Raw genomic sequence first — 72,089 nt, 5'->3', positions numbered from 1 at the left:
CTATCTGTAGGTATGTTTGTTCCTAAATGCAAATAGATGACAATGTATATATCAATCTAAATTAAACTGTTTATCATTACATAATTCATTTATATATATATATATTTAAAGATTATTTCTTTATTTATTTGAGAGAGAGAGAGAGAGAGAGCACGAGTGGGGGTGAGGGGTGGGGGGGGAGAGAGAAAGACAGAGAGAGGGAGAGAGGGAAAGAAGCAGACTCCCTACTGAGCAGGAAGCCGGACATGGGGCTCAATCCCAAGATCCGGGGATTATGACCTGAGCCAAAGGCAGACACAACCCACTGAGCCACTGAGGCAGCCCTAGATATCACATTTATATTTTTAACACAGTAAAATGTTATACAGTACAATAGTTAAAGAATTAGTTCTGAAATAAAATAATTTATGATCTCACTTTGCAGATACTTTATAGTAACCAGTTTACTAACTTTCTAAGGTTGCTGTGATAAAATACTACAAATTACATGGCTTAAACGATGGATATTTATTGTCTCACACTTAATGTAAGTTAGAAGTCCAAAATCCAGACATCTATCGCGTTTGTTCCTTCTGAGATATGGGAAGGAAATGTGAAATCCAGGCCTTTCTCCTTGGCTGTAGAAAGCTGAATCCTCCTTACATCTCTTCATATCATCTTCCTTCTGTGAATGGCCCCGTGTCCAAATTTCTTTTTCTTACAAGGATGCCGGTCATACTGAATAAGCTCATTGTAATTTGATTATCTCTGTAAATATGCTCTCTTCACCGAAGCTTACACTCTGAGCTACTGGGGGTTAGGTCTTCAACATATATATTTTGGGGAGGACACTGTCCAACTCATAACGGTCAGCTTGTACCATATAATTTTGGAAAATCAAAGGATAACAGACAGACTTATTACAAGCTATTATAAGCTACTGTTGAAGTTACGTGATTTTTTAAAAAAGATTTTATCTATTTCTTTGAAAGAGAGATGGCAGAGGGAGAGGGAGAGGGAGAGGGAGAAGGAGACTGGCCGCTGACTGAGAGGAGAGCCCTATGTGGGGCTCGATCCCAAGACCCCTAGATCATGACCTGAGCCCAAGGCAACCACTTAACTGACTGAGCCACCCAGGTGCCTCTTATGTGATTTTTATTCATGGGGAAACTGACACCATAAAACAGTGTATCACTGTGATTTTTAAGATGGTGTCTAAACCATATTTTCAGATTTTAACAGAGTAAACTCTAATATGAGTTTATTTCTTAACATATTTACTTTAATTTTAAAAGTCAAAATCATTTCAACGCCCAGTACCAGATGGCTTCCCTAGTGAATCCTACCAAACATACAAAGAATAATTGACACCAGTCTTCCCCAAATTCCTCCAAATTTTGAAAAGGACAGAGTACTTCCAAATTCATTTTATGAGGCCAGCATTGCCCTGATAAAAGTGCAAGAAAAAGACACTGCAAGAAAGGAAAACTATAGACCATTATCCCTGATGAACATAGATTGGAAAAAACCTCAACAAAACACTAGCAAGCAGAATTCAACAGCACACTAAAAGGATTATACACCACAGTCATGTGGGATTTATTTCTGGAATGCAAGGATTGTCAACGTATTAAAATGAATCACTGTAGTTCATTACATTAACAAGATGAAGGGAAAAAGTTATACAGACATGATCATCTCAACTGATGCAGAAAAAGCATTTAACAAAATTCAACACCATTGCATGACAAAAAAAAAAGCACACACAATACATTACAAATAGAATAAAACTACCTCAGCATAATAAAGACCATAACAAGTTCACAAGCTAACATCATACTTGAAAGTGAAAGACTGAAAGCTTTTCCTCTCAGATCAGGAATAAGAGAAGGATCCCTGCTTTTACTACTTCTATTTAATGTAATTTAGGAAGTCCAAGGCAAGAAAAATATAGGTATCTAAATTGGAAAAGAAGAAATTAAATTATCTCTGTTCACCAATGACATACTCTTATATGTATAAAATCCTACAGATCACGCACCCCCACCCCCACCCCCCACAGTAGACCTAACACTAATCTAACAAAATACAAAATGTAAAATCAGCTCAAAAGCCCAGTTGCATTTCTACAACTAAGAATAAACAATACCAAAAGAAAATTAAGAAAACAATTCCATTTACAATAGCACCAAAAAGAATAAAATACTTGGGGCGCCTGGGTGGCTCAGTGGTTTAAGCATCTGCCTTTGGCTCAGGTCATGATGTTAGGGTCCTGGGATCGAGCCGCATGTCAGGCTCCCTGCTCAGGGGGAGCCTGCTTCTCCCTCTCCCTCTGCCTGCCACTCTGCCCTCTTGTGCTCTCTCTCCCTCTGTCAAATAAATAAATAAAATCTTAAAAAAAGAAAAAGAAAAGAAAAAATGAAATACTTAGGAATTAACGGGGGGGGGGGTGAAAGACCAATACACTGAACACTATAAAACATTTCCAAAAGAAATTAAAGAATTCATAGAGAAATGGAAAGACTTCTTGTGTTCATGAATTGGAAGACATAATATTGTCAAGATATTTTACTATCCACAATAATCTAAAGATTCAGTGCATTCCTTATGAGAATCCCAATTAACATTTTTTGCAGAAATAGAAAAACTTATCCCAAAAAAAACCCTAAATAGCCATAACCATTTTTGAAACAATGAGTTAAGTTAGAGGTCTGCCTCTTTGAAAACTTACCACAAAGCTACAGTAATCAAAACAGTGTTGTACTGGCACTAAAAACAAACATATAGACCAATGGAATAGAACAGGGATCCCAGAAATAAACCCTCATATATCTAGTCAAATGATTTTCAACAATGGTGCCACGACAATTCAAAGGGGAAAAGACAGTCTTTTCAACCAATGGCATTGGGGAAACTACATATTCACATGCAAAAAAATGAAGTTGAACCAAATAAGATAATGAACACTTATCTTGCATTATACACACACACACACACACATCTCAAAATATATCAAAGACCTAAACCTAATAACTAAAATTATAAACCTCTTAGAAACAAAACAAAATCAAACATAAGAAAAAAGCTTCATGACATTGGATTTGACCATGATTTCATAGGTATGAAAACAAAAGAGTGGGCAACAAAAGAAAAAAATAAAATGGAGTACATCAAACAAAAACTGTGCATCAAATAACATATTAACAGAATGAAAAGGCAAATCATGGAAAGAGAGAAAATATTTGCAAGTTATAGACCTGATAAGGTGTTAATATCCAGAATATATAAGAACTCCTACAACTCAACAGCCAAAAAGTCATGCAATGGGATTAATAAATGGGCAAAGCACTTGAATAATATTTCCCCAAAGAAGATATGTAAACTGCCAGTAAACAAATGAAAACACTCAAAATCACTAAGACTTAGAGAAATGAAAAATAAAAGCCACTATAAGATACCACCTCAAACCCATTAGGATGACTGTTGTCTAAAAAAGAAGTGTTGGAGAGGATATGGAGAAACCGGAACACTTGTGCCCTTCTGGACCGTTGGTGGGAATGTAAAAAAGTGCAATCGCTATGGAAAACAGTGTGGTGGTTCCTCAAAAAAATGAAAATAAACTTACCATACAACTTAACAATTCCCCTTCCGGGTATATACCCAAAAGAATTAAAATAAGGAGCCCAATGAGACATTAGTAGGTCCCTGTTCATAGCAGTATTATTCATGATTGCCAAAAGGTAGAAGAAAACCAAGAGTCTTTCCATTGACCAATGAACGGATAAGCAAAATGTGATAAACATTTATAAAAAGTATGCAATGAAATACTATTCAGCCTTAAAAAGAAAGTAAATTCTGACATGTACTACAACATGGATGAAGCTTGAGGACATTATGTGAAGTGAAATAAACCAATCAGCAAAAAAACAAATACTGCGTGATTCCATATAAGAGGTACCTAGAATAGTCAAATTATACAACACTATGAATGCACCTAATGACAAGCAACAATACATTTAAGAATGGTTAATCTGTCAAATATATGTGTGTTTCACCACAATTTTAAAAAATCTAAAAATCATTTCATAAAAATATTTTAATTAGTACTGCTTTGATGTAAATATCACTAGATGAATTTTACATACTTAAAGATGTTCTATTATAATAAGGTTCTTTTTCATTTTCCATTACATAGCATGACTCATTTATTTTATAACTTGGAAGTTGGCACCTTTTGACTCCCTTCCAACATTAACTTCTAATGTTAGAGTGATGTCAATGCACTATTTTTCTACAATCGTTAATATCAGCAAAATACATATTACATTTGATATTGAATGCAATAATGACAGAACTAAGTCATAAAAAATCTAATTTGAAGTTTCCTTTTAAAATATAGGGGAATTAACCATGTTCTATTTTAATGGTAATTAATCAGAAAAAACTGAAATCTGTATCACCAGGCTTGTCTTGCTCTTGACCTTTAACCACTAAGATATTTCTAGGAAGCAATAAAATCTCAAAGTAAAGAAAAGTTTGGATATGTTATTACTCCTTTTAAAATCATATATGTGTCTGTGTATGTGTTTGTTTGTATTTATAATCATAAAATATTCTCAGGGAAATATTTAAACATAGCAAGCAAATTTAAATGCATTAATAGAAACGCAATAACCAATTTTTATTACTATTACTAAAACAATCAATAAATTTATGTTCCTAGCTGTAATCTTATTTTAAATTGCTAGCACTGCTATAACCAAGTATTACAGACAGCGACATAAATGACAGAAACTTACTTTGGCACAGTGTGGCAGGCTAGAAGTCAGAGGTCAAGCTGTTGGCAGGACTGTTTTTTTCTGAGGGCTATGAGAGAAGGATTTGGTGCTAGGTCTCTCTCCTTGGCTTCTAGATGGCCATCTACCGCTAAGTGTCTTCGCCTCCCCTTCCCTCTCTTTGTTCATGTCCACATTGCCTTTCCTTATAAGCACCCCAGTCATATTAGATTAGGACTCACCATAATGTCCTTATTTTAACTTAATACCTCTGTAAAGACTCTTTCTCCAAATGCATTCACATTCTGAGGTACTTGGGTTAGAAAGGCAGTATATGAAATTGGGAGTAACACAGTTCAACCCATAAGAAATGTGAATGCCAGAAAGTGAAGATTTTATCAAGGCATGGTCATTAGAAGCTCCTTAAATTTATTATTACTGTTGTTGTTGCTGTCATTATTATCACTGACTCTTTTTTACAATGGTCTGAGTAAGAGATCTGCTCATGTGTGGAAGATTAAAGAGTGAGAGTCATGTCTGCATATCTTATCTTAGATATGTTGCATATTTTCTTTTGATCTTATAATGAAAGAGATTGTTTTATATTTCAAGGCATTAAATTGATTAAAATTACTAAACTCATATGCTCTGAATCATGAGCAATAATAGGAAAAATAACAAATACATGAAACATACCAAATGCGGGGCATTATTCCTAGCTGTGCAGAATCCACATGTTTAGATGAAAGATTTTTAGGAAGATGTGATCTGAGAGGGAGGTCTACAGACATAATGTAGCAGGCTCAAGACAGGTAGATTAATGTGTTTCTGGTACAGAAGTGTGAACTATTTTGTCCAGAAGTGTGAACTATTTTGATTCACACTTCTTTTGCTTCATATAATAGTTTGAAATACAAATCCATCAATATGCTTTTATCCCTTCGAATATGTAACTGAAACAAGTATCCTAGGAACCTCACCAACCACTTATCTTGAGAGATTCTGTCAGGACAAGGTCTGTTCCAGACTGTACTATAATTTGCAGTGAAGGCCATGATACTATCCTGGAGATATACTAATTGTTTCATTTGCCTTTTCTTTCTTTTCTCAATTAATTACTTCTTTCTACGGTGTTAAATCCCCAATTGTGGAATCATCTGTTTGATTGCAGGATTAGGTAATGATCATTTGTCATTACATCTTTTTGACAGTTTAGCAAAGAGGATGGAGAAGAGACATTAATATGAACTACATTATTTATCTTTAAAAAAAATTAGCCCTATAAAGTATGGAATCTAGAACTTTAAGAAATAAAGCTGCCTTCTAATATTAACTGCCATATTTGAACCTAAAAAAATTGCTTCTCTCTCACAGCATATTGCCTTCCATATAGAATCCCAATGGATTTTCCACTTTTAGATAATTACTGTGAAACTCCTCTCACTACCACATCAAAACTCGTTGTTGAAACTTGTGGATTCTCTCTGTTGAAAGTCAATGCACTTAATAGGTTATAGTGCCCAAATGCTTTGATAAGGCTTCATTAGCTAAAGCTACATGTATTAAAACATTTATAATGTTTCTTGGGAACAATACAAATGATTAAAAAATATTCTTTCATGCTTTTATTAATATATAGAGATGGGTATATGGGTGTTTATTGATATTTTTTACTCTGTCTACCTATGTGATCTAAACTGACTAAAATGTTGTATAAAATTTAGTACTTGTTGTAAGATCATTTGGTATATTTTCAGTTAATAAAAATTTGGTTTTATTCCATGATATTTATTCATTATTTTCCTCCTTAAACATAACTAGTTTTTAAGCACTATTTATTAGTTTTTGCTTATGATTTTATCTTGGTTCAAACCTTCCTTAAGTGTTGAAGTTTTACTTAGAGACCCAGATAATTACTCATTCGTCATACCCTTGTTTTCAAAATACAGTATAGCATAACTGTATCTCAGAACCTAACTGAGGAGGCCTAGGCTTCTTTTCCTCAAATTAAAATGATTTTTTAAAATGTGTATATATGTACTGTATTACAACATCAAAATTTGTCCTGAATTAAATTTATTAAATATTAATAGTCCTTGGGATGATACTACATTTTGACTAGGATGCCTACGCAGACAAAGTGTACATCCTGAGCAGAATTCTAGATGATTTCATTGATATTTGAAGACGAGTCTCTAGGTGACTCTCTGTCCTTCAATGTCCACCTGCTTCCTTTCACTGGCACTTTCCAGAGTTGAGAGTCCTGCCTAGATTTTACATGGCAGTCGAGACAATGTGCCAGGGTGCTGCACTGCATATCGGCTAATTGGACCACTAATGAGCTGAGTGACTTTTTAATACCAACTGCCTGCAAACCTCCCAGTGTGATTGAGATGGCTTCTTAAGGGTTAGCCACTTCAGAACGAACACTGCTTGTTTCTCAGATGTCAATAATGTAAGTACAACATGGGGATTTAAATTTTTGAATAGCAGTCCAGCATCCTCCAACACAGGTAGAAATTTGACCTCTTGCTTGCATGTGATATACTATTAAATTTTTCAGATACTGTAAAATCACCAAAGTTGTATAGAAAATCTTACTCTTTCTCTTTGCTAATAAGAATTATTTCTCTACTAGAGCCAGAAGTGTTTCGTAATTTTCTCTATCATCTCAGTCAAAGCGTATTTTTTCAACAACAGAGATACACCTATGATAATACAGAAGTAAGGCTCACGTTCTGAGAAGCACAGAGCACCTGAGGAAGAACAGATTCTTCAAAAATCATTTTTGTAAGTGCTTCCTACTTCCTTTGCCAGATGTTTGCATTTAGTTTTTTGTGTCGGAAATAAATACAGCTTGCTCAGCCTGGCGTGGTTGGATCTCTTTAATCTCACCCCAAAAATCTCTTTTAAAAGCAAATCTCTGGTTTTTAAAATAACCATTTGTTGCCGCCAAGCATGGTAATCTTTTTCACTGAGAACGTTCTACTAATATTGTTACTACGAAGGTAGCCAGATGCCTATTTTACTTGTAGAGCATTTCCTAGAATGATATTTCCATTCGATTTCACCCCAGGTCAAGCCAATCAATATAATCCAGGCAGGTAATTTCTTTCCTTTAACAGTGATGAATAAACAGATGTTAGTGAGATCTAACTCTTTCTAGAGCAATGAGAACTAAGGAGAGGTTACCAGTGTGCTTCTGGAAAGAAAAATTCCTTTTCTCTTAGAGATTCACGGGAAGTCAGTCTCAACTTTCTACTGAATGTAAATGAAGCACATGCAGGAACAATTGTACGAAAACAGGATGTTTCAGAGTGTATGCAGTTTGTCTTTGTTTCATAAATACTGTGTAACTTCCCATCTTAAGGGACTCACAAATCTTTGACAAATTTATTTTTAAGTATTGCCCACCATATGGATGTATATAGTTTATTTATCTATTTATCTACTGAAGGACACCTTGGTTGTCTCTAAGTTTTGGCAATTATGTGTAAAACTCCTATAAACATTCCTGGCTAAGTTCTATTTTTATGCTTTCAGCTCATTTGGGTAAATACCTAGGAGCTTGACTGATGGATAGCATAGGAAGACTATGTTGTTTTGTAAGAAGCTGCCGAACTATTCTTCATAGTGGCCGTACCGTTTTGCATTCCCGCCGGCAATGAAGGAGAGTTTCTGTTGCTCCACATTCTCACCAGGATCTGGTGTTGTCACTGTTTTAGATTTTAGACACTCTAGTAGGTGTCTGGGGTCTTTCAGTGTTTTAATTGCAATTCCTTAATTCCATATGTTGTCCGGCATTTCTTCATATGCTTATTTGCCATCTGCATGTCTTCTTTGGTGAGGTGTCTGTTCAAATCTTTTGTCCACTTTAAAAAATTTTTTTTTTTTATTTTCTAAAAGATTTTATTTATTTGTTTGTCACAGACAGAGAGAGAAAGAGACAGCACAAGCAGAGGGAGTGGCGGGCAGAGAGAGAGCAGACTCCTCACCGAGCAGGGAGCCCAATATGGGACTTGAACCCAGGACCCTGGGATCATGACCTGAGCCAAAGGCAGAAGCTTAACAGGCTGAGCCACCCAGGCGTTCCTTTTGCCCACTTTTTAATTATGGGCCTTTTTATTGTTGGATTTTAAGAGTTCTTTGTATATTTTGAATACAAATCCTTTACTGGATATGGGTTTTACAAATATTTTCTCCCAGACTGTGGCTTATCTTTTCATTTTCTTAATAGTGTCTTTGATGGAGCAAAAGTTTTCAACTTTAAAGTAGTCAAATATTGTTTTGTTTTGCTTTGTTTTGTATCACTGATAATGCTGTTAGTACTCTATCCAAAAACTCTGGCAAATTCAAAGTCACCTATATTCTCTCATAGGTTATTTTCTAGTCAGACTACTTTTGATTCTCACTTAAGGTCTACTGTTTTGTTCTTGGGTCCAGAGCATGGCTCTTACTCTAGCCATTGTCCTGTCTTACAATGTTTGGCTTTTAGAAAAAGGAAAGGCAAACATGCATGATGATCTTCACTCTTGATTATAGCCATTTATTTTTATTTTCTTTTTTAAGTTTTTATTTAATTCCAGTTAGTTAACATATAGTGTAATATTAGTATCAGCACTAGAATTTAGTGAATCTTCACTTAAAAACCACATGCAGTGGTCATCATGACAAGTACCCTCCTTAATGCCCATCACCCATTTACTCATCCTCCCTCTCACCTCCCCTCCAGCAACCCTCAGGTTTTTCTCTATGGTAAAGAATCTGTTTCATGGTTTGCCTGTCTCTTTTCCCCCCATGTTTATCTGTTTTGTTTCTTAAATTCCACATATGAGTGAAATCATATGGTGTTTGACTTTCTCTGACTGACTTATTTTGCTTCGCATAGTACACATAATACACTCCAGCTCCATACGTGTCATTGCAAATGACAAGGTTTCATTCTTTTTTATGGCTAATATTCCATCGTATATATTTACCTCCTCTTCTTTATCCATTCACCAGTTGATGGACTTTGGGGCTCTTTTCATAATTTGGTTATTGTTGATAATGCTGCTATAAACATCAGAGTGTATGTATCCCTTCAAATCAGTATTTTTGTATCTTTTGGATAAATACCTAGTAGTTCAATTGCTGGGTTATGGATAGCTGTATTTTTAACTTTTGAGGGAAGTCCATACTGTTTTCTGGAGTGGCTGCATCAATTTGCATTCCCATCAACAGTGTAAGAGGGTTTCCCTTTCTCTGCATCCTCACCAACACTTGTTTCTTGTGTTCTTAAGTTTAGCTGTTCTGACAGGTGTGAAGTAATCTCTCATTGTAGTTTTGATTCCCATTTCCCTAATGACGAGTGATGTTGAACATCTTTTCATGTGTCTGTTGGCCATTTATATGTTGTCTTTGGAAAAATGTCATGATATTCATGTCTTCTGTCCATTTCTTAACTGGATTATCTGTATTTTGGGTGTTGAGTTTGATGAGTTCTTTATGGATTTTGGATACTAACCTTCTATCAGATATATCATTTGCAGGGGCGCCTGGGTGACTCAGTCGTTAAGCATCTGCCTTCAGCTCAGGGCGTGATCCCGGTGTTCTGGGATCGAGCCCCACATCAGGCTCTTCTGCTGGGAGCCTGCTTCTTCCTCTCCCAACCCCCTGCTTGCGTTCCCTCTCTCACTGGCTGTCTCTATCTCTGTCAAATAAATAAATAAAATCTTTAAAAAAAATTAAAAAATTAAAAAAATTTTTTTAAAAAGTTATATCATTTGCAAATGTTTTTTCCCATTTCATAGGTTGCCTTTCAGTGTTACTGATTGTTTCCTTCACTGTGCAGAATCTCAATGTCTCTAGTCTCTAATGCCTACTGTGGGCAATGAAAACAGCTTGTGGATAGCTGGGAGATGGCTTCAGTGTCAAACTTCAAGAACAAAGTACTTGTTGGTTTTCTGAAAGACTTGGGCATTAGAATTGTTGCTTCTGAAAATCAAGAACACGGTTGTCATTGAGAGATTTCAGTTACTTCTGAAATCAGATATTGCTCCAAAGCTTTCTCTTTTTTTTTTAAATACTTCTCTATTCTTCTTGAGTCCCCATCCCTCTCCAAAAGAAAATAAATCAGATTTAGACCATTGCATGATGATTGTATCCTTTGTCTCCCTGGCCACCCAGCCTCCAGCTCCCAGTCACAGATATCTGTACACTGAATTTGTATCCTGTGACTTGACTGAATTCATGTATCAGTGCTAAGTATTTTTTGGTGGAGTCTTTTTTTTTCCTACATAGAATATCATGTCATCAGCAAAGAGTGAAAATTTGCCTTCTTCCTTGCCAATTTGGATATCTTTTATTTCTTTTTGTTGTCTGATTGCTGAAGCTAGGACTTCCACTACTATTAAGTAACAATGGTGGGAGTGGACATCTCTGTGTAATTCTTGACCATAGAGAAAATGCTCTCAGTTTTTCCCCATTGAGGATATATTAGCTGGGGGTCTTTCATATATGGCCTTTATGATGTTGAGGTATTATTCCTCTATCCACACTTGGTTGAGGGTTTTTATGAAGAATGGATGCTGTATTCTGTCAAAAGCTTTTTCCGCATCTATTGAGAACATCATATGGTTCTTGTCCTTTCTTTTCTTAATGTGGTATTAATGTTGATTGATTTCTGAATATTGAACCACCTTGTAGGCCAGGAATAAATTCCCCTTGATTGTGATGACTGGTGACTGATTCTTTTAATACACCATTAGGTTTGATGTGTTAGTATTTTGTTGAGAATTTTTGTATCCATGTTCATCAGAGGTATTGGCTTATAATTCTTTTTTTTTTTTTTTTTTTGTGGGTTCTTCGTTCTTTGGAATCAAGGTAATGCTGGCCTCATAGAATGAGTTTGGAAGTTTTCCTTCCATTTCTAGTTTTTTGGAACAGTTTGAGAAGAATACGTATTAACTCTTCTTTAAATGTTTGGTAGAATTCTCCTGGGAAGCCACCTGCCCTTGACTTTTGTTTTTTGGGAGATTTTTGATTACTGATTCAATTTATTTGCTAGTTATTGGTCTGTTCAAGTTTTCTATTTCTCCCTGTTTCAGTTTTGGTAATTTAAATTAAATTACAATCATGGTATAGCCCATACTTTAGCAGCTCAAAGAAAAATTTCCCATACCTTCAGCGTGAATAATTTTGCTCTCATAACCCTTATAGATATCCTATATATGGCATCACCAATATTATACGTTTCTTGCTTATTTAGTTTACCTTCTTCCCTACCGAATACTAAATTCCTATTTGGTAGGATATGCTTATTGCATTTCTCCATTTTTAGTACCTTAACACAGCACATTTTTTATTATTTTTGAATGAGCAAAACTCTGTAAAGTAGAAGACATTTTATTTCTAATAAGCTACCTTGTCTCATACTAACTGGAAAAATATGCTTGCAAATATTATCAATGATACATCTCACAAAATGCATTTAATAGAATTTGGGGTAGGTTTTATAGACTCCATTGAATTTAGGTGAGGAAAATGAAGCAGTTGATATAAGACTTCCTCAAAATCTCTCGCAACTCAAATAAGTTTTCATGTTTCTTCCTTCTTTAATATCAAAGATCACTATGTCCCCAGGACATAGACTTAAAAAAATATTTGGACCTTAAGTTTTAGTATTTAATGATTAATGACCCATTATTGTGAGTTACAAATGTATAATTTAAGTGTAGCCTTCAGCAAAGAAAATGAAAAATTTGCCATTTTTTTAGGCTTAGTAATATTTTATTAACATGTATTTTAATTTGATATATAATTTTTAGAAATATCTGATGAATCTTTCTTCTTACTCTCACTCTCTTCTTTCTCTCTCTCTCTCTTTCTTTCTTTCTTTCTTTCTTTCTTTCTTTCTTTCCTTCTTTCTTCCTTTCTTCCTTTCTTCCTTTCTTCCTTTCTTTCTTTCTTTCTTTCTTTCTTTCTTTCTTTCTTTCAAGATTTTTTTTTTATTTCAGAGAGAGAGAGACCACAAGCACAGTTGGGCAGAGTGAGAAGCAGACTCCCCACTGAGCAGGGAGCCCAATGCAAGGCTTGATGCAGGACTCAATCCTAGGGCCCCAAGATCATGAGATCATGACTTAAGCCAAGGGCAGACACTTAACCAACTGAACCACCCAGTGCCCCTCACTCTCATTTTTCTCTCTTTCAGTAATGATGGCATGATTAAAGAAATATATTTTTATATTGATATTAATAATAGATAATTTATTTTCCATAACAATTTTCAATGTTTTCAAAGATTTTCACCTTAATTTACAATAATAAACTATACATAAACAGCCTATATGTGTACTGTTAAGTCTTTAATTTAAATTCATATTCTTTTATGTTAGAGATGAATCAATTTCCTTTAAAATTTCCTCTGGAATATTGAAATCATTTTGATAAGAATTAGTGATACTTAATCTATCTAGTTTGATTCCCGTATATATTTACTTAATTTATATTTTTATTTTTTCTTATGAAACTAACATCTTTCCTTTGTTATTACATTGTTATAGCAACCTATAACTAGTGTGATATGATTTTACTGGCACAGATTTAGCACAGATATTTCCCCATATTTGTATTAATGATAGACATGACATCAGGAGACTATATTTCTTGTACTTATTTTAGATCATTTAATGAATAAAATCATCATAAAATGGCCAGCTAACAATACCTGGATTTCTTGGCCTTAACTTGGTCTCATTTGATTATGTAAGTATGTGAAATAGTGTTTACACTGTCCTTGGGGAGGATTTATTTCTCATTCAATGTTTATAATAGTTTCAAAGACATTTAAAATGACATGATGTCAATATGAAATGTTAAATGTTTCTATATCTTAAATGATTTCAAAATCATAATTTATTATAAATTATTACTGTTCAGAATACAAATGGGTTTTCATTAACCATTCATATTTTTATTCTCTGTTCATTTGACTTCGTTTTGTTCTATTTATAAGTTAAGGCAATATTATAAGCCACCATTTAATTATGCTTTTTGGAAGTATATTTTAGATTGCTTAACCTTGATATAAATTAAATATTATTCTACAACCCTACTGTCTCTCAAAACATATGCATGGAATATTCTGAGGAACTAATAACATACTGAGATGACTAATACATGGTTGCCAAAAGTACTCAGACACTTAACTATAATTTATCATATGTTAGGGTGTTCTTTTATTCTTTGTGATCAGTGTTAAATCCCAAGAAATATTTTTTAAGGAAAATTTCATGATTTATTTCATGATAAAGGAAAGATGCTTTAAAAAAAGGCATGCTGCCTTGTAAAAAATGGAATAAATGAAATTAGCTTTCAACTAGAAAAGTAGAACTACTTGTCAAAACACAAAATCTAAATCTAGCACATACCCTCTCACTAAATTTATTAAAGTGGATAATGGATTATATATGTTAATCCTACATTTTAGGGAAGTTAGTACCTGTGTACTAATAATTTTACAGTCCATACTGACCATGTACGGCACCATACGAAGACAAATACCCATTATTCATAAATTGTTTATATATTTTTCAGAGAACTCAGAGTAAACAGAGTTACTTGATTTTCCAAGTTGGTCGCCAGTTTTCAAGAATTGATTTCGGGGAGACAAGTTGATAATGATGGACAACACAAGATATACACAATTGAAGTGAAAAATTTATGCATATATATTCATTTTAAAAAGAATTTTCAAAACATATTTGAATACATATTTTTTAAACCTAATTATATAGTGAAACAACGAGATTAATATATAATAATTGTCCTGGAGACTTGTTGGAAAGAATGAGTCACATAAATAGAATGTCAGATATAATACCTAACAATGATAAAATAGAAATAATGGGTGGTGATGAAAAGGGCCAGGAGAAGACACTGGAAGGGAAATTTAAGAGATGCCAGTTTGACAAGAAAAAAAATATCATAGGCCAAGCTGAAGTACTATTTGTTTATAAAATGAAATATGGTCCAGGAGAGTTGCACAAACAGTTTAGTGTTTAGGGAAAAAATACATAGAATAAATAAGAACAGGCAATTTTGAACACCTGGAAAATAATTAGTAATTATACTGATATAAGGAGACAATGAAATAACTAAATCTTGGAGATTTCTGGACTGAACAAATCATATTTTTGGAAAAAATAAATCCTTTTAATTATTTAAACTTTTTATTGTAAAATATAACATATATAGTAAAAGTACACAGGGCAAAATTTTCCAATGCAATGAATTATTCAACAGTAATTACATATAACCACACCCAAACCTAGTAAAATAATATATTTTAGTATTTCCCAAGACACATTCCTCTTCAAACCTGTCCATTCTTTTTTTCTCATAATGGGGCAGAATTCTGTTTTCTAATAGTATAATTTCATTTTTACTATTTTGGGACTTCATATAAATGGATTAATATATTTGGTGTTCTTGGATTTCTTGCTAAATTTGACATTTGTGATATTTAACTATATTGTTGCATGTAGATGTCATCTGCTCATTTGTATTGCTGTACTTTTCCTCAAACTTTTCATATGTTCCAGTGTTAATGGACGCTGCTAAAAAAATTTTTTTACATGTTTCAGTGCTCAAGTACATACATCACAATTAAACACATGTCTAGGAATAGAATTGCTTTTTCACTGAAGTTGTGTATGTTAAACTTCAGCGAATACTGCCGCATCTATTGCCATAGTTGACCAATTTACATTCCCACCAACAGTGAATAAATGTTGCCATACCTCTTCCCTTCTGAAACTTCGTAGCCAGGGCTGTATCTTATTTTATCCTCTAAGGATTTTTATTATTTTTTACTTTGCTTTTGCTCTTCCCTTTACAGGGAACTTAATTTTAAATATAATTTGAGAATTTGCAAATTTAACTTTTTTTTTCTTTTTATGGTAGTGAATTGGACTAAAGTTACTTACTGAAAACACTGTTCTTTCTGTAGTACTCTGCAATGCCATTTTTTCCCATTAAGCAAAATGTATGTATTGGTCAATTTCTGTGCCCTTTCTGTTAGTTCATTGGTCAGATTTCCTTATTGTTAATTTCTGCAGCTCCGAAATAAGAGCTACTTCCCATTAGATTGGTCCTTCCACCATGCCGGTCTCATTACTTATGATCCTGTAGAGTTCCACATAGATTTTGGATTCAGTTTGCATAGTTTCACACATACATACATGCTTATACATGCAAACACATACACTTATAGGATTTTGACTGGGGTAACACAAAGGCTGTAAAGTAATATAGGTAAAAATTAAATCCTTAAATTACTGAATATTCAAATTCATAACAGACTTCCTTTTATATATGTTCTCTATAGTTTTTTCTTTAATCTTTTAGAGTGCATAAAGTTTTTCTCACCACTTCTAAATGTTTTTATTGTTATTTGACATTTTGGTCCTATTGCAAACAGTATTTTCTTAAATCTCAAATTTTTGTTTGTTGCTGATATTAAAAATTAACTTTGTATTTTAATATATGCAATTATTTTGTACAAATGGTATATATAGTTAAATGAAATAGAAAAATTTAATGCATTGCCTTTTCTAAATGAACATATTTATTTTAATAAATTTTCTGTAGATCTTTATCTATGTATACAACCATATGATGTTGTTGTAAATTCACCATGCCTGTTGTTTTACCTTTTGTAGAAGGACTTTTTGAGAGATTTGGATGGAAAGAAGGGAATACATTGTTATACGGAAGGAGAAAAGCAATGTTTGTAAGTCTACTTCACTACTGCTATACTTCAATAATTAGTTAATAACTTCAATGCATTCTGAAATAATTGAGCAGAATTGAAGAATAATTCTGAGCATTTCTCCCATCTCTTCTAATCTTTTTCAGGATTTAACATGTTAATGCAACTGACAAGGGGAGATGTATGGATATTGACCTAGGAGTTCCACTATGACTTCTGTGTCAGCCCTGGTTTCAACTGGCTGTCCTACCAACTGTTTTCCTACTGTTCATGTCAGAAAACTTTGAGCAAGTTTCACATTTGCCATGCAAAAGGCAGGATTCAGGAATTACTAAGATACTATCGTTAAAGCCATAGGAAATCTGAAATCAGAGGGGTTAATAACTCGGTACTTTGGCCTACCTGGTTAGTATCAGACAGGTAAAGTAAATATCCTAATCTGTAGGCAAATTATGTAAATACCTTGAAAGAGTTTTTATTTACTTTGACTATTTAAAAAACCTCAGTATGGCTTTATATTATTTTATAGTTTTGTGTATGTATAACAAAATACAGTTATCAATGTAAATTCCAAATGATCGTCTCTGCATAGAAATGTCTCGTAGGCATAAAAAGACAAAAATAGGATTAAGGATGCTATATCTGATGGATTACAATTCTCAGAGACCTAGTGGGATATAATGATGTTGGTTTCTCCATTTTGTTCTGCTGATCTATTTGTTTACTCTTCCACCACACTGTCTAGATCACTGTACCTTTATAGTAAGTCTTGAAGTCAAGTATTGGTCAGTCCTCCAATTTTGTTCTTTTTCAGTATTGTGTTAGATGTTTTAAGTCTTTTTCCTTTCCATATAAACTTTAGAATGAGGTCATTGATATTCAAAGATAATTTGGTAAGATTTTGATGGATCGCACATTAAGTCTCTAGATCAAAAAATTAATTTAGATTTTGTAATACATATATTCCATGGAAATCTGTTAAATGTTTAGTAGTGGTCCTATTACATGTAGTAGGCCTTATCATGGCTACAATATTGGAATTATGATTAATGAAACTAATATGGGCTTAGAAACAAGTAGTTATGGATTTGAATTCTAAATTATTCACTCATTAGCTGTGTGAGCCTGGCCAGATTATTTAAACCATCTGAACCACAGTAAAATAGGAAAATTATTATATTGTAATTAGAGATTAAATTAATGCCATATATGTAATTAGAGATTAAATTAATGCCATATATGTTACCTTAATTAAGTAAAGCCATATTGCATTGCATGATATATTGAATCATTTCCCTTCTTGGGGTGACAGAGTAAAAGTAATAGTTGTTATAATGAAAGCATTGCGAGGGAGGCAGTAGTGTTAGCAATAGTAGTGGAAGTGCTGTTCTCTGTTCAAAGAAAATTTAGGGACAAATTATTTTGGGTTTTATAGTCTAATTAGAAACATTTTAAGATCTTTCTGGATGGGGTAATTTCAAAACAAGTAGCAAATAGTAAAAGTCTTAAACAGAAACTTAATAAGAAGATGAGAATTCAGGTGAAATTTATATCATCCAAACTCATTTCCTACATCAAAATCTTTTATAAAACTTCATCACCCGGGAAACTTCCCTGGACTCATCCTCAACTGAATAATGCATCTCTTCTACTTATCTTTTATTTTATTATTTTTGGGGGCAGCTCATTACTTAGATTATATTTCAAACTTACTCAAAAGAAATTCATACTTAGGCATTGATAAGACTGGCGATTCTGTGATTTATATACTTAGTGTCAGCCATTGAGCCTGCTGACAGCAAATACAGTTTTCAGTGATCACAGTAGTAGAGAACTCCACTGGATGGAATATTAACACTTTTAATCATAAGGGAGAATTAATGACTTGTTCAGGTTGCCTGGAAATGCACCTTCATGTGGATCTCTCCCAGCCAGGAAATTATGCAAAATATCTGAAGCAATAGAAGATACATGGAATCAATGAACAGTACCAACAAAATGAGATTGTGTTATGCACTTTATTATTGCTATTATTTTAAACGAATGTGCAAGGTCATGCAACTAGTTTGCCCATTTGTCTACTTGAAAGAGCAGCATATTAAAATAAAATATGTGAAGTTGCAAAACAGCACAATTCTTTTGAATAATACTGGGAATCTTATTTGTAAATGTAAATAAGTAGTCTATATAAGAAAACAAATTTAAAACTACTTAACAGAATTTAATTTGGAAATATGATTCCACTTAAAATTTCTCACATTGAAAAATTTTACCTCTAAATATTATTAATAGTAATGCCAACCATTATATGGGTTTGCATATGTTGCATATGTTGGTATCATATTGTATTCTTAGAATTTTCACGTACAATTCCAAAGCAGAATAACATCCAGACTTATAATGTTCTTCTCTATATATAATTATATTTTGATTTAAATAGCTTTGCTATGTTCTTCTCTATATATAATTATATATTGATTTAAATAGCTTTGCATAGCATAATTTGTAAATCATTAGTTTAGAAATGACTATTGAGCATACATTATCAATATGAACAGACATGGATCCTGATAGCAAAGTGCTTATAGCTTGCTGCAGGTGAATGATAATTATTAAATATAATTGTCATTAAACTGTATATAAGTGGTAATGAAAGCTTAGGTGTCCCTAATTCTTCTTGGAAAAATACTAAAATAGCTAAAAATTGAAAGATATTTATAATATTTCAGATGTTGAAAAGTGGAGGATATATTCTAGAATGTGTTTACCATTAAAGATAAAAGAAACTAATAATAATTATGAGGAGATGGAGGAGAAAGAGGAAAGGAAGAAGAAGAAGAAAAGAAGAAGGAGGAGGAGGAGGAGGAGGAGGAGAAGGAGAAGGAGAAGGAGAAGGAGAAGGAGGGGAGGAGGGGGAGAAGGAGGAGGAGGAGGAGGGGAAGGGGAAGGCAAGGAGGAGGGAAAAGATGGAGAAGGAGGAGGAGAGGAGAAGGAGAAGGGGAGGAGGAGGAATAAGAAGAAGGGGAAGAGGAAGGAGAAGGAGTTGGTCATTTATGGAATCATACATAGTTCAGAGTTTCTGGACTGTGAATTTAAGTGGAGAGATAGGATTATGACTGATTTGAAGGCAAAGATGATATAGAGTACTGGTATAACATGCAAAATATTGAGAGTTGCCGTGGGAGTTATAGAAAATTAGTAAATACTTTGGATTTTGAGAGTTTGTGGGATAGTTTGTTAAGGATGAAAGTCCTGGTGTTGAGACCATAAGCTATATAGCAAAGAATGCCAGCTGTATTCCAAAATGTGTTTCTCTTTCTTCCTGTGCACCTAGCTACATTTTCTGGCCTCCTTTTATTTGGTTTGATTAAGTTCTTTTTTTTTTTTTTTTTAAGATTTTATTTATTTATTTGACAGAGAGAGAGAGAGACAGCCAGCGAGAGAGGGAACACAAGCAGGGGGAGAGGGAGAGGAAGAAGCAGGCTCCTAGTGGAGCAGGGAGCCCGATGTGGGGCTCGATCCCAGGACCCTGGGATCACACCCTGGGCCGAAGGCAGACGCTTAACGACTGAGCCACCCAGGCGCCCTGATTAAGTTCTTGTCAAAATGATGTGAGCAGAAGTAAAAGATGCCACTTTTGGGGTTTGTGCTTAAGACTATGAGCACACATTTTCGTGTTCTTTTCCCTTTCTCCTGGATGAAGACAGAAGTGACTAAACACACAATGTAGATAATGACAGATCTTAAGGAGTGATGAAAGGAAATTTGGAAAAAAATCAAGCTGACTTGCCATCGTGGGCCACCCACTTTGGCATATTAACATAAAAGGAAGGAAAACAAACTTGTCCAATAATTCACTATATAATTGGGACTCTTGCTTCTTCTAGTGTGATCTTCATTCTACCAGTATGAGATCTCAGCATGCTAACAGAAAATGAAAGGGAGAGTCCAAGCTCTGCTTCCAAGCTTGAAAATCCAAGTTACAATAGTCTTGAGGGAGTAGAGAGACGAGAAGGGGCTAAAAATTAATCATTTATAGGACAATGGATTAAATGGATATAAAAGTTAAGAGATATACTAAGAATAATTTCTACTTCTGAATTTTTTTTAGACCTGGTGGCACAATTTATTGAGTTAAAAGTAAGGTATGTGCATTTGAATTTATAAAAGCAACATTGGGGAAGAGTTTACTTTAAATTTGTCTACATTTGAAGTGCTGGTAGTACATTTAAGTGGAGGTAAATAGAAGTGAGATTTTATTGTAGGATTCAACATAAATTTCTAGGCAGTTGTTTTAAATTTGAGAATTGTAGAAACATCTGTGGAAATGAAAGCAAGCATTGATCATTTTTCCTGAGTATATGTGAAGAATGAAACAAAAGGGAGTCAAAGATAAAACGTCTAAATAATTATTTAAGGAGCATTAGAGGAAGGTAAATTTCCAACCTCCAAAGAGGTTGTCGGAAAAGTAGAACTGGGAGAGGAATGGTTCATGGAGTCCATTAGAAAAGGGAGTTTCAGGTGGAGGCAGCTGTCAATAGTGTGAACACTACAGAGAGGTAAAATAAGTTTTAAAAAAAAGGGAAATTATAGAAAATTTGTAATTTTTAGACAAATTAGATAGCTGCAACAGGAAACTATTCCCTGATATCAAAAACACATTCTTCAGGAGTCGCAAGAAATAAAGTCCATATGAGGCAGGTGTCAATTATGAAGGACTGCCAACTTAAATTGAGTGGGAGATCAGATTCCACAATGTGTAGTATAATCAGGAAGATGGTTTCACCGATCAAGGGGAGTGAGACCTGGAAATCATAATCAGGCTACAATCAGACAGTAAGAATTAAGAAAATGATAAAGCTAGAAAGGTGAAAGTTGTTTAATTATTCAATATATTTTAACAAATACTCATTAATTCATTTTCATATTTAAGGTCAGTATTTTTCAAATGAGTCCCCTTTTCCTAAGTATTCATAAATGTATTTACTATATAATGAACATATATAGAGTTATTATGATAATATAGGAAGCTCAAAAAATACTTATTTTGAATAAATAATGCAGGAACATTATGACTCTCAACTCAAGGTATAATACACAAGAATAAGATGAAAATATCCACCTTCAAAACACAAAAACCTCGAGGAATCTAAAACAGGGCTCAATTTTGTAACAACTTCTGGAAATTTTATTATCAAACTAAATTGAACACTTCTGAAATTCTGAACTCAACCATTCCAATTTCAAGATAGAATATGTAATCTTTCCGGGGCGCCTGGGTGGCTCAGTTGCTAAGCATCTGCCTTCGGCTCAAGGCGTGATCCCAGGACCTGGGATCCAGCCCCACATCGGGCTCCCTGCTCCACTGGGAGCCTACTTCTTCCTCTCCCACTCCCCCTGCTTTTTTCCTCTCTTGCTGGCTGTCTCTTTCTCTGTCAAATGAATAAATAAAATCTTTTAAAAAAAGAATATTTAATCTTTCCAGCTTTATAGTAATTCTACTACTAATATCCTGCTCTTTGACCTCTTTAAATGTCACATTTCCTGTATTGTAATTGTAATATTTGATATCCTTTACTTCCCTGCTTTTCATATTAGATTTTGGTATTCTGTCTCATTTTCCCTGGTATCTGAGTTCAGCACACATGTGATTTTGGTTCTGTGATCCTATTCTCAAAGCTTGTAACTTGTATTAAACTTTTCCTATTTTGTGGTTAATAGAATTCATCATGCAAGGCATTGTATATAATTACCTGTGCATCCAATATTCTGGTTGCAGTGTAATGTCCTTCTCTCAGTTTTTCTCTGTTCTTGCCTAATTATTTATTCAATATATTTTTTAATTGACACTTATGGGATAAAAAGTAAATCAAATAGTTCAAAATATTTTCCAGATTTTTTTGGATACTTATATCTGAAGGCATTTGTACAATCAGTTGGGTTTTTCTTCCATTGATGACAGTCATATTTTGAGGAAGAAATAAAAGCACAGATAAATAACCTGTCCTCAAGTTCCTGTAGGTAGATTGATGTGATTACTCAAAATAAGGATTTTCAAAAAGAAAAAGAGGCTACTTTTTCAAATGCACGATATAGCACTGTACTATTTTTCTTTATAGCCTTTGTAACATATAATAGTTTTGCATATCTTTCAAAGTTCACATAAGTCATATATATCTTATACATATTGGGTAAGGTCTATCAAGACAGGTGCTATTATTTCAAAAGATATATCCTTCATCATCCAGTACAGTGATTAGTTCAACAAATATTCAATGAATAGGTGAGTAAGTGGACAAATGAAGAACTCTTAATGAAGCATTCATTCATTCATTTGCCCATCTTCTGTTCAAAAATATATGTCTTGTTACTTCATTCTGGGCTGAATATTGCCAGGGTTCTATGCTGTATATGACTTCACTGCTGATCACACATAATCAACAGCAAAAATATTAAGTTGTATGTGAAATAATATGGTACTACAACAAATAAATAATGCACCCTTTCAGGTCATTCAGAGAGCTGACCATTTAATACAGGTACTATTTTCAATTCTTACTGGTCAAAATGTCCTAAATTTGCTATATCAGATATGTCCTAAGTCATAATCATTTATTTTTAGAAGCACTCACTAGGAGTAATTGTCTGATTAATTTTTATTCAACTACTACATATATTTAAGTGGGACAGAATTAAGAAAAAAATACAATTAAAACTATTATTTTTTAAAAAGGTTTATTTATTTATTTATTTGAGAGAGAGAGACAATGAGAGGGAGAGGGAAAGAGAATCTGAAGCAGACTTCACACTGAGTACAGCCCAATGCAGGCCTCGATTCCATAACTGCAAGATCATGACCTGAGCTGAAACCAAGAATCAAATGCATAACCAACTGAGCCACCCAGGTGTCCCACAATAAAAATTATTTTATATATATTTTATATTTTACACACTAGAAGAGATCTTTATCAATCGATTAATACTTTCTGGTATGGCCAAGGGTTAGCACCATTAATCCAGACATCCATGGAGGTAAACACATGGGTTCAACAGACTAGCTGGTATTAAACTTGGCCACCACTATGTCAAGGAGATATTCTCCTACATTTTGATCTAAAAACTTTGGGATTTTAGAATGTAATGGTTTTCTTTTTTTTTCTATTATCAATATCAAAGTAATTTTGAGTATTATGTGAGGTACAGATTAGGCTTTTGTTTTATTTTAGTCTTTATGGATATCCAAATACTCTAGGGCATGTTTTTGCATTGGTATTACTTTCCCCATTAAAAAATAGTTGATTTTTGTAAAAAGTTAAAATACCTATTACATTTGAATATATATCTAGGTTTCCTATTCAGTTGTGTATATTATTTATTTAGTCTTTAGCCAATGCTACATTCCTTTGAATACCCTAGTTTTAGATTTAGATTAGGACTTATCACCCAAATTGGTTCTTTTATTTCTTTCAAGAGTTATTTGTATATTCTAAATCTCTTATATTTTCATATGTAATGTTAAAGCTGCTAGTTAATTTGTACTAAACCGTTTTTAAAAATTGCTATGAATTTTCTTTTCTTTTTTTTTTAAAGATTTTATTTATTTATTTGACAGAGATAGAGACAGCCAGAGAGAGAGGGAACACAAGCAGGGGGAGTGGGAGAGGAAGAAGCAGGCTTCCAGCAGAGAAGCCTGATGTGGGGCTCGATCCCATAACGCCAGGATCACGCCCTGAGCCGAAGGCAGACGCTTAACCGCTGTGCCACCCAGGCGCCCCCTGCTATGAATTTTCTTGACAGTGAATTGAGCCTATAGATCAAATTGGGGAAACAAATCTTAAAAGTATTCTTTCAGGGGCAGCTGGCTGGCTCAGTCAGTTAAGCATCTGTCTTCTGCTCAGGTCATGATCCCAGCATCCTGGGACTGAGCCCACATCAGGCTCCCTGCGCAGCAGGGAGTCTGCTTCTCCCTCCCCTTGTCTTGGCCTCTTGCTCTCTCTCTCTCTAATAAATAAATAAAATCTTTAAAAAAGGTATTCTTCTAATCCATAACATGACACATGTCTTTATTTAGGTCTCTCTGTCTCTCTAATGAATAAATAAAAATCTTTTAAAAAAGTATTCTTCCAATACATAACATGACACTTGTCTTTATTTATGTCATTTTACATTTGTCTCTTTTTGTTTTTTAATAGAGAGGACTTGAGATATAGATAGATAGATAGATAGATAGATATTTTAATTATCCCTAACTTCTTTTTGTTTGCTGATGCTATTATAAATAGGATTGTTTTTATTTCATTTTCTAAATGTTGTTAAGATTATATGAAATATATTTGACTCTTGGTTTATTAACCTTGTATCCTGAGAACTTCATCAGTTCATTATTAGTGTGAGTAATTATTTCATTGATTCCTTTATGCATTTTATGTAAATAATTATCTTCTGAAACAGAAAAAATATTAATGACTGTATTTATTTCTTTCAAATCTGTATGATTTTATTTTTTTTATTTATTACAATGCCCAGAACTTCTAAAACAAAGTTCAATAAATTGATTAGAGTGGGAATTTTTGGCATTTCCTAATCTTAGAAATACACCTTTAGTAATTTGCCTTTAAGTAGCTGTAAGTTTTTGTAGATGTCCTTTACCAGAAGGTATACGTTCTTTTTCACACTTAGTTTAACTGAGAATTTTCCTTATGGATGGATATTAATTTGTGTCAAATGTTTTTTTGCTTCTCTTGCCCTAAACATAATATACCTATAGTCTGTTAATATAGTTAATTTCATTAATTCAAATATTAAACCAAACTTATATTGCTGAAATTGAACTTAATTGATGATTTATAAGCTCTTTTTATGTCTGGATTTGACTGAATTATTAAGTTTTTATGTGTTTATGTCTGCATGTTTGTGTATGTTCATGTGGGAAAATGATCTGTAATTTTTATGTTTTTTATTTTATTTTTTAGGCATCACTAAATGTTGTGAAGTCTTTACTCCTCATTTTTTTCAGGGCATTTACACAAAATCAATGCTAGTAATACCTTAAAAATTTTTTTTAATCCATAACCAAAACGGTCTAAGCCTAAAGATTTCTTTTGGGAAGATTTAGATAAAATGTAATTTATTTAATGTTTTTGAGCTAGTCAGGTTTTCTGTATCATTTTGTTTCAATTTTGACAAGTTATATAATTCAAGGAATTTGTCTATTTCCTCTAAAATATACTACATGTGGGCATAAAGTTATTCATAGAATTATGAGTATTTTAATTTCTGTAGAGTCTGTAGTGGTGACTCCATGTTGTTTTCTGATATGTGAAAATTTTTCTCCTTTTTCTCTTTGATTAGTCTAGCTAGATGTTAATGAATTATATTAATCTTTTCAAGAGCAAACCTTGCCTTTGAAGGTTTTTCTGTGTTGTTTCTCTCTCATATTTATTTTGGCTCTAATTTCTTGATTATTCTCCTCTTTTTGCTGATATTGAATTTACTTTTCTCTCCCAAGGATGAGCTTTAATTAATTGATTTTAGACCTTTCTTATATACTAATATTATATTCTAATATAACCTGATATTAAATTAATATACCCTATGAGCTACTATTAATATAAAATCCATTGTTATATAAATATGTAAAGCTATACTTTTTCCTAGGTATTGTTACTATTCTTATTTTGAAGATAAGTTATTGAATGCATATGTTTATTTCCTCTTGATGAATTACAGCTCTTTTCATTAAGGCATATCTTTTTCTTTCTTTTTTTTTTGGCAATATTATTTTACATGAAGTCTATGGTATATGAGATTACTATAACTGCTTCATCCTTCTTTGCTTACTAGTAACATGGTGTATTTTTTGCGTGCATTTATTTTTTAGCCTATCTCTGTATTAACATTTAAAGTACATCAATAGTAGACATATGTTTTCTCGATTCTGAGAATTTCTGCCTTTTAATGACACTAGAACTGATTTTCTGTGATTAACATAGACCAAAGATGGTGCATTCTACAGGTTCATCAAAGTCTGTAGTGAATATATAATAAAAATCACTGTACTTTATGTACTTTCAGTATTCTTGTATCATCTGTCATAACCTTTATACTCACTCTTTAAACTCTCAGAAATCTGAATGAATTAATTTCTCTTTTATGTTTTTAAGCCATTTCTCACTAAAGACATTTTTTCCCCCACAAAAGTTGTATTAATTAATCTGGCAACATCCTACAATTTTTTTCTTTTCTACTTCTATTCATGTCAGCTTTGCTGTTTAAAATATTTAAAAATAGCTGCAACATGGATGGCACTGGAGGAGATAATGCTAAGTGAAATAAGTCAAGCAGAGAAAGACAATTATCATATGGTTTCTCTCATCTATGGAACATAAGAACTAGGAAGATGGGTAGGAGAAGAAAGGGATAGAGAAAGGGGGGGTAATTGGGGGGACTGAAGCATGAGAGACTATGGACTCTGAAAAACAAACTGAAGGCTTCAGAGGGGAGGGGAGTGGGGGAATGGGATAGGCTGGTGATGGGTAGTAAGGAGGGCATGTATTGCATGGTGCACTGGGTGTTATACACAACTAATGAATCATCGAACTTTACATCAAAAACCAGGGATGTACTGTATGGTGAATAACATAATATAATAAAAATATTATTATGAAAAAATATTTAAAAGTAAAAAATAAAACAACAAATGTGGAATATAGCAAAAAAATAAACAAATATTTTTTGAGCTTATTATTTCAGTACACTAGAAATATTTGGACTCCAAAATCATAAGCTTTTATGTACTCTATTTTTAAGCCCATATTTATATCATTTTTAAGTAAGAAGGAAACAAAACATATTGATCAGAATGGGCAAAACTGAAATGACAAGCATGAACATTTCAATACCCATTCTATTCTTTGAACTTATTAAGATATAATATATACTTTAACACATAGGCTATATAAAAGATGACTTCAAATTAGAGAAGAAAATCAATAATTTTTAAAAGTTTATTATTCAGGTTTGCCTTGTGGCTCAGTTGGTTAAGCAGCCGACTCTTTATTTTGGTTCAGGTCATGATCTCAGGCTCCTGGGAGCAGGCCCCTTATTGGGCTCCATGCTCAATGGGGAGTCTGCTTGAGGACTCTTTCTCTCCCTCTCCTTCTGCCCCTCCCCCATTCATGCATTCTCGCTCTCTCTCTAAATAAATCTTTTTTTAAAAAGAAGTTTATTATTCAATAAATATAATTTTTAAAAATTCGATTTCAAGGTGAATTTGAGCATCAACTTGGTTCTAAACACTGTGTGCTAAGGCCTGAACTTGTAGAGATGAATAAAAATTCATCTTTCTTTGAAGAGCTATGAGTTTAGAGACTGAATATATAAAGACTTACTTGAAATGTTCCTGATATTCTGCAGTTAAAAAAAAAACTTCAAATTGTTTTTAAAATAAAATACATCATAAATATATAATCTTCTTTGTCTTATTCTTTTAACTTAGCTAGTATATCATTTTTTTTGATTTGAGAAACTCAGATATTATTAATTATGAGTTCCCAAATTTTTATAAATTTAAGATGATTTTATGAAAAGTTCATGGGGTTTGTGACAGAATCATCTTCATATTTAAAGGTATAATTGAAATGATAAATCAGTAAATTGTATGGCAAGAGCTATCACTATTTTAAAAAGTTAGAAGTTGGTAAAAAGTATTAAAAGTAAAGTAAAGGTTAATGGAAATTATAATGTCAAATTAACATTTCTTTCAATTACTGAACTTCATTAGTGCTAATCTGTACATGATTTATGGTCATCGGAGACAAATCTAAATGGCAATTGTTGAATAAGACTTATTGGAGAAAACAACCTTGTTCTTATTCTTTTTAAATAGATATTTTAGATATGCTCCCAGCTAAGGTATTTTAAGAAAATTTTATAAATTTATCTTATAAAACATAGCTTAAAACAATTTTCCTATAATTTCAAAATTATTTCTACCTAATTAGATTTCAGTAGTAAGTGGAACATACAGAATATCCTTAAAATTTGTGTGTAAGTACAATATATAATTAACATGATATTTTCTTTAGGAAGATAGTTGGTAAAGCTTGTTATTTAGTTCAGTGTGTATTCCTCTCCCCCATATATTAATAAAGGTTGTCATGACAATGAGAAGAGATTAACAACCTGCAAGCCTTAGTTTATGAATAAATTTTTAGCTTAACAAAATGAATGTCTACATTTTCCCATGGATTATACCAGCCACTAAACTTTGCCTAAATAATTTGACATTTTCTGAGTATGACATGGGTACAGAATATCACACCAGAATTTTCAACATAATGTAGAAAGTGCTGTTTCATTGAGTGGATATTTTTATTTGTATTGAGGATCTAGGACTCGAACCTCTGAAGAGATTTTAATACATTCTTCAGTTTCCCAGTACTTCTTTCAACAAATCTTGAAGTTGAAATCGCCGAATCTGCTAAGTGGACAGCCTTAGATATGCTTGGTGATTTCAACCTCAAGAGATTATATTAGAATAGTGACTGAGGATTTAAAATCAACTCTCTTGTTTAAGATTTTATTTTGTAGCATATATTTGTTTTTCTCTCTTAATGGCAAATAACCGGGGACAAAATGCTTTCCTGAAAAGAATGATTCTATTCACTAACCTCTAACCTGTTGTTCCTCTGTTAAGTTTTATAGGGTCTGAATTGAAATAAGAAAAATAAGGTCAGTGTACCTATGTTTGTAAGATGACCCTTTTATCAGAAGAGCTATTAATGTTGAACATATTACCCTATGAATTTAGGCTGATTATAAGTGGATTTCAAATGGATTTGCTTGGGAAAATAAGGTATTCACAAATTTGATGAATATTAAACACAAAACAAAACAAAAACAATAATTTACCCTTTTAAAATAACCACTGCTTCTGTATCGCACCACACATTTTCACTAAATAAATTCACCACATCAAATCCCATGCATACTATCACAGAGAGCAACTCAAAGATTAGGGGCATTTCACTTGGTGTTAGGAGCTGGATTCAGATTCACATAATACCTGAGTTTGAAACAGTACCCCCCATTTACTATGTTAGGTAAGTTATTCAAATCTCATTTTATTTCCAAAAAAATGGAAACATTGAGATCAAAGCCACTTTTAATGTAAACAATAAGGAGATAATACATACCCAATGCCCAATCTGACTTGAATGTTGTAAAAACAAATTAAATAATACCTATTACTGTATTTTGATAAGTTTTTTTCTAACTCCATTGCCTGAATGTAAGTACAAAAAATGAATTGAAAAGAGCTGGAATTATTATAGGTAGAAATAAAAACAGAGATTTAAGTAAGGAAAAAAAGGAAAACAAAAGTAGATATCATATTTATGTCAAAAAGCCCTCAAACCCATGAGTAAACAAACAAACAAAAAAAAAAACCCTCATTATATTTGGTCAATTATTTAATATTTATTGGTTTGATAAAAATTATGTGACTATAGAATTTTCACTTTGAAATCTTGTTTGCATTGGTTTTTAAAATATGTAAATATAAACATAAACTTTTAAAATGATAGGCAGTTATTTGAAAACTATAAAATAATGTAAATCAAAGAGCATTGAAATATGTTTTGAGATTCATCTGAGCCTTCTATTTGGTAGAATAGTTGTTTGTGCAGCAAAATGAGTATTTTTATAAACTATTATGAGCTGTTTGCTTACCAGTGGAATTTGGGTATTTTACATTTTCTATATGTTGATTTTTTGCATTATCTACATTTTCTCTATATTTGTAATTTCTTTGTATAAAAAGTGATACTCAATATTTTTCTTTTTCTTTCTCCCCTTCTCTTTCTCTCTTTCTCTGTTTTTCTTTCTTTCTTTCTTTCTTTCTTTCTTTCTTTCTTTCTTTTTTTTTTACTTTTGACAGAAAAGGCAGAAACTTCAGAAAGATTAAGATTTTTTTAAAAATATTTTATTTATTTATTTGACAGAGAGAGAGACAGCCAGTGAGAGAGGGAACACAAGCAGGGGGAGTGGGAGAGGAAGAAGCAGGCTCTTAGCGGAGGAGTCTGATGTGGGGCTCGATCCCATAATGCCGGGATCACGCCCTGAGCCGAAGGTGGACGCTTAACCGCTGTGCCACCCAGGCGCCCCAGAAAGATTAAGATTTTTAAAATTTACTACTTGAGAGAGAGAGAACGAGTTGGGGGAGATTCAGAGGGAGAAGCAGACTCCCTGAAGTGCAGCAAGCCTGACACAGGACTCAATCTCAGGACCCTGGGATCATGACCTGGGCCAAAGGCAGATACTTAACCAGCTGAGCCACCGGGACACCCTAATCTGCTATATTTAAAGGACAGGAGGTGATTTCACAGCAGGCCAGATGGTACATGCGGAAGTTTGGAAAAACTCTGTTAACATCATAGTGCCTTTACAGATATAATGGTTGAGCTGTCAACAAAGTTGAAGACTAAAGGGCTTTCTCTAATGCTACAAACAATCAGTTTCACTAGTTTCACTGTTAACATTCAAATAGATTAACTTGAGAAGCAAAAGGAAAACAGGAATTTGAAAACCCTAAATGAAGACTTCTGAGTTTATTCTTTTTTTCATGTCAATTGGTTGGTAAGAACAGTAGTTGCAAAGCAAGTGGGTTAAAGGAAAGACTTTTACTTTTCCACATGGAATATATTTGAACATATTTAAATGCTAATGGGATAAATCTTCAGCAAGAGGTAGAGTTGAAAATAAAGAAAAAAAAGAACATAGATTATTAATTTAAACAGCCAAAGAGAATGGGAAGTAAATCTCAATCACAGTAGGAAAATTGTCCCCTGATCAGGAATAAAGAGTGCTATTAAAAGGATAGAAATGAAAAACAAAAAAGGATAGGAATAGTACAGCATGGGTCCTATGCTAGTAAATTTCAAGAATTTAATGGAAAGATGGAATATTAATATATTTTTCAACATAGAAAATTGTATCTATTGAGACTGAGAGAAGAAGAAGGATGTGAAGCATGAAGAAAGTGGAGAAAATTGAAAATTGTAATTGCAGGGAGAATGAGAATGCAGTTGAAGATTGGGACATTTGGGGAGGAATATGTGTTCTAACTCAATAGTTTTCTTAGCATGAGAACTAAGGTTTTGAGACATGTAACTTGGAATAGTGTGGAGGACTTATCTTCATACACAATTAAACAATGTCAACTTTATTTCAAGAGTTGGCTCAAATGTCACCTTTAACCTCTTAACTTTTTCGAACTCCCATTAAAAGAATTAATCATTTTTCTGGAGAGCATAAATCTTGGCCAATAAGTATGTTTACCATCCAATATCACATTGTACAAAATATTTTCATGTGTATATCAACTTTATGTCTGTTACTTGAGCAATGATTATCTTTACAACCTTGTAACATGTAGCTCATTATCTGAAATAGAGTTGACCCTAATTAATGTGTAAGATCTTGGTTAGGTTAAATGTTCGTTGAGAACAGGGAGACTCTTGTTCTATAATTTGCTTAATTAGCGTAATGACTGAAATACAGAAGGGCAAACACACACATGCATACACAGATATACACACATACAGAGCTAAACAGAAGACAAACTCTGATCTCCTAATTGATACAATTTCAGAACCAGTACTCTTTTTATTCCATTTGTTATCTCACTTGGTTTGGCTGATCTTCCTGAATTACCATTCACTTACCTGTCTACAACTCATTTTTAGGTTCCCATATCTTTCCAAAATTTGTAAAGATATAATCTATAATTTTTAAGAGCCGGGGGTTTAGAGTGACATAGTAATGGTTTTAGAATCTTGCATTATGCCTCACTAGCTTTGTGAACACAAAGGGATATTATATAATGCTCTTTAGATTTAGGTTCTTTATCTTTGAAGCAGGATTAAAAATTGTGAGGATTAATAGCAAAATGCCTATAAAGGCACTAGAATGTCTCCATAGTATTTAATACATTGTGTGAAAAAATCTGTTTAAGTATTATGCCATGATTCTTGGTGTTTAGTGTTCCAGACAGTGGAGAACAGGTTGACTTTCTGAATTATTTTGAATTGTGACTTTTTTCCTTTTTGTTACCTAATAAATAAAAATATCACCAATATATGTTTAATCTTAGTGCTATTCACTAATATATTATGGCAAATGGAATATTAACTATGACTTTCCATTTACTACTACAATCCCAGTAAATTATTTTCTATTGGATCTTTATCCTCTCTACTTATTTTTCTTTTGGTTCATTTTTGAAAATCATAATTATCAAACAGATCACTGTTTTTGATATTGCATATCAATCTTTTTCTTCTATCACTTGAATAAGTGAGTATAACAAGTTTTCACTCTCCATGTTACTAATTTTATTTTTCCACTGTGCCATGTCTGCAATATATTACCTGTAGCTAAAGTTTTATTATACTGTAAGGATATGTCTTCTGTTTTCAGTTTTTTCGTGCTTTAAAAAAATTTTTAATGTGCCTATTTCAAGACATTTATCTTTATATAAAGTATATACTTTCTTATGCTTTATTGATATTAAAAACTACATGTATTTTCGAATCATCCTCTATATCCTATATCATAATTTTTACAATACATTTATACTCTCCAATTTCTGAAAACTCTCCCACCTTTTGCCTGGAGAATAATTTAAATCATAACACATTTTTTCTTATTATTTTGACCTTGAGTCAGACAAAGCACATGCTTAATTTGTTATTTTCCTTCAACTGAAGGATTATAAAAATCTTTTTTTTTTTTAAAGATGTGTTTATTTATTAGGGAAAGAGAATGAGCATGGACAGGGGGAGGGACAGAGGAAAAGAATCTCAAGCAGACTGCCCCTTGAGTGTGGAGCCCTAGGTGGGGCTCAATCTCAGGACTCTGAGACCCTGAGATCATGACCTGATCTGAAATCAAGAGTTGGAAGCTGACTGAGCCACCCAGATGCCCTGAAGCTTACAAAAACCCAACTCTGTTTTCGAGATGGAAGACAGCTGCTAAACTAAATGTTATTAAAGCAGTTGATTTTCAGTTATACTAGGCTGTGATAATGAAGAAATAGCACGCTTTTTAAAGTAATGAATTTCTGTTTATTTGATTGTTTTTCTTGAGAATGTGGATTGTGATTTACTCTTTGATAACCAAAAGCAGTTCAAAATTTTATTTTCTACTCCCCAAAAGAGGATGAATATATATAGGCTGCAACATTAGTTAATTTTGTGGCAAATCTTTTACTGTCTTTTTCCTGACATGTAGCTCACTTCGAAAGCCAGCATGCGATTAACTCTTGCCTTTCCCACCTTCTCTCCAACTGTGTTGAAATAAGAGCTCTGATCTCTTAATGGCTGCCCAAAGACTGTAACTCTAAATGCCTGGCTGGGTGTGGGAGCCTGTTCTATTTTCTTGGGAAATTGTACAGGTGCAATTGTACAAGAGTATGTTCTCTTTCTTCTGGCTGATATAACATTAAGTTTCTGATAAATTGGTCACTAGCTACATTCATAGGGGGTGTTTCAGAATTTGAACTATGCATTGGCTTCCAAAAACTTTATTTATTTTGCTTTACCAATATTGATATGCTAATGCTTTTCAGATGATAATACCATCAGAAAACCTATGATGGATAATCATACTTTTGTTTACTGTTTGTGAATTTGTATGTATTTCTGGTTCTACATGAGTTTAGTTATATAAATGTAAAGGAGATTTAGAAATCACCAGAATAGTCATCAAGAACAAAAAAATAGAGATAAATGTTGAAGAATCTGAAAACTATAGCCCTATGATCTATTCATGTTGATTTCTTTCAAAATTAAAAAATCCCATGTAACATTTGGTGCCTCCGTGTGAGGATATTATACTACAAAACTTTATATTCTAGACTACAATCAATCAGAAAAATTTTTCCTATTTTTGCATTTTTAATTATATATTATTAGGTCAGGAAGTTAAATTGCACAAAATCATAACAGCATTGACATTACAATCACCTTCATTAAAGCACAATATATTGACATTTATATATTATAATATATTTTAAACATGTAAGTTGTGTACATATTATACAAATATTGTATTTATTCCACAACACTATATTTTAATTAAATAGCACTAACGTCAAAAGCATTTGCATTTAACATTATGATTTTTTAATAACAATAATTATGCTTTCAGACATATTTCTGGGCTTTAAAAGTTTTAAATGATTCCCAAAAAATCATTATAAGTGAATGAATAAGTAAGTAAGTAAATAATGGCTTACGGGTATATATACACATATATTAAGAAAAACCAATCAGTACAGAAAATCTAATAACATATTAAAATTTTTGTTATGGAGTTGTATAAACTGAGATATCAGACATATTTCAGAGCATAAGCACAATCATTTTCTGAGGTCAGGAGGATATTTCTTCAAGAATTAATACAGCCTAACTGCCCAGCTCAAAAAGATTGAGGCTGCTAGTATTTTTGTTTTCAAAAATATATGGAACAAGTCTTGCTGAAAACAATAGCTCTTTGAGTCCTGCTAAGAATCCCATCCTGTCTTTACAATCCCCGAAATCATTTTAAAAGTTTCTAGTTATGGTCCTCTGATATTTAATATAAAGTGAATCATTCATTTTTTTTAATTTAAAAGCAACATACCACGTTTCAAAAAAGCATGTTTGCCACAACTTGGTGACATTATAGTGTATACCTTTCTCTTGCACTCTCTGGAGTTCAATTTGGCAACCCAAGTATGTTTCAAAAGAAAAAGACAAAAGCAATTGCTCATTTCACTTGTGCTTACCTCAATTCGGATTTTTTCCAGCGTCTTAAAAATATGTTAGTACCTGTGGAATTAAAATACAAAGTTGATATTTAATACTTACCAATGTCTTGTGAGTACGATCATCTTTTACAGCCGCATAAAATGCAATTTGCTCAAGTCATAAGTCAAAGCCCAAGGATAAGTACATATTAATATTAAATGGTTCAAGAAAGGTAATAAAAAAAATCAAAACATGCTCCCATTCAAATTTTTCTTTCTTAGAAGGATGTGAAAATTGGATATATTTGCCTTAAAGTTGCTGGAATAAGTGCAGTAAAAATGTACCAAATAGTGAATTAAAATTAAATCAGGTGTATTCACATCCTTAGAAGAGATAGGAAATAATTTTATCATGGTTAGTTTTTTCATTTTCATTTTACAAGTGTTCCCCTTTATTATGCTAAATACAACAAATATGAAATGATTGCTATATCCTTGATTCTGCAAAACTCTAGCATTATGGATTTTACTATACGTAAGCCATATGTTCGGTGCTATAAAACGGTAAACATGCCTGAGATTTGTCATGAAGTTTATAACCTAGATCTCAGAAGAAATATGAGACATTTACCAAATTAATATTGTAGTAGATACAAACATCCATTTTCTGGCATTGTGGAGGAATGGGGATTTTGTCTCATTAAGAGGACACGCTCAGACTTTCGGAGGAGTGAAGACTTGAAAGAGATAGGAATAATGCACAGATGCTGTGTAAAAGCATCTGTTATGTTAGAAAATGGGAAACAGCATGTGTGCGTGCACATACACGATCTTTGCTAAAACAAGAGATGGTGCAGACTGACCCAGTAGGAATGAAAATATAAAGAACACAATGGACTAATAGTGTACATCTAGTTTAATGGTTATGAAGACCATCATGTCACTAGAAGAAGCAGGAGATGGCTCTGTTTCTATAAGGAACATGATTCAATTTTTTGATATTTGACGGCTACAGCTTTTATGCCTCTCTAACCTCCCTTCCCCTTCTGCACCACAGTTGGGCAATCTATTAGGAAATCCTGGGTGCTCCCTCTTTTGGCACCAGTGGGAGATTCAAACTAAGCAAGATTTTGCTCAAGTGTGGTAACCCACACACCAGCCCCATCCCTAAACCATAATAAAAACCCTGAGCTAGGCTCTTTTCCTATTTTGCAACCACTTGAGCCTTGCTCTGCTCTTCCTAGAGACTCCAATTATGTAGATAATAAAATTGCGCAGGCAGGCTACAACCAGTTTTAGGCAATTCTCACGTAACAGTGTTAGGTACCTCTGAAAAAGTTCTTAAGTGAAAGTAATCTGAGAATTAAGTAAAAGTTAGACACATTGTCCTTTGCTTCGAAATATAAAATGTTACTGAATTAAAGCATAGGGTATCTTTAAAATAGCCTACAATGACAATTTTTTAATTAAATTTTAGATCCCCTTTTAAGAGGATTCCTAAGATGGTCAACAAAATGTAAAGGCGGGTCACTTCATTGTCGCTTTATGATAAGCTTCATTGTTCAATTTACCTATAAAGCCACAGGCACAAGGTGCTCAGAGTATAAGACACCTCAATATTAATTTCTAACCTTGCATTTTTTTAAAGGTTTTATTTATTTATTTGACACAGAGAGAGATAGTGAGAGGGGGGAACACAAGCAGGGACAGACAGAGAAGTAGAAGCAGGCTCCCCACTGAGCAAGGAGCCCGACGAGGGGTTCCATCCCAGGACTCTGGGACCATGACCTGAGCCAAAGGCAGACGCTTAACAACTGAGCCACCCAGGTGCCCCTAATCTTGCATTTTTGACTCTTATAAACAATGCAGATAATAAATCAAAGGTGAGTCGTCTCTATATGCCACTTTGTCATCCCATAACCAGTATTCATCAGTGATTAACTCAGAGTATGACTGACAATTCTTTCTCATGACATCTGTGTGCCATTATAATATTTTTAACGAAAGAGGTAATTTTCATTCTCATCCCATTGAGATTGAGCATAAATAGTATACAGAAGTTGTCTTAGGATATATTTATTAGATACAATTTCCATTTCCTAATCTTTCACCTAGATGTTATTAGCTAAAAACAAAGAAATATTTGTCCAGAATGAGTTAGGAAAGACAATAACATGCATGGGAATCTAACCAATTAGAATGTTCATTTTTTCAGAAAAGAAATGATGGGGGTGCCTGGGTGGCTCAGTTAAGCATCTGACTCTTGTGTTCAGCTCACGTGATGATCTCAGGGTCCTGAGATCAAGTCCCATGTCGGCGGCAAGTCTTCTTGGGATTCTCTGTCTCCCTGCCCCTTCCCCCCATTCTCTATGTCTTTCTAAAATAAATAAATAAATCTTAAAAAAAAAAGACAATATCTTATGTTTTCCGTGTATTTCCAGCATTTATTCCCTTATCCCATCAAACATAAAATTCTCCACTTACTTCCACTTCCATTACTGTTAATCGTCTCAGGGATTCTCTGATTATTTCCTTTCATTTCTATCATGAGTTTTTCTCTCTCAACGATCACTTTTGTCAACCAATAGGAATGTTTTGAAATGTTTCATCTTTTAAAAAGTAAAACAAGTGATTTGTTGGAAAAGTAGGTCTCAGTTTTACTATCATATATTTCTTTATCAAGTCACCTCAAAGCTATAGTACGAAGCTAAATCCAGTAGTAGCTCGTCTAAACCTATTTCACCTAATCTTTCCAAAACAGTTATACAACTGAAATTTTATTCATGCCTGAAACTCTTTCTTACTTCTTTCCTGAGGCAACACTTTTTATGGGTTTCCTCCACAATCCATCCCTCATGACCTCGCACTCTCAGAATTGTACGTGGGCTCTCCCATCCTGGCCAGATAACCAAATTTTCGGTTGCTTGAAGGCTTAGTGCTATTATTTCTTTTTAATTGCTCTTATGAATGTAAATGACTCTTAGTGCTATTATTTCTTTTTAATTGCTCTTATGAATGTAAATGACTCCTAAATTAATCTCCATGCCAATTAAGAATAGGTATTAACTTTTCGTTAAATGTTTGGTAGAATTCACCTGTGAAGCTGTCTGGTCCTGGTCTATTGTTTGTCAGAAGTTTTTCATTACTCTGGATTATTTTTGATTGAATTAACTATAAATGTTTCTTACATCTATTTAAATAGACCACATTTGAAAATTTAATTAAATAAACTAAATTTTGGAAACTTACATGCTAGACAAAAACAGAACTGTGTTAAAGCTAAAAGAAAGAAATTTAATATATATGCACCTGAAATAAATCCCCCTTGCTTATTTAAATTTAAAAACTGTTTTTTTCCATATATGTTTATAATTCTCCTGCCATCGGATTTGTTACTTTGGAATTATGATCGCCTTCATTTAAAATATTTAATTTACTTACACCACAAAATGTATATTTACAGTTAATGAAAAACTATTATGATGCCTGTTATCAATAATTACTTTTTATTTATATGTGGATGATTATTTTTATGACTGAAGTCAATAATTATTTTCTAGGAAATAATACTCTGACAAAAATACACTGCACAGAGAAAAGCGTTCACCTCTACTTTTACAATAATTGCTATTCAGCAAAACTTACTTACTGAAATAAATCAGTATCAATCATCCAAAATGTCACAGAAATATATGTATGTAATTACTATATTGTCCTCTCAGATTAATTGGTTTATATATGCACATTTTAATAAACCTATAGTATTTAATGATATTAATTTTTATAAATTATTCAATTCTAGAAAAATATTTCTTTTTCATATCTAGCTACTTCTCATACAAATGGAAAACTAACTGAAATATTATTTTATTTATAAATGTAATGCAATTACATCTGTTATTTTTTTATAGTTAATGTCAAGTTTTGTAAGTGCTAGTACTCTCTATTTAACAAAGTTGCAACCACACTGAGCAAAGGACAAGTCCTCAAAATGTGTTATACATTTTGTCCCCATATTATCCTGTATAAGAGAACTAGAAAATATATTTTGACAAATTGACTGATGGAGTAATGGATGGAGTGAGTGTTGAGTCTCTTTTCCTGTCTTTGGAAAGGCTGTCCATGTGCTTTGTGTTATTTTGCTTTATTTCTCAACACACCATTACCCTGGGAACTTGGGTATCTTAGTCAGTTAAGTGCCCAACTCTTGATTTTGGCTCAGGTCATGACCTCAGGATTGTGAGACAGAGCCTCACCTCAGCCTCTGCACTCAAAGTGGAGTCTGCTCCAGACTCTCTCTCTTCCTGTGTCCCTACCCCCACTTGGACATTCTCTCTCTCTCCAAAAAGCAAAATCTTTTTTTTAAAAAAGACACCAATGCCCTGTTACATATTGTTAATGTGATTTTTCTTAACATCAATTTTCTGGAATAATGCATGAGCGATCACTAAAACACTCCCATGATACTTATTTTCATTTATCTCAGAGGCTTACGGAGATAAATTGGTATTTTTCATTTATTTATGTATTTCCGTTTTGGACAATTAGCTAATGTTTAAAGGAATTATGAGGGATGCCTGGGTGGCTCAGTCAGTCGAGCATCCGATTCTTGATTTCAGCTCAGGTCATGATCTCAGGATCATGAGATGAGTCCCGTGTTGGCTCCTTGCTCAGCACAGAGTCAGCTTGAGTTTCTCTGTCTCTCCCTCTGCCCCTCTCCTTGCTCATGCTCTTTCTCTCTCTTTCTCTGAAATAAATAAAATCTTAAAAAAAAATTATGAAGCCAGTGGTTGGAAGCTATCAACCTCAGGATTATAGAAATCCTTTTTCACTTGACAAAAGTAGAATTCATTTTCTTTTTTCCTTTCTCTCTTCATCTCTCTCTTTCCTTCCTTCCTTCCTTCCTTCCTTCCTTCCTTCCTTCCTTCCTTCCTTCCTTCCTTCCTTCCCTTCCTTTCTTCCAGTTTGTAATAATTCCTTTGGCTTATATAAAAATTACCACAAACCTAGTGGCTTAAAAAACCAGAAATTAATTATGTTATATACAGTTCTTTAATATATATATTAAAAGTGCAGCACAGTGTTAAATTCATTGTTTCAAAATCAAAGTGTTTGCAGGGCTTCATTACTTTCCAGAAGCTCTAGAGAAAATAAGTTTCCTTTCCTGTCCCAGTTTCTAGAGGCCACCTACAGTCCTTACTGGTAGTCCCCTTCCTCTATCTTCAAAATCAACAACAACAATAGTCTCTCTGACTACTTTATAGTGATACCTCCCTGACTCTGACCTCATCAGAAAAAAGTTCTCTGTTTTTAAGGACTCACATGATTAGACTAGGCAGGCCTGGATAATCTAGGATAATTCCCCTGTCTCAAAGTACTTAATTTAATTATATCTGTAATATGTCTCTAGCCATGTAAATTACCAAAGCCATAGGTTCCAGAAATCAGGATGTGGACATTTTCAAGAGACTGTTACTCAGCTCTCTGTGTAGTTTAGCACCTCTGATTGAGGGTGTATAGTACATAAATATCACCCAGCAAAGATGAGTTGCTAAGTATAATAATAAATTAAGGACAGAGTTTTATATCAGTTTTAGCCATCCTGTCAACCAATATCTATATATTATTGGAAGACATCATAAAGAATTTTTTTCCATAAACTATCTAAAGGAATGTTTTATACATTAGTCCTTTGGCAATGTGTATCATAAATTTTGAGTTTGTTTGGTAGATCATTTGTATATGTTTCATGTTAACACAAATTTTTGGGAATGGCTAGATTTTTGAGCAATGGTTCCTACCTTAGGAAATATGAGGGAAATACTTATAATGCATATTATAACATCAACAGTATTGGATATAATTGAACTTATATTTTCAGTAAGAATTAATGGCTATGCATTATAGATAAGTAGTAGAGTATTAAGCGAAATAATTAACTTATAATTTTAAAAATCAGTTTAGTTTTTTTTTTCACTTTTCAGTTATAGGACCTAAAGTTTTAATTAACCTTTTAACCTATCTGAGTGTTAAACTTCTATGCTCGTTAAAAAGAAATGATATGGTTAACTTTTGGAGTGTGTGTATGTAGATTATAATTAGCCAACCCAGAGTAAATATTCAATAACTATATGAATAAGCACATTAACATTAACAATAAGTTCCTTACCTAGTGTAATGGTGTTGCTCCATTTTTAATTTCCTGAAATAGTTCTTTAATAAGGAGTCTGACCCCATGTTTGGTGTATGACTGCTGACAACTTTCAAGCCTCACTCCTCCATCTTCCTGTTTGTCCTATATCTGCAGAAGTGGATAAGAATGTTGGTCGCTCCTACCTGTGGCACCAGTGGAAAATTCAAGCCATATCAGCTCTTATCTACGTAGGGGGACCCTCACTCAGGCCTCACCACTAATCATTATAAAATACCCTGATCCATGTAAGACTTGCTTGAGAGGCCTGCCTTCCTTGTCCCAGAGATCTCAAGTATGTCAGTGGCAAATATTTTCATACCCTCTGAATGTGTGTATGGCATCATCAGTCTACACATCTGAACCAAATTATACGTGTGTGTGTAGGGGGCTTCCTCCTGTTTGTGCAGAAGTTGCTAAACACTCCCATAAGTTGCTATAACCTGTCTAAATACTGTTTCTTACCATCTTCCTCATTAACTTCTACTTGTTTTTGATCTTTCATAGGCTCTTTACATTTCTGTTTCTCTGAAGCACTGGAATTTATGTTTATGAACAGAGCCCTGTACTTACCAATATTTAACATATTTTAAGAAATACTGAGGATCAGTGGAAAGCAGTAAGATCATAGAATGTGCCCTATGTCCCATCTAGATCAGAAGTCCCCTAGTAGGCTTTGTATAATTCTTACCTCTAATTTGTATATACATGTATTTTTTTCTGGCAGCTATAGCCCTATTTCAAAAAATGTAGAAAATAATTAGAAATAGGAGTGGCTTCAGATATATTGTAATTTCAATAGTGCATATCAAGATTGCAGAAGGTTTTTTCTTTTTAGTGAGGTTTCTATGTATACAGTTATATATCCTCAGTAAACACTATTAATTTCAAAAACCTATAGAAGATAACTAAGGTATGGAATTGTTAGCCAAATATGTATTTCAGTAACACCTGTACATTTGAGAAAATTCCATCTCATTCCTTTTCTTATATTCATTAAACCACAATTATCTTAAATATATAAAATATTACTTAAATGATAAATTCTTATTAAATGTCTACTGGATGTCATACATCTTTATGGAACTTTTGTTACCAAACAGATTTTCTCTCTCTCTTCTTTTTTTAAGATTTTATTTACTTATTTGAGAGGAGAGAGAGAGAGAGCACAAATGGGGAGGAGGAGGGGAGGGGCAGATCATGACCAAGATCTTGACCTGAGCCAAAGGTGGACGCTTAACCTACTGAGCCACCCAGGTGCCCCCCCAAAAGATTTCCTAATATTTAGAATTTCAACAGATCTTCCTCTCCCACAGAACTTTTCATTATAATAACATTTCAAAAAATATGACCACAAAGCTCCTTCATAAATGATTTTCCTTTTTTTGATGTTGTAACTTTCAATATATTAGATTAACCTTTTATTTTTCTTTGCAGGTACTTAAAAAAAAAATTGAAGTATTCTCTATGCCAAACATGGGGGTTGAACTCATGACCCGGAGATCAAGAGCTGTGATCTACCAACTAAGCCAGTCAGGTGCCCCTCTCCTCTACTTAATACATGAACCATTTCTTTACTCACTGTTTTGGAAGTACAACCTGGACAATATCTCATGTCCCATTTTTTACATCTGATTAGTAGAAGTCAATCCCCAAAGCCGAATTGGTAATAATTCATAGAATACTTGTCAATACTTGCTAGATTTGGCAGATGGTATCTGCAATGAACCCTTGTTGACACTGTTGGTGATACAGAAACCAGGCATATTGGGTTTTGCTGATTATTATGCAAAGACTCAGTGTGAAATGATGTGAATGATGGTGGCTATCTCTTAAAAGTTTTAGAATTTCTGCTCGGTTGTCAAGCAATCCACCTAGAGGAAAACAAGCTGTGTGCTCAGTCTCAATGCAGAGTTGTAATGGACTCTTCATATGAAAAAAGGATATTTGCTAAACACTATTTAGTATAAGAAATATCCTGTAATTTCTAGAAATGTGGAAATATGAGAAGCTGAAACAAACAAATTCAACTGAAAATATAGCAATAGAAGAATAATTTGCACATATAAAATTTTCCCTACTAAGGCAATACGCATACTGAAGTACAGAGGCCACATAGTCATGAGAGAAATGACTGTATTTGGTCATGATAATAGGAATGGAAACTAAACTGAAATGAACACTGAATATGATTTCAAGTTCCCTTTATTATTCTCTTCTCAAGCTATTTACAAAGTACTTCTATTGTTACATCATTACTATAATATTATTTTAATAATATTTAAATTTATTTAAATAATTAGCTCAACCAAAATTTGAGAGGTTATTTGCTATTTGAGAAATACATTGCATATTTACAAATGAACAAAAAAAGTGTCTCATTTACAAATAAATTTAAGTGGAAAATTATTGGATATTTTTAGGTTTCATTTTGAAATTTCAACCATCCTAACATCATCGTCCATAGTCCATTGATAATTTCCATATAATTCAATAGTAGTAGGTCAAGACATACAGTGCTAATATATGTATTTTCCCCTATAAGAGCATATATGACTAAATTGCTGCTTCTCAAATTCCCAATGAGATTATTAACATATAAATAAGAGAAAAAGGATTGCTAGGATATACTTTATTATGATCTAAAATCTTCAATTACACGGGAAGTCTTGATTTATGCAAGAAATGATAATGGAATATTTTTTATAATTTTTATTATGTTATATTAGTCACCATACAGTACATCCCCAGTTTTTGATGCAATGTTCCATGATTCATTATTTGCATATAACACCCAGTGCACCATGCAATATGTGCCCTCCTTAATACCCATCACCGGCCTATCCCAATCCTCCACCCCCCCTCCCCTCTGAAGCCCTCAGTTTGTTTCCCAGAGTCCACAATATTTATGCTATTTTATTTATTCCTAGATTTTTATTAAATGGTATGAAATAAGAAATCAATTTCAGTAATACAGAAGGGTATATATGTAATTAGGTTTAAAAGAATGTCCCAAATAAATGATAGATAAATATATGTTCTGTATTAGTTTACTAGGGCTGTCATACAGATTGGGTGGCTTAAATAACAGGTAATTACGTTCTCACAACTTTGGACAGTGGAAGTTTGAGTCCAGGATCAGAGGGGTTGGTTTCTTCTGAGGTCTCTCTCCATGCCTTGTAGATGGCAGTTTATTCCAGTGTCTTCCCACAGTCTTCCCTCTGATTGTGGCTTGAGTGCCCACCTCCTCTTCTTATAGAGACACCTGTAACACTGGGTTAAGGCCCACCCTATTGACTTCATTTCAATTTGATTACCTGTTTAAAGACACTAGCTCCAAATACAGTGAAATCCTGAAGTGTTGGGGGTTAGGACTTCAACATATGAATTATAAGAGGTCACAATTCAGCCCATAACACATACATGTATACTTTCAAATTCTTTATCAAAAGAATACCATAACTAAAATTATAATAAAAATCAAAACTGGTAAATATGTGCACTATTTTTGGGTGATATATGCCATGTAAAAGATATTCAATTGCAATAATAATCAAACACCTAAAACTCAAAGAACAATATGTGGGATATATTTCTACATGTTTATAATAAATGGACAAAGTTTTAAAAGAATTATAAGGAACCACGTCCTATCCTTGCCACCTGTTAGCTGTGTTACCTGAGGCATGTCATTTAGCTTCTTGCCCAATTTCAGATAAAGTAATTTAGTATCTAAAATATGCTGGACATTTGTAGGGTTTTAATGAATCACACAAGTAAAGTGTTTATCATTACTGTCAATTCTAATTCCAATTTTGTATTATGATATAGTAGAATATTTTTAAAGAAATTACTCTAAATATTTAAAAAGAGCAGTTTTTAAATTTAAAATAGCAATTATTCTAAGATTTACTGAATTAATGATTACTTTTTTTAAATTTCAAACAAAATATGTTATTGACATGCCACATAAATTGGTATCAACTTGTACGCCTTGTACTCACATCAATTTGTCCAAAGTAGTCTTTTGCAAGCTTAGTACTGCTAGTTGTTAGTTATATTCTCTTGATGGGTGAGTCCTTTCATGAGCCTTTTAGGGTTTCTGAAACATCACCTTCTTCAGTATTTTGAAATGTTTTCCAATGCTAATTATTGCTCTTTCTAATATCGTCTTTGAAATAAAAAGCTAGGTACTAGTTTGTTTGCACTCCAATCAGAGATACCATGAAAACATATAAAAGATTCAAGGGAATTTTTTTTAAAGGGTTATTGGGTACAAGATGCCTAATTCAAAGTTGTGAAAAATATCCCTGTCTACCTTAAATCAAATAATATCTTATTAGGTAAGTCCAACACATTCCCTAACCAGAGAACATTACTTTTATTGATTTTCCGTTTTTTTTACTTATTTAATTTTTAAAATTATGCAGCATCTATGTGGTACCTTTCCAAGTTGCTAGCAAAACCCATAAATGTGTTTACATTATCATCTCTTCAGTAGCATTTTCAAGGTATGATATTTTGTTTTTGTTTTTGTTTTGTAAGGAGCTTACCACCACCACCACCACTAATTGTAAAAGCTTTAAGCCTCATGAAACAAAGATCTGCCACTATAATATATTTTATATACAGAAATATCAGACAAAATGCACATTGTCATTTCTTTCAGTATTGTGATTGCAATAAATCCCTTTCATTTTTATCAGGCGTTGACTGACTTGGATTTGTGCTGGGAATTTCTAAATAACTCTGTCTCTCAAGGTAATGCTCCTAAAATAAGGCCGAGGAAGTAAAGATATGCAGAATTTAGGATGACTGGGAGTAGGAGAAAAAATCTGGACTGGATTGTCGTCTGATATTAATAAACTTGTGTAAAATCCAAGGAAGTAAATACGGATATTTTACATAATTGATATAATCAATTAATGATCCACTCTCTCGTAAGTCCTTCCATTGTCTTACATCCATATGTGAATAAGTGTTAAATGAGTATCTCATCTCAGAGTTCTAGTTTTAGAAAAGATTTGACATTTTTTTCACATACTTATGAGAGGGAAACACGTCACTTTTATAGACCTATCACATTCAAGAATGTTAGTTGTCCTCCATTGCTATTCACCAGATGAAGAGCTTTGGATATGGATTGACATTGTATTACTAACTAATAAATATTAAAACCACTTCTTTATCTCCTACTTTTCTTCCATATTTCTCCAATGATTGACTGTGACTCAGATCAGGTGAAATGGGAATGAAGTACACACTGAACTGGCAAGAAAAATTAATAGAAATGTAATTCACTTCATTTTATAGGAAATTTATTTAATTGTCATAAATTATTCATGATCTGATTTTAACAACAAAGTAATACGATTCTGGTAACGTAAGTGACTATTCCTAATGGTTAGATGTGTTGACATATTTTGTATACATATTATATATTACTCTACAGATAAAATAATATTATCTGTGTTTCCAGACTTAATGGCCACCCTACATGTTTCATCAGTACAGCAGATGTTCTGTTATGACATGATTGATTGGTGTCTGTTAAAATAAGTCCTCCACATGCCGTTCCAGCTCATTTACTCTTGAGAAAAATGTTTTGGTCATTCTTATTTTATGTTTCTCGACAAAAATAGCCCTGCCAGAGAGGATTAGAAACTGGAATAACTCCAAACTCGACTCATAAAATTTAATGTTTCAAATTTCTCCTATAAGTAACCATTAAGAAAGTATTCCCTAAACTCTTTCCTCAGTTCCCTGAATACCCTGGAGCTCCTTTAATCACTGGTAATTACAGTCAATAAATACAAAGAGAATATTAAAATAATTTTACACAGACTTTTTACTGTCTAAATATCTGTTAAAATTTGTGTTTACCCCTGAGGACATTCAAATAGGCAGCCTCTTTAACCACTGTACGCAATGGCCTATCCACATTATTCATCCTCTTTCAACACTGGAACACTACATATATTTTTTAATTTCCCACTTTCCTTCAGTGACATTATATCTTTGGTCCTTTCTGGTATTATTTACTATCCCTCCTTTGCAGTCAACATGTTTTTTCTCCCATAAAAATTAAAAACTGCTACTTCAAAAATTACTAAAAGCCATAAGTATAAAGTGAAAATATAAGAAAAAATAGACAAAACAGACATTAAAAAGCTAGTTTTGTTGGAGGAGGTGGTGGAGGTTTCTTAAACTTAGAGGTATTCACTAACTGCTTAAAATTAAAAATACATTATACATCAGGTCATAGTAACTGATACCTATCACTTATCATTTCCTATAATTCAGACTCTTGGTATACCTAATAAAGTTCTTTGAAAACAAATGTCAAATTTACTTTTTCTAAATACAATTTTAAAACCTACAATAAATTCTGCTCCATTCATCAGAGTGCCTTTCAATAAATGAGTATATGTTGGCATATTTCATTCTTCCTCAAAAAAAATTAATTTGAGTTACTGTAACTCCATCACAGTTAATATTTGGATTTTGATTTATTCTGTATATTAAAACAGCTTCACAATGGTATAATTCATTTTAAAAGACAAGTTGATAGACATATTGAAATATATACAATCAATATATTAGAAATATATTTTAATTTATAAATTATATACATATTTACTTCTAATAAATATTTCAGTGCTTTTAAGTGTATATCCTATAGCAATTTCAAAGAAATTAATTTAGTTAGGTAAAAAAAATTAGCATTATTCTCCATTTTGAAAATCCTGCAACACAGATCTACTCTCCAGTATCCATTCTGGAAAGTGTTTTAGTTCTGTGGGCAGCCAAGAGTAAAAGCCAAAGAGAACCTTGATCATTTACCTCCCATGTTTTTTTCTTTCGGCCTATTTAACTTTCCATTAGCTCACTCAACCTCCTGAGAAGTTATCAGTTAAGTTAAATGGAAATAGGGACTTTTAACTGTTGAATTCAGTTTATATGTTCTTGTTTGAGCACTTAAAAGCTTTGTTAGGGAAATATGAACTGAAACTAAATATTCAGTGGTTCTCCTCACATTTGGATAAAGGGACCTACATTAAATTCAACAGAGCCAGAACAATCAGCTTGAAAACTTATTTTCTTGGAGAGTTATGAAAAATAAATAAATAAATAAATCAAGGTATAAGAAAATATATTGATCAGCTGAGACATAATTTTTTAACAACCTCATAACCATTGTTGCTCAAAACACTTGTCAATATTGTTGAATTTTCAAATTAACAAGTGTTATGCATTAGTCTACTGCACTACATTTTTAAAAATATTTCAGAATGTATTTTAGCCATGCATTGTAAATACTGAAGGACATTTCAAGTTAGAAGGTAAGGTATCATATAGGAAATAAAAATTAATTTAGCTCATTTAACATATGAAATTAGTTCAGCTTATAAGCATAAATGTCTATAAATGATTTTGTGAGCTTACACGAAATTGTGCAATCATTTGGTCAATTACTAGGAGAAAGAATGACTACACAAAGGGCTCGTTCAGCTGGGACGCACCTGTCCAGCCTGTTGATCAGTGTCCCCTCTGCACACATTAAATATCGTCAATGTCATCTTGAATATTTAGCCTATCAAATGCTACTATTTAAGAAGGCACATTTGTCAAACATGCATGAGTATTTATTATGCGCTTAGTTCATAATTACTAACACACATGTTTTCAAGTCTTTCCTACTAATTTAAAATAAATTTTGCCTAAGTGGCCATGTTTTTAATTGAAATGTAGTTCAACCTTTAAGTTTCTAGATTTCCATTATCTAGCACAAGAGCATAACCATCATATGACACCAACAGGAACAGGGGATGAAAGACGAATATTGCCATGCTGCACCCTCAATGAGAGAAGGAAACAAATTTTCCATTTCCTATCCTCTACTGCTTTCACACCACAGACTAAGCCTCTCAAAACTTTGGAAACAATTAAGCATTTAAAAATATTGACTGTAATTTTTCTCCATCTTGATAATGATTCTCTAAAATTCTCTTTTATAAAAGCTTCCCCCAGGAGTAGGTTGTGTAATATAATCTAAAAGATAGCTTCCCACCACTCCAAAAAACTATATCCTATATACTTAGACTGTTGTATGGGGTAGATTTGTGTTGATGGTATTTGCCTACATCTTTTGTAGAATGAAGTCAGTCCATCCATTTTCACTTTGCATTTTTATTTCTTGAAACGATCAATTTGTTTTTGTATCTAACAGTCATGAAGCAATGTGAGTTTCATGGGGATAGAGGTAAGAAAGAAAAGAACAAGGTATATTGTGGGGTTACAGCTGATTTAGACCTAATGGGCTATTGACATCCAGAGGTAGCAAGAAGGCACATATCCTGAGGAATGGGAAATAGGAGTAAAGTGTGTCAGACATATATAAAGTTAGGTTAAATGTCAAAGAAAAAAAAGAATTAACCGACTCAGAACTCCTCTAGTCAACCAAGGCCTTACATCTGCTCTTCTTCTCTAAGATACTAAACAGAATTTTTCTTTTATTCTTAAGTTCTTATTGATAACTTGAAAGCACTGCAGCAGTCTGGAAGGGGAAGGCTGTGGGAACAAGAGAAAACAAATTAGAGTAACTCTGATAACAAAGGTGAATTCTGATCCTGCTATGAAGACAGTAACATAAGTTTATCGTAAGTTTATGGTCTATCTACCCATATTTCAAAGTACCTGATTCTGCTCAGGTTTTCCAGCTATTTTATTTGGATTTAGAGGAAAGAAACAGTGTGGAAAATTGTCTAGTTGTGAGAGTCTACAATTAAAACAACTGTGTCTGGTCTTAGCAGAAAGTGATCCCACTTAAGAGTATTAAATATGTTTTTGTGGGTAAGTAAGTCATTAAAGACTTGATGTCTTGGAGGGAGTAGGTGGAATAACATCATGCCCAGAAGAATTCAGTTAATGAAATACCAAGCTCTAAACCCCATAACAGCTGGAGGCTATCTATCACGAAAGTTTCATTTGCTGCAGGGGCTCTTGGAATCACTGCATCTCAAAATGAACCCAACATCAGGGAACTAAATGGTAGTTCCTGCTTCAGAAAGATGGGAAATATATTTTGGCATTTCTTATTTTTTCTGTAATAAATTATATCTGTGATTTCTAATGAAACATGCTCCATATTTAAGAATATATTTGGATAAAATATCTAATTTTCCTAAGGTGAATATTTTAAACACATTGATTAGAAGAGAAGCTCACTACCATGTTTGAACATCAAAGTTTCTAAAATAAGATCTAGAATTAGCTGTGCCAACTGCAAGTGTTTGCTGCTTAAGTGAAAACACACACACACACGCAAATATGAGAAGTACATAAAAACAAAAATGAATACTGGTGTTTTGTAAATATAAGAACTGAAGATACAAGAAGAGATACAGATGGCAGATGAAAACTCTGTTCCTCATCCAAATCCTCACGATTTGCTGGTGGGGGTTGGGGGTAGGGAGAAAAAGTTAAAAGTAGTATCTCCAGGAGGAAAAAAAAAAATCATAAAGATCTTTGAGATACAGAAGTCCTGTAGTAATTGCTCTGGGGAGAAAACATAGTCCAGGACATAGGTGAGAAAAACTGCCCAAATGGGGCAAGTTTTAACAGTGGTTAAAGATACACTGAGGCACATTAACATTTATAAGAATTATTTGAGCAAGCATCAGTTTGATTCTGGTGGTGCCAGACTGAAAGTGATTGGGAGCTCTCCACCACAGAAACTAGGAGGGAGGTGTTTACAGAGGAGTTGGAAGTAACGCAAAGACATTAGTGGATTACCTACAACTGAAGCATCTGCTTTGTTTTAAAAAAGCCCAGTTGACCGTTTGTGATCGGTTGTTCTTAAATTTCATTTTCTTAGATTTGAGTGCGCTGACTCTGGCTTAGATTTTGGTTTGCCCCGTGCAGGCTACGAAAGCAGAGAACCACCTCAGGCTTATGAGCACCTTGTTTAAGTTCTTTAACAAAGGGCTTCTCCAATTGGAGAATAGGCGGCGGCAGGAAGAGGGAAGCGGAAGGACCTTAGGACACCCTTCAGTCAGTGTCTTGGTCAGAATGCTACAGTAGATCCTTCAAAGTGTGCTTGCCTTTTCCCTCTGCTCACTGCGCCCAGAATCAGAAAGGATAGGTGGGTTTTGTTTGTTGGTTGGTTTTTGGTTTTTTTTTAAGGCTTTTAAAGGCAAAACAAAGATCACTAGGATGGGAGCGTGGCTACTAGGATAGGAGGGACACGCTCCAGGTTTGGTGGCTGGCAACACTCAGAAGGCAGAGGAAACTCCTAGGGCAAGAACTTCCAGATCACTCATTTGTGCGCCCCACCAAGCAGGAGGACATTTGGTCTTCAAAACCACAGCTGGTAGATTATGTCCAGATATTGTATCAATAAAGCAGAATGGACTTGACATCTTAGAAAGTAACGATGCTCAAGTTAAAACAAGGGCAGAAACAAAGATGTACTGAGCGTCTAAAAGGGTACAGTTGTAGAACACCTTGTGATAGAAAAGATGGAACTGAAATTTGTCATAAAATGCAACAAAAAGGTCAATCTGATGGGTGACATGTTATGCTCATCGTAATAGATCAAGAGAAAGTAATTGATAATTCTTTTTTAAGATTTTATTTATTTATTTGACAGAGAGAGAGCCAGCGAGAGAGGGAACAGAAGCCGGGGAGTGGGAGAGGAAGAAGCAGGCTCCCAGTGGAGCAGGGAGCCCGATGCAGGGCTCGATCCCAGGAACCTAGGATCACGCCGTGGGCCAAAGGCAGACGCTTAACGACTGAGCCACTCAGGCGCCCTGAGTAATTGATAATTTTGAACATGAAAATGACTAAAACCCTTTGTAAATATATGAAAACTGCTTTTAATTATAAAAAATAGCTTCCAGAAACATACATTAATCACCAAATGTGTTATTACATCATTGGCTGTGTTCCCATAAATATCAAGAACAGTATGTTATCTAGTATTTATATTCACAACTACCTTAAGAAATATACTATAAATATAGTAATCAGTTAGATGCTGTAGAGAATAACAAAAGATAAAATCTAAAGCTCAGAAAGAGGACTTTCACTTATACTAGGAGGAGGATTCCATATTCCCCTAAAATTTTTGCAAATATATCATCAATAGAGGTAATTTGGGTGGAGAAAGTTGAGTGAGCTAATTCATGGTGAGCTCAATTTCTCTGTAAAGAAAATTGTGGGTTCTGAGAATATTGATGGACAGCACACTGACTTCATCAATGTTCAACCCACTCAATAAATGAGAATTACATTCACATATTTTAATATATAGTAATTATCAGAATCTTCTCATTAAAAAGAAAGAACACAGTTATTCTTAAATTTATTACACATTTTTACTAAATAAAATCTCTTTTCTTTCTATATTTCAAGTAGAGAACATAGAATATTTATTTATTGTGCTTAATTCTACTTTGATATATGAACTCTAAATGCCTCATGATTTTTAAATATTTAAGTTACATAGTATCAGGCTAAATGTATACTGGCTCAAATCCAATGTCCTCTCTTGATCTTCCCTTAGTTGTTTTAGTTCATGATGATCTCAGCCTCATTTTAAGGTCTTCAGTAATTTTGAAAGTAGCTCTTCATATCACCCTTTACATGTATTGTCATGATTTCTTTTTATTAAGAGCAATAGAGCAATCCATGATCAAGTCTATAGACCTATTTTAGCTTCTACCCTTTACTTCAGTAATGTTTTTCGTTTCTTAAACAAATTAATGCTTATAAGTAAATGCTTACTTTGATGTTGCTTTTTTTATTTTCCAAATTTGATTTGTAATTCATAATGTGTTTTTGTGGATCGAATCAATGATGTGGGGCGCCGGGGTGACTCAGTCAGTTAAGCATCTGACTTTGGCTCAGATCATGATCTCAACAGGGAGTCTGCTTGTCCCTCTCCATCTGCCCCTCCCCCTGCTCACGCACTTTCTCAAATAAATAAATAAAATCTTTAAAACAATAGAATTAATGATGTGAATTTACTAACTTTATAGATTTGAGAAGACCAAAGGGCTTTTTCAGAGTTAAGTAATCAAATAGCAGTAGAATTTTTAAAAGAATTTTAATTATGATATATATCTCAATTTTATTTTCCAATTAAAAGTAAATCAGAGTATAAAACTTCCATTCATAATCACCCATATGTAAAAATCTTGACTATTTGCAGCACATATATATATGTAAAACTAGATAGTATATAGATAGAGATAGATGATAGATAAATGGATCTATACATAGTATAGATAGATACAGACATATTTATAGAATTATAGAGCTCTACCTTTTTTCATTAACATTGATATTTATATCATAAAATGTAACACTATATTTCATGGCATGTTTTGAGAACTTTGAGTAGGTCCAATAAGTATTACCCTTCTTTTCTGTTTTTTTGTTTTTGTTTTTTGTTATTTTTTTTTAACAACCTGCAAGATAGTAACACAGAATTGGCTTATAGACTCAAAATGTCATTTTGTAAAGCTGACATTTGGGAATATGCATGACTGGTCATTTCATATGTGGGGCCTGGCCAGGTAGACAGAATGGAAGAGAGAATCAGAGGGAAGAGGAGAGGAAAGGAAAGAACAAGTTGCTGCATGACAGTTTTTCCTGACATAATCACACATCAGGTAAGTCGACCTCTCACACACAGCGAGACTAAATATGGGAACGGATGATAGGGCTTTTGGGGCTCCTGAGGTTCCATTCACATGAGTGAATAATAAGCATGGTTTCGCACCTTACATGGAATTAAGCAAGAAAAGTTAAAGGAAAACAAATCAGATATATTTCTAGTCATAGTAATGAATTTTTTCTATATAGAAAATATCTTGGAGTCAATGAATATTTTATAGCAGGAGAATATTTATAAGGTGATATTCAACCTGTTTCCCATCAAATGCAAGATAAATTATAAAACTCTTCCCAAAGGCAGCAAATTATATACTTTGACAGTGCATTTATAACAGGATTTTATTTTGTATTATAGAAAAGTGAGCTTCATTATATTCCAGAATTGTGAGCGAGTTTGTGGAACATGGTATAAGCACAAATACCTCAAGCTAGAGTTGGTGAAAATTCCAAAATTTCAACAGAGTTTGAAGAATTTATGTGGTTCCTTTAAGTTTTATTTTTTGGTTCTTCTTATAGTTTTGGCATATAACTGTTGCACAATGTTTTAGTAGTTTCAGTTGTAAACACTGATTTGATAAGTTTATACATTACACTATGCTCACCTCACGTGGTTTCTTTAAAATTCACATGCAAAGACCTGGCATTTTTAGCACATAAGGCATAAATATGGTAGAGATAGCATAGAATTTCAAAACAAAAAAAAAAAAAGGAGAGAGAAATTTGGGTAGGTAACAAACTATACCTTATCTACATTTGATAAAAATTTCCCCCCATTCTTTAACAAGGAGCTATAGGGAGTTAATTTTTTACCTGTACTTATTACATAAATATCTGGCTTGTGCATATGCTGAAGGAACTTTTTTCTAAACTTTTCTTACTTCATTATAATATTGTGGGATTATTCACCCTATAGGGACATGTTGTACTCTTAAAAATTCAGTTTGAATTCTAATTGGAAGTCATTGAAGAGAAATTCTTAATTTAGGGATCTCAAAAATCTGACAGGTACACTTAACACACTGGAGCTAGCACTATGTGGGTTAAGCGACTAAAATGGAATCACCATGAGCTCTGTTTGTCATATATTTTGGGGCCAAGGGAAGGTGGGAGCATGTTTCATAAAAGTCTCTGTGGTAGGGAGTGATATTTGTCCACATTTGGAGACAATGTTGGTCTCATAGAAAGAATTAGGATGTGTTCCTTAGTCCTTATTTTTTTAAAGTTTGAGAAGAATTGGTGTTGGTTAATCTTTAAATATTTGGTAGAATTTATTAGTAAAGCTGTTAGGTCCAGAATTTTCCTTTGTTGGGAGATTTTTGAATACTGATTCAATCTCCTTATCAAGTCTATTCAGATTTTCCATCATGATTTAGTCTTGGTAGGTTTCATATCTCTAGGAATTTGTCCTTTTAATTTAGGTTATCCTGCCTTTTTTTTTTTTTTTTTGGTGTACAGTTGTCCATAGTACTCTTTTATAATCCATTTTTATTTCTGTAGCATGAGTAGTAATTTCCCCACTTTCTACTATGATTTTATTAATTGTTATCCTCTCTCTTTTTTCTAGGCAATCTAGAAGGTTTGTCAATATAGTTGATCTTTCTGAGGAACTAACTTGCTTTTGTTGATTTTTTTCTATTTTCTATTCTTCATTTCATTTATCTCTTTTTGAATCTTTAGTACATGCTTCCCTCTGCTAGCTTTGAGTTTAGTTTTTTCTTCTTTTATTAATTCTTTAAGTTTGAAAGTTAGATCATTGAATTCAGATTTTTCTTTTTTAATGTAAACATGAACTATCTAATAATATAAATATTATAAAATAGCTATAAAATTTCCCGTTAGCATTGCTTTTGTCTTTCACACAAAGTATATCCAATGTACAAGGAAGACAATCCTCACTTTCATTAGCAAATAGGGAAATACACAGGTAAACCATAATGGCAACTGCTATTCAAACACTAAATTTGTAATTATAGCAAATCTAAGGATTTGGATTAAAAATATATTTGGGGGACGCCTGGGTGGCTTAGTCGGTTAAGTGACTGACTTGATTTTCACTCAGGTCATGATTTCAGTGTGCTAGGATCAAGCCCTGTGGCAGGCTCCATGCTCAGAGGGGAATCTACTTGAGATTCTTTCTCTCTTTCTATCTCTCCCCCTCCACCACTCCTCCTGTTCTCTTTTTCTCTCTCCAATAAATAAATAAGTCATTTAAAAACGTTTGGGAAATGCTGTGGTAATTCCCCTTTTAAGTTTGGAGCAGAATTTCATTATAATCGAACTTGAAAACAACACATGTCCATTAACAAATGACTTGGTAAATCAATTGTAGTCAAGTCATTCAACAATAAAAATAATGGATTATAAAAATGGAAACTATAAATTAAAGTCATAAATATAATATTGAGCAAAACTAGCAAGTTACAGAGGAATATGTGTAACATGATGGTGTCAGACAAAGTTAAAAGTGGAGGGGTTAGGTTATGATTGAAATGATGCAAGTTTCTGTGTGTTAGAGAACTTCAGTTGGACTTTATATCATGCGAAAACCTCTTAAATAGTTGATGATCGAAACACCTTGACAATCATAATGAAGTAGATATATCTTTCCTAATAGATTTTGTGTTAGGTGCAAGCCTCTGTATATAAAATGTGTATCATCGAGTGTATCTCAATGATAAGGTGAATATTTTTACACTAAATTAGCAAATATGATTTCTTATGATGGCTCTAATTAATGCATTCTGTGTACAGAAATCCAAAAGACCATTTGCCTTTTGACATTTTTATTTATGTGCAAACACTGTTTTTTAGTTTCCACAGATTGGTTTTTTAGCTGAGTTCACAAAGAGAGACTTATACTTTGATATTTTCAGAGGTCATATAAGCAATGAAAACCAGGAACTGCCTGCACTAAGTGACATCATAAAGTTTTACCCCAATAAATACTAATGGAAAATGTTGTAACTGCCAATTCCACAATGACCTACTTCAGAGGATTAGAAGAAATTTAAGACTTTCAAAAGATGATGTCATTTTTCATAAAAGAACTTCAACTCTATTTCAAGCCACAAAAGAGTATTAAGGCTGTTGGGAAGAAGAATTTCCTTTATCCTTCAAGATCCTTCTTTTTTTTTTTTTTGAAGTTTTTATTTATTTATTTGACAGAGACAGCCAGCGAGAGAGGGAACACAAGCAGGGGGAGTGGGAGAGGAAGAAGCAGGCTCCCAGCAGAAGAGCCTGATGTGGGGCTCGAGCTGCTCTTTCCCAGAGAAAGCACACCCTGAGCCGAAGGCAGACGCTTAACGACTGTGCTACCCAGGCACCCCCTTCAAGATCCTTCTAACTGGACTTAGAATCAAATTCTCATGAAACAAATTAGCAGGAAGGTGAAAGGAAACGTTTAGAAAACAAAAGTTGCCCATTTTGGTATGGCCTGTCCTTGGTCCCTACAAGGCCAAGATAGGCTACATTGGCAGGAACATTATTTTGAGTTAAAAGCCATTCAAATCCAGCAATTCAGAAAAAGCTCTTTACCCCCCTTTCAACTGCCTGCTTGTATGAGGAAGAGAATTATTAATAGACATTCCTCTTTACCTAAGAAATTTATCTGCATAATAGAGCGACATTTGTTTCCCAAACATTTTTACTTTCTGAAAATGTCAATTCACATTAATAACTTTGATCATTTTAAAGTCATTAACTTAGCAAATATTTGTCAACTCATACTCTGTTTTGTTTAATGTAGAGCTGTAGTTACATATATGGTGGGCCTTCTCCTGTGTCTACACACTTCTCTTACGTTATCGTTCTCCACCATAGCTGCTTGAGGTAGAGTGTTCAAAACACATTTTTACCTTGGTGTTTAACAATTTCACTGAGTTTTTCATTTTATTCTTCATATTTTTGTCATAAATTATATTTATGTATCCATCAGTATTTCTGGCCATTTTAATATACTGCTGCTCGTGACTCGTGTTTTTACTCATTCTTGCATTAAATCACATTATATATATTATCCATTTCATATACTAGACATGAAATTCCTGTTATCTGGTTTTGTATTGTTTGTTTTCTGTTGTCGTTACTACCCACTCTCACTTAGCATGATATCTTTCCTTGAGTGTTTTAATTTTTTTTTTGTTTTGTTTTTCTTATTGACTCTATAGTGGTAATTATGTATGCCTCAATTAAGGTGTATGCATGTGTACACTTGTGCATTTGTGCGTGTGTTAGAGTCCATGAAAATAGCATAAAATAGGGTCACAGCCCATGTGGGACTAATCAACAGTGGAAACTTTTCAGGGAATTCATTTTTTCTTTATAGAGAGTTAAGTCTGAGATAAACATTTAAATATTTTATACATGAAGTGCTTTATGAAAAGTGTTTTTCCTATTGTTCCCATTTTCTGTGTTACAGGTCTATGAGGTATAGTCTTTTACTCCTCAAATTTAGCTTTAATCATCTTTCTGTGCACTAAGATTCTAAGCTACTTTAATTCATAGGTATATTTGTGATATACTACAGATCCAGAACTCTCTTAGCTTCATAGATCTATGACCCAGGCTTGCTTTTGGCTTCAGATAATTTCTCTTAATTTCTTCAAGGCCATTTTCTCAGTTAGAAATGTTTTTTTAACTTAATATGTATAGTGTTTATAGTGTGAAGTTTTCACAATATTGTTTAGATGTTTATAGTGTGAAGATTTCACAATATTGTTGTAATTAGAGTTCAATATTTTCCTTAAATTCAATCAGCAATTTAGACACACAGTCTTTATAACCAATGTGAGAAAACAAAGACCAATTATCCCATGATATCATTTAATTTATTTTAAGACAGAAAATATTAATATTAGCCTAGATACAAATACATTTCTAGAACAGAGCACAATTGCCATATAAATTTGAGTGTACTCAACAATTTTAGAAATGGAGTTTTTAATTTGTAGCATGGAAAAAATAAAAGTTTTAATAAAACTATGAGTATTTTCATAACATTCAAAACACACATGTGACATTATATTTGAAATTGCATTTGAGGTTCTTTTAAAATAAATATTCTTAAAAAGTAGTAGGGAATATTCCTGAAATCAGAAGTTTTAACACACTACGTTAATAAACGTATTTTGGATGTACGATTTCTCTTGAGAGCAAATTGGAATACTTAATATTTTTTGGAAGCTAATTGCACTCTCATTTAGTTTAATGAACATTTTCAGTAGCAATATTATGATTCATGTTTCTCTGGGAAAGAGCAGCTCGATACTTATGAAGTGTCGAGTTGTTCTGTGCATGACATGTGGCTACTTTGGGAATTTTTTTTAACAATCAGCTCAGTTTTACATTGCCAATTATTTCTTAAAGAAATCTATTCTTGTATTGAGAATGTGCTGTTAATACTTGAAATAATGAAGCTCATCTTCAACAGCACTGTAACTGTCCTAGAGAGAATTTTACTTGAATGTATCAGTCCCATTCTTTTCCTTTACTAACAAGATTCCCTCTGGAAATGATCATCAACCAGCCCCCGGTTATCAGGGGCCGCCCACTGCACTTCATCTCAGGCAGTACTTTGCAGCACTGATTGCTGCATGCCTTTAACTTCCCCTTTGCACAGATTCTGGAACCTCGTATTTCTTCAATGAATGAAGCCAAGCCAGTTTGGCAAGGTATAGAAAGTGACTTCAAGTCAATATCCTGCAAAGAACTGAGACTTTCCGTCCAATGGGCATGAGGACCTAATCCTCTGCAACAACCACTGGCATAGGATTATCATGTGGCTTGGAGGAGAAGAACCAAAAAGAAAGAAGAAATTGCAGACAGAGGTGCTAGGGAAGCACCTCTTTTCTCTCTATCTGCTACTTTAGGAACCCCTGTCGGATAAATTCCAAAATGTCTGGATTCATTCTCAGTTATATCTAACTAAAACATTTGAAATCAATAATAAACGGATAGTATGGTAGAAAAATATAAAGTAACATAACTGGGGTGCCTGGGTGACTCAGTCAGTTAAGCGTCTGACTCTTTCAGCTCAGGTCACAATCTCAGGGCTGTGAGATTGAGTCCTGCATTGAGCTCCACGCTGAGCATGGAGCCTGCTTAAGATTCTCTCTCCTTCTCCCTCTGCCCCTCCTCACTTACAATCTCTCTCTCTCTCTCAAAAATAAAAGTAACAAAACTGTTTGAGGTGTGAAGCTTAAATTAAGATAACATATAAATTCAAACAGTGGATGCGTATCTCATAAGAAATATATCAATCATAAATAATATTAAGAGTTTCCTCCAACCAGTAGGAAATTAAAAATCCCTTTAATATATTCACCAACTTGTTTATAAAATAGAAATTTTGTTTATAAAATAACATCAAATAACAGAAATACTGCACAATATTCACAGCCTAATTTTAAGTATAAATGCATGTGCAAAATTCTTAAAAATTTAGCAGATCAAATACAACTGAACATTAAAAGAAAAACAAAGTCATGATTAATTTAGTGTTTTCAGGAATACAAATGAATAGCCATAAGGTATTCTATGAACATTTTATGCTTTAACAACATTTTACAAAAGGCAATCTTTACAATGTCATCTTTATATTTCACCTCCAATAAGTGTTCCAAGTATTCATCATTATTTATTGATAAATAATAAAATGAATACATCTATAAATATAGAATTAGTTATTCGTGGTAGAGGAGTTGCTAAGAAAAAGGGAAGAGAGGTATGTTTTCCCACCTACACATGTACACCACACCCTTGGGAGTATGTTGGTTTGTAACCTAAGGAGCTTTCCGGGTGAAATCTGAAACTGGCCCCCGGTACATGGAGGCAAGGAGAGACCAAAGAAAGATGCAAACCATTCAAGATTGGTAGGTGGCAGTTTTAATAAGCAAGGGAACTTACCTAGGAGGCTTGTCCTGGTTGGCTACAAGACAAGTACATCTCCAGATCAACCTGTCAGAATCTTTAAAGTTTTTATAGAGGTCTTAACTAGGTTCAGTCACATATTTACTCCAGATGGTCTCAACAACCCCCTACTCTCTCAAGGCTATGTCCTTGAAAATGGCTCCAGCTATGGGAATGGTTAGCTGAAAGTACATTCCAAGGACAGAGGAGGGACTGAGGAGCCTCTGGCAGCCCAGGTCCAGCTCAAAGGTCCACTGGCCATCATGTCCCCTTTAATGACCTCTTCCAACAGAGTGACAGAGGCTTTAATATCCTGGCCCAGAGGTTTCTGTCCATTCCATTGCACCATGTAATAATCTTGTAGGTAGACATGCAAAGAGGTCCCAAAATTTGACCAATAAACCATGGTCCCAATACATTTACCCTTATCATACATATTCACCTAGAAAAAACTTAAGGACCTCTACTGTGTTTGCTCAGAAATAGACTTTTGAAAATTTAATTCATTTTAAGAACTGAGTATATGTTTGCTTAATGATCCACAACATTCCCTATAAGATGTTATTTACCTATACTTTGTAATAACATCAATAACTATAAAATATGATTCTAGATCAAGAATAATATTGTTTTATTTCACATAACCAGATTATACCGCATACAATTTTCAGTACCTTAAAAATGAGGTGATGTTTTCACTTTCTTTAGAAAAAAGATAAACACGTTTAGTATTACTAAGTACATTTCCTCTGATAATTTCATTTTCTAAAAACAATTAGATAAATGTTTGAGTGTGTTGTGGTTTTTTGGGATTTTTTTTAAAGCTTCATTTATTTATTAGAGAGAATGTGTGTGTGGAGGGGGGAGGGAGAGAATCTTCAAGTAGACTCCCTGCTGAGAGTGAACCTAGGGGGCTTGATCTCAAGACCCTGAGATCAGACCTGAACAGAAACCAAGAGCCAGAGGTTTAACCGAGTGCCCAGGTATCCCTGAGTGTGTTGTATTTATTGCATAAATTAAATTTCATATATGCTTTCTCTCTACATATTTTTTAAAGATTTAGTCATTTATTTTATTTTCTTAAAGATTTTATTTATTTGAGAGAGAGAGAGAGAGAGAGAGCGAACAAGTGGGGGGAGGGGCAGAGGGAGAAGCAGTCTCCCTGCAGAGCGGAGAGCCCGATGCTGGAGTCAATCCCAGGACCCTGGTATCATGACCTGAGCCGAAGGCAGATGCTTAACTGACTGAGCCGCTCAGGTGCCCTATTCATTTATTTTAGAGTGAGAGAGAAAGAGAGCACGAGCAGGAGGGGCAGAGGGAGAAGGAGAGAGAATCTCAAGCAGATTCCACACAGAGTGTGGAGCCCAGGCCAGGCTCAATCCTATAACCCTGAGATCACGACCTGAGCCGAAACCAAAAGATGGTTGCTTAACCAAATGTGCCACCTGGGAGTCCCTGTGTGCTCAATATATTTTTAAAATCATATAGCTTTGGTGTAAAAGCCTTCTTTACCTTCTTTTACATATTTGGAATTATGAGTTTTTTCTTGACAACTATTTTTTAAAGAGAAAATACTATATATATAAATCTCTTATCCAAAATTCAGTGAAAGATATTTTATGCATGCATAATCATAGAGCTAAGAATACAAAGATGTCTGTAAAATAATCACTGTTATTGAAAAGTTAATAAAATAAGGAGAAAACAGAGGTAAAAGAAAAAATGGCACAAGTGAGCAGTCTATGCCATAAGATACAAAATTTATAAGTCATTTATAAAATTATATTTATATAAATCAAATAGAGAGAAATATGTATATATCAAAATTATATTTATATATAATATAATTTATATTATATTTATAATTTATATGTATATAAATCAAATAGAGAAAAAGAAAAATTTCATTATTATGATAGGTGTAGATATATAATCATGTAATGACACATGTAACAATAAATGTAAAACTGTCCCTTTAGCCAGTAAGAACAGATGCCCCTAACTTCTCATGATTCTCTCAGTCTTGTCTCATCTGTGTTATTCCATGGCATATCTGGGTACTTTAATAAAACAATATTGAAAAAAATACAATATTGAAAGATCCATTTTATTGAAAAGTTCTAAAGACAAAACAGAGAAATGACCGAATCCCCTGATAGATAATATAAACTAGTGGATAAGTCATACAAAACATAAAACTTGGTTTAATAAGTTATTAGATCATAAAAGGAGTATCTTATAAGGATTTTGTTCATTTGTTTTAATATAGCTAAGTAGATATCACATATTTGTCTTTGTACCAATTGGCCAAGCATAGCCAGCTTTTTTGCTCTCATATATCTATTTCTTCATTACTTCCATAAAACATTTTTTTTGAGTAGGAAATGATGCATACAAATTTTAATTTTATAACAATCAGAAGAATGCTTAGAATTTGTAGAGTACAAAGAGGCTGAGCACAGAAAGAAATATATTTTATTTAGATCATAAAGTTGTACTTTATGGACATAATCTCCTTTTCAAAATGGTAACTGAACTTCTGGAAAAATTGGCTAAAAGAAGGATACTTATCTATGGAAAGCCTTTAAAAGGATGTCCCTCATTAAGAACTGTATATAGGTAAAAAGTCCAGAATCTATGAATTAGTAAGGCATGACTCCTGAGAAAATGATCCATGAACAGTCATATACAATAGAGATATCTTATCAACTAAATGCTCTTCTACTGTGGATATAAAACCATGACCCACAGGGGAAGACTTAGCCTGTTATTCTAGTCCAGATGGTCAAGGTTTGATATGGAGAGAAATGATCTGGGGAGCCACTCTCGATATGCCAGACTGTCCAGGCTTTTTCTGGGACTGTTGATTGCCTATATACTTGTACTTAGATCAAAATTTAATTTTTTGTAAGAGCTCAGATTTGTGTGTTCGATTTGACAATTCAATCCTTTGTGTTAGTTTAATCAAGATTAATTTAGACTGTTTTCAAATTGTATTTAAGTAGCAGTGAATAGTACATATATGTTTGTATATGATTTTTTGCCTTCATATTATCTTTATGACAGACATTCATTCATTGGAGTCTGTTTTTCTATGCTTGAGCCAATACTATTACTTTATGATTTACTTCTACTTTGCATATATATGTGTATATATACATTCTGAGAGAGAGAGAGAGAGAGAATCTTTCAGCTTCACTCTTCCAAATTGCCTTTGTTGTTTTTTATCTTTTATACTTCCATATAAAGATTAGAAATTGTTCATTAATATTCATAACAAACATGTTGGAATTTTTACTGTGATTACAATGATTCTATAGGTCAGCTGATGACGTCTTAACAATACTGTCTTACAAGTTATGGGTATGGTACATCCTTTCACTTATTTAGGACTTCTTTAATGTCTTCCACATATGTCGAAAATTTATTCTTGGGTATTTGATGCTACTTAAATGGTATTATTTATTTTAGTTTCTGGTGGGTTTTGGTTTGTTTGTTTGTTAAACATATAGAACTAGAATATTTTGTGTTATATTGATCTGGAAACTTGCAAACTTGCTAACCTCAATTAACAATTTGATGTATTACTTCAATACATACATTACAAACTATTTGAAGTTAGTTTTACATTATCTGGGTCAGTTCTGTTGATTTTATGAGAGGTTAGAAGTAGAAAGAAATAGGAATTATTGTTACCTTACTTGACCAAGAGTTAATGCTAAAATTAAATGTATTCACATTAAAAAATGAAAAGAAATAAAATTTGTAAGGAAAAAGAACTTGTGCTTTATGTTCTGTTTATAAACTAGGGGAAATAATTATTTCTGATCAATTAGATTATTTTGAGGATTAAATTAAGATATATACAGCTTTTAAAACATACCAAGAACCGTAATTTTTGCTGGTACATTTTATGCAATATTTGCTCATGTAGACATGATTATAAAGTGAGTGATATTTGCAGAAAAATAAAAACTTAGAAGGAACTAAAACAAAATATTAAAGAGTTATCACTGAGAATGTGACTGTTTTATTTTATTTCTATACTCTCCCCTTTTTACTTTTTTTTTTTACAAGTGCCTGTATCACTTACTATTTGTGACAAAGGTTTGTTTTTTTTTTATTTTCACAAAATTTATATGATAAAATGGGAAATATTAGAAGCATTTTATCACTTTAACTAACACAAGGTAGAATCATCCACATGAGAGGTAATATTTTTTTAGCATCCTTGACTTTGTTTTTCTCCTATCCATAAAGCTCTTTGGAAAAACATACTGTCACACTTGCCTGTCAAGCCTGCTGTTCCATCAGCTGATTGATGTCAGCCAATACTGCTGTTTTGTAGTTGGTGATTTATTAGATTGTTATTTCAACCCATATGGATATTGGAACAAGAGAGTACACTAAATTGTATAATTTCCATAGCTTTTCTCAAGGTAGGAGTTAGGGAAATTACCACTATCGAACAAATGGGTAACACCAGTTAGTGATGCAAACGTGAACATTTCACTTTTCACCGCGGGAGCAAATCCTTTCCTCGTGCTGAAGGTGGTGGAGCCAGGTGTCTCTGAGCTTCTGCTCTAGACGACAGTAGACAGAGTGGATTTGATGCTCGCCTTACACTTTCTACCCCTGTGACCTTAGGAAAGGAACAATACTTGCATAAGGATTTTTCATTTTTTGTAAAACAATATAGCAATTACTACATAGACAGTTTAAAAGTTTTCAGAGAAGTGAAGAATGTGGCACATTGGTACTTTATAAATGTTCAGTAAATGTAACTTTAACCAATATTATTATGTTTCAAATAAGATAAATAGATTTGTTTTTAATCTAACATTTGGATGAAGGTTTTACCTAATGTTGCTGTGACTTTGCTAATTGATAAATATCTTAAAATATAAAAGCATGTTAATTAGCTAATTTATAGTCCTTTGTTATTTTCTGGCTGAAGATTTTAGAAAATGTATCAGATATTGATGTTCTATATTGTCTTTAGAACACCACCGGGAAAGCCGTGATAAGTAATGCCCTTGATTTTCTTTTTGGATTTAATCATGGATGCAGGTCTGGGGTAGCAAGGGGATGTCAGTCTAATTCTGATTGTGGAGAATATTGTCACTTGTTGAAAATTCAAGATAACTTCAAATTAATTGTTTCTAAACCATTTCAGTGAACTTATCCATTATTGAGTAAAATATTACTGTTATCATGTTTCAATAAAATGTGAGGCTACAATGATTTTTAAAAAGCAGATCTTAGAAGAACGTCAGTTGTTGTGGAATACATTTATAACTTTTAGTGACCCAATTTATGCCACTAAGTTTAGGCACTAGAGGAAAATATTTTAATATTCCCTTTAAGTTACATTTCATAGTTATTGGGGTGCCTGGGTAGCTCACTCGGTTAAGCATCTGCGTTCAGCTCAAGTTATGATCCCAAGGTCCTGGGATGAAGCCCTGTGTCTTGGGCTCCCTGTTCAGCCGGGAGTCTGCTTCTTCCTCTGCCCCTGCCTCCACTCGTGTTCTCTCTCTCTTTCTCGATCACTCTCTTTCTCAAATAAATAAATAAAATATTAAAAAGGTTACATATCTTAGTTATCATTTTACTCATCCAAGTTAATAATATCACCATCAATATATTAGTTTTTTTAATGCATTCAGCATCATTCAGTTAATCTCTGTATCACATAGTCAGATTAAATTTTTTTCTATCTTTTTATCTATGCCAAAAAAATCCATTCTCTTGTGAAACTTCAAATTGCTCAGTAAGGAACTAGCATATTTGAAATATGTAAATATGTTTCTGAACAAATATTTTGGGTCTTTGCCCAATTAAAATGTCAGTCAGGCTTGTGATAAGTGGTATCTTTAAGGAGAAGAAGACCACCTTTATTTATTTATTTTTTTTTGTTTTAGCCTTCTATTTTTTGCTAATGAATGAATTGTGAAGCTTATTTAAATATTTTGTTTCATATAAAATGAATGCCCAGTTAATATAATACTCTAAAAATAAAAAAAAGTGGGGGCAGTGATTAAAAATTCATTCAACTCTAATGCAATTTCCAAGTCTTATTTCCAATAGAATTTGAACATTAAATCATAGATTTGCTCTCAAAAAGTTTATTATGAAAGTGTTTCATATATCTTAAAATGCATGCCCGAGGCACAACTAGACAATACTGCTCGCTATTAAGGTTTGCATCTACACTGTAGGAAAAAAAAAATCAAAGAAAATATTTCAGAGAGACAACCTGTAACATAGGCTTTGCATGTTATTTAAGATGAAAGAGTTTTCCTGTAGTAAGCAGGAATCCATTATATTGTTAGCCCTGTACCCTCCTCCCAAGATGATGTAAAAACTCAAAACAAAAACAAAAAATGATGAGAAGAAAAATGCCCCACCTCTCATGTCCCACGTTGCAAAGTATAAATCTCCTCCCGTTTGGATTGCATCTCCCATGGCTGGACCTAAACACTTTCTCATCCCTTTGCCTACATGCAGAGCTGAAAGTTGAGAAACAATCTTTAGAGTTATGCTGATAGGGATAATCTTCTTCATGATGTGCTGATCTCAAAAGTATCCCTGGTATCCCTGGGGTTGAATTTGGAAAGATGTAAATCGGTTTCCTAACACTACATTTTGCAATGTGTAAATTAATAACTTGACATTTCACAGCTGTTTTAAAGGCTGTGCTTTAAAGAATGAAATATCAATCACAAATATACATCTACCCAGAAATGTCAAATCCCACCCAAATGAATACCACTGCAAATTAGCAGCAGGTCACATTGTTCTGCTGTCTTTCACCTGTGATGCATTTCCTTCCTCTCCAGGTTAAGAACTCCCCTGGAGAGGCTTAAACCTATTTTCTACCTCATATAAAAGATGCGTGGTGAGCTGCTTTAATAACAGAACATAGTATCCAAATGCTAAACCTATTTATAAGGGGCAATGTGGTACAGTAAAAAGATAAATTAAAATAGGAGTCAAAATACCTGGATTGAATTCCCAAGCCTGTGCTCAAGAGTTACTCAGACCAAGGTCTCTCATGGCCTCAGTTTTTACATCTTTAAAATTGGCCTTGACTATTTTACAGGATTATCTAAAATTGCCTTGTTTATCTCACGGAGGCTTGCACAGTTAGAACAAGCTAATAAATATTCCACTTTAAGAAATAAGCTTGGAGAATTACAACGGATTATTAATACCCTAAAGAACAATGTTTCCTCTCTCGTTATATTCGCTCTTGTCATGCTGTGTACCTTGCTCGTCAAGTCACTAGGGGAATGACAATTTGTCCCACATAAGGAGTAATTTAGTAAAATAAACTGTAATTCAGTGATTGAGTCCATGTGAGTAAGAACAGGCAAGAGCCACTTAATTACATTTCATGTATAAAGGACTTCTGTCTTTTCATTAATTTTCAAAATAGTTTGAAAGTTTAAGTTTAAGTTGTGTGTCTCATATAACATTTCTGATTCCTAAGTAGTGATTAACCCTTGGAATTCTTTCGAATATTCCTGCACTTTTGCTCTATGGATGGGGTGTGTATTGTATTATAATTAGCTATTGCATTAAATTTGTTTCTTCCAAACTAGGTTGTAAAATACGTGAAGATAGGAGTATTTTATTAACTTCTATGTACCCTTGGTATTGAGCAGTGATCTACACACAAAAGGATTCAAAAGAAATATACTTTGTGATTGAATAAAACAGATTAATTGCACATAATCTCAGTTATCCGATTCTTGGGAGAATACCTTGATTTTCAATTTAAGAATTTTAGGAATGATGATGCAAAGCTGTACTTAATCCCAGTCAGCACCAGAATTAACCAATAATTTTTGGTGGTTTTTTTTTTTTTTAATTTTAAAGAGTTATCGATATGAAGGATGTACTTGTAATATATTCCACCATTTATTAACATATTCATTTGAATGAATTGCACTTGATTGTTTAAGAACAGATATTTATCTGGAAAGAGCTATGCATTGATGCACTATTTCCTTAAGGAAAAATTTCCCAAACCATGGGAAAAAAATTAACATTAAAAAAATTAAATTAAATTTGTCATTTAAATTTTTCGTACTTATTGTGTTATATGTGTAATGAATTTACCAAACACATGTGAAAGAGTCAAGAAATGCAATGAATGTGTTAGTGTCTATACTGGTCAATTGCTTTAAGTTGGAATCAATTATATATGCCAGGTTTATTATTACTGTTTCATAAATTATTTTGATTTAATTCTGTGTTGTATTATATGAAACAAGTCACTCACAAATTAAAATAAAAATAATATTATCTTTCTGTGTCATTTTCAGGACAGCCATGCCCTAAGGAAGTAATAACAAGCAATGTGTCTGTAAACTGGGGTAGCAAATCATAGATCATTCAAAGAAACTATTAAGCATTAAGATTCAGGAGAAATTAAAGACACCCACAGAAATTACAAAAGTGCCTAAAGGATACCTACTTTCACATTTCACAAAATTGTATTAAAATAATAATTATAAAACAAACCTAAGATCAGCGACATCCCTCTCTATCTTTATCAGTAAAGCCATAGAGGATGGCTTCGTTTGTTAATGTGTCCGCAGTAGAAATAATGTTATATATCTTATCCTGCACGGAAATTAGCTTTACATAATTATCTCCACACTAATACAAAATAAAATCTTGTTTTAGATTCTTCACACTAATATAAAACCAGTTTTCAAGATACACCAATGAAATGGAAGATTTTCTGATACACAGTAGGACTTTGCTGATGTTCCTGTGAAGATTCAAACACAGAGCAAGGCTAAAACACCCATAATTAAACACAAAACCAAGTTGAGTTTTGAATGACTATGAAGTCGTAACTTGAAAAAAAAAGATGATTTCTTGCAAGGACATAATTGCTAGATGTATTTGCTTAATTTTATTTATTTATTTATTTATTTATTTATTTATTTATTTATTTATTTTTAAAGATTTTATTTATTTATTTGACAGAGAGAGACAGCGAGAGAGGGAACACAAGCAGGGGGAGTGGGAGAGGGAGAAGCAAACTTCCTGCTCAGCAGGGAGCCCAATGTGGGGCTTGATCCCAGGGTCCTCGGATCATGACCTGAGCCAAAGGTGGACACTCAAGGACTGAGCCACCCAGGTGCCCGTATTTGCTTAATTTTAAAACAAGCATGCACAGCCTAACTTGGACTCATACTTTTCTTTTCTCACAAAACATAAGGCTAATAACACTCTGAATGACACTCTAATTCAATGAACTGTCTTTGGCTGGGACGGGAGAATGGTTTCTTCAACAATTACTAATATTTACCTCCTACATAATACCCTGCTTTGTCGGTAGCAGGATTTAATGTTTTCTGGTCCTATCTACAAATGTTGAAAGAAAGAAAACAAACAAAAAATAAACTCCAGGCATCTGTCCACAGTTTCTAGGCCTGATTTATCTTATCTTGGATCTTTTTTAGCTTGATAATGTTGGAAAGGGAGACCTATGTCTGGCCTAACTCACCTTCATAGTTAGAAGATGCTGGTAAAAGTGGCAATTGTTAATATCTTTCTGAAAATCATGAGTATATATCAAAAGTCTTACAATATCCGTACTTTTCCAAAAAAATCTGTATTTAGGAATTTAGTTAAAAAATAAAATAGAACTTCTATATCTAAATTTATGAATAGTATAGCCTATTTAAATGAAAAAACAGAAACATGGGTTAAATATATGAAGATGCAATTAGAATACAGTATGACACTTATAAAGTTGAAATTCTTACTTATAAAGCACTATTAAATTAAAAATATAAGACTAATAGGTGATGGGGATTAAGAAGGGCACTTGTGATGAGCGCTGGGTATCGTATATAAGTAGTTAATTGCTGAATTGCACGTCTGAAACTAACATTACACTGTATGTTAACTAACTAGAATTTAAATAAAAAACTTGAGAAAAAGAGAATATTATGTACTATTTTAATGAAAATAAAACAAAAGAACTGTTAGTAGATAAATATGCAGATGTTCTTTTTTTTAAATAAGCAGGTGTTCTTAACCACAAATAATTAGGAAAGGAATTATCTTATTACTTATTGTATCTTGTTTATTTTCTAAAATGCACATACATGTGTTTTGAAATTAAAAATTTTGATTAGGAGCAAACTAGAAGAAAAAAACCACAAATAAACATGTTTCTATCATTTGACGATGCAACTCCACTGATGGAAGATCTTCAGAGGAACGGAAGAAGAGATGTTCACTTAGATCCACGCAAAGTGCTGTCTAAGGCAGCTTCATTCATAAAAGTGAAAAAATAACTTGAATATCCAACATTAGGAACAGCTAAAAATACATATGGTAAAAACTTGTAAAACATCATGCTCAAAATATATATTTTAGGAGACTTTTCCTGAAATGGAAAATGAAGAAACGGTTGAAAACTATACTTCAAAATATGTGTAGTATTTCAAGGTTTGGTGTTTTTAAATCAATGTACTATGAGAAAAAAATTGCAATTATAAGACTGAGATATCATTGGCTTTCAGATGCATATCCGATTTCAGAAAATTTTAAATGTGAACAATTTACTTTTAGAGTAGAGGTCAAACAATATATATATAGAGAGAGAGAGGAAGAGAGAGAGAAAATATGCAGAACACCAGGCTAAAAAATACGGGCAAAATTTCTTCCATGCCTTTTATATTTTGCCAAAAAGCAAAAGTAAAATTGTAATAACTTTTGCTCTAAATATGTTGTCTCACTACTACTTCTATCGCTGGTAGAACTTCCACTATTGTTGCTACTTTGTTCACTATTAATATGAATACAGTTAATTCAATATTACCTTCTCTCCATTAAATCCTTTCCAACTCATCTTATTCTTACAATAACCCTGCTGTCCTGATACTGACTCCTCATTTTAATAGATAATGAAATTAAGGGTTTTTTTAAGAAACTTTAAGTAAATTACCAATCTTGCCCAGTCAGTAATAGAGAACCAGGATTAAA

This window comes from Ursus arctos, unplaced genomic scaffold, assembly GCF_023065955.2.
Source record: "Ursus arctos isolate Adak ecotype North America unplaced genomic scaffold, UrsArc2.0 scaffold_10, whole genome shotgun sequence".
Lineage (NCBI taxonomy): Eukaryota > Metazoa > Chordata > Mammalia > Carnivora > Ursidae > Ursus > Ursus arctos.
The sequence above is the reverse complement of the archived record's forward strand: the minus strand, read 5'-3'. Positions refer to the sequence as shown.